Here is a 72,089-nt window from a genome sequence, read left to right on the forward strand (position 1 = left end):
ACTGACTTTCATCTACATAGCAAAACTTATTATTGTCTAATGTGCTTTTCTTGGTCTCCTCCCTGTAACTGACTTTGCCAACACCTTTCTTCCTTTGGTTTAGCTAAAGGTGATATTTAGCCTGAATCTAAGCCACCACTCTGAATTACACATTGCTCTGGGTGTCTCCCATGTATGTATGAAATACAAATATTAATAAACTTGTTTGTTTTGTTCCTGTCAATTTGTCTTTTATTAAAAGGACCCTAGCCAAGAACTTATCATGGTAGAGATAAAATTATTTTTTCCTTACATAATTTATATTTTAATATGTACCACTAGCTGGCTGCAGGATCAATTTCTTCCAGTTTCCACACTAAATTCCCCGTCTGCATGGGGAAAAAAAATTGTTTTAAAGTTCAGTATTAATTTTCTCATTGTGTTGTTGTAGGAGTTATTAAGAAATTATTTTAGGCAGATAGACAGGAAAACGGCGACTTGGAAAGTTTTTATTTCCTTGAAAGCAGCTTCAGAAACATTTCTTGTCTTGCAGGAAAGCCCAGGTCTTAGAGCTGGGCAGGCAACCTTTGATATACAAATACAGGCCATTAGAAATTGGGTTCACCCAAACCTGCAAATTCCTGCCGTCTTCTTCCTTGCCCCCACCTATCCCCACGCGTGTAGAACATCATGGTGCCCTGCATTTGCATATTAAAAGCTAGGGTGGGAGGGCCGTTTTGTTTTTGTTTTTGTTTTTGTTTTTGTTTTTGCGGGCTATGTGAGTGACGTGCCTGGTCAAACCAATCCCCTGAGTCCTATGCAAATCAGACACCACCTCCTCCCCTCTCCTCCTACAAGCAGCCACTTTTCTGCTGCACAAGGGATTTCCTCTCTTGGCTTTGGAGCCCCCCTCCCTGTGTCTCTGTATGAGGGAGCTTCTTCCTTCTTACTTCTTACTTGCCTATTAAACTCTCTGCTCCGTAAAACACTCCACGTGTGTCCGTGTCATTTTATCTAACTCCACTGGAGACAAAGAACCCTGATGATCCTCCACTCATCGGACCCCTATCAGTGTGTACTCTATTTTGAACTCAAATTACAAACACACTGCTTCTTTTTTAAAAGCAAATTACATAAGACATTAGAAGTCAGTTCATGAGTTCACCAGTCTCTCAACCTTTATGAGACTTCCCACCTTTGGAGTATGAACGCCCCTCACCATGTAACTGCCCAATGCGTTCAGCTTGCCCACTGGCCAACTGAGTAATAGAGAAAGAGTAATTCATGCAGAGCCAGCTGTGTGGGAGACTGGGGTTTTATTATTACTCAAATCAGTCTCCTTGAGCATTTGGGAATCAGAGTTTTTAAGGACAACTTGGTGAGTTGGGGGAGCCAGTGAGCCGGGAGTGCTGATTGGTCAGGTAGGAGGTGAAATCATAGGGAACTGAAGCTGTTCTCTTGCACTGAGTCAGTTCCTGGGTGGGGGGCCACAAGATCAGCTGTGCCAGTTTACCCATCTGGGTGGTGCCAGCTGATCCATCAAGTGCAGGAAAATATCTCAAGCACTGACCTTAGGAACAGTTTAGGGAGGGTCAGAATCTTGTATCTTCCAGGTGCATGACTTCTAAACCATAATTTCTAATCTTGTGGCTAATCTGTTAGTCCTACAAAGGCATTCTAGTCCCTGGGCAAGAAGGAGACTTGTTTTAGGAAAGGGTTGTTACTGTCTTTGTTTTAAACTATAAACTAAGTTCCTCCCAAAGTTAGCCAGTCTATGCCCAGGAAATAACAAGGACAGCTTAAAGGTTAGAAGTAAGATGGAGTCAGTTAGTTTAGATCTCTTTCACTGTCTCAGTCCTAATTTTGCAAAGGTGGTTGCACCCAGTTGAAATTAAAGGTCTTCTACTTCAAAGTACTTGAGTCTCTTTTCTGAACTTCTCACTTTGATTGACATTTTGTGCTTGAAAATCCCAAATAACCAGTAGAAGTAAACTATCTATAAACAAATGAAAGACTGATCTTGGATCAAGCAATAGATGAAAGAGATAAGCTGTAAAACTGGAATGGCTTACAAAGAGAAGGCAAGCATTTATGATCAGAGAACGTTGTGACACTATAAGAAGTTAATGAGAACCCCTTAAAAGATGTAAAAATAACTGTCCCTACAAACCAAGGAAGATAAGACGCCTAAGCAGGTGGCAAAGATTCTTTATTCTTACTTAATTCTCCATTTAGGTAATATGCTGAGTGGAGGATTTTGCCACATGTCCATCTGTACAAGGATTATTAAAGGGATATATCAGTTAAAAGAAAAAACAAAGGCTGTACTTGAGCTCTCTAGCTCACACTGTAAAAATTAAAACTTTATAAAATTTAATCTTTTTAAAAAGGGAGCCAGCCTGTGAGAGGAATGAAAGCACAGCCACCTTTTCCTTTTATTTTAGTTCATCTTATTTTTATTTTATTTTTATTTTTTGTAATTTAACAGCAAGATGGGCAGCTGGACTTAATGAGCAATGGAAGCTCATCTCTAGCAACAAAAATTCCCTCTTCCTTCCAGATTAAAATTGAGAGACCTAAAGCTTTTGCTATTTAATCGAATTGTTGGTTTCGTGGAGATAATCAATGTTGTCAATAAGAAGTATCTAACACATGGCCATGACAGAGTAAACAATACATAAGGAGTAAATTACATTTCACTCAAAATGCTCGGATTCTGCTATTGCACTTTTGTTTTTTATCTTGTAAAACTGTTTGTGTATACTGCTGGCAGAGTACAAATCATGATAAATCTTTCTCTATTAAATACACCTAGAGTTCCAGGACTTTGCATTTTCCTATCTGGAAATAGACTCCCTGGTTCTCCCTCCTTTCTCTTACCCCCTCCCCCATCTTGAATGCAATATCTTACCACCCTAGCATTTAACACTTCTGAAAGATGAATTATACCAGTATCTCCTTCAGTCAGCAAAAATATCCAGGCTATGTAACTAGAGAAACACGCAGCTTTTACAAATGCCTGTCATCATATTTAGCACAAAGAGGTAACAATCTTCTTAAATAATACCTTTACATTTCTCTTTCTGTGACCTATGGACTTGAGGTGTAAGTAGTTTGCAGCTGAAGACTGTTAATTATCATCCTTGGCAATCATTTGCATTTATATAGCACCTTTTATAGGAGCAAATCAAATCATTAAAGCTATTATACTAATGAATGCAAGGCGGTAAGTGTCATTACTTCCATGTATGTGGTGATTCAGTGAGGGTCTCAGAGGAGCCAAGAGAGGAGCCAGTTAAGTTCAGGTCACCCAGGTACCTTCCCAGACTCAAATGGTTCCCATGGAGCTCAAGGACCTTGAGAAAAGTTCTCCCAAACTGATGAGGTCATTTCTGAGCCTAATATAATAAGAAAATTATTTTCTAAAATTGTGGAGAGGCTCTGATTTTACATTTGTGACAGATAAACCCCGTGTATCAACCTGCATGTGGAGGAGTCCAGCAGTCTTTTCTTGTAAATATATATCTTCATCAAAAAATCCACAAATTCCATCAGAGGTGTGTTGTTCCTGATACTGAGGGACGAGACATTTTGCTTAATCATGCCCATCAAATTGAGTCTTTGAAAGGTTTTAGAACTGTAGGCTCTCAAGATTAAAACTGACGTTGAGATTATCTGCTTTGATCCCTTCTGAATTTCCTCTATGGCAGTCTACCGAGAGGTCCACTAGCTTATATTTAATTCCAGATATACAGCCAAGCAATCACTAATGAGAGAAATTCTGGGCGATAAGACAGGTGAGAGAAAAACGTCTCTTATTTATTCAGCAGCTTTTAGTCGATATTTATAAAACTTTACATAATACCTTGCCAGTGCCACAACCTGAGGATACAGCAAAAAACAAGAGAAATACAGTTCCTATGCTGAGGAACCTTTGCCAAATCCCTCTTTACCATGCTGTTAGGATTCCAAAAGAGGTTGAGGAAGAATGGCATCTGCCTTCCCTGAGCACTACGCCTGAGAGGCTGTAAAAGTCTGTTGGACTATCTTTTTACTTCGGCTCAGCCTTGTGCTTGCCTATGATAAACTGTTTCTGAATTCAGTAATTATTTTGGGGGCTGTTTATAAATACCGTGTGTAACAGAATTTTCTCCTTTCTTATAGGAAGAATACTGGTTCACCTATTTTTCCCATTGCCTCAAGCATGGTGCCACCAGCAGACAGATTTTCTCAAAGTCAAAAATTGAAGCCTTGAAGTAACTAATAGCAAAGAAACATAACAACATTTACATTCTCAGTCTAGTAAATTTTTTGTTTCTGTTCTTTTCTTTCTTTCTTCTTATTGGGTTGGAGGTTGGTGGGAGTGGGTCAGACTATTGGATCTCCAACTAACTTTGGGAATTGGAATGAGATAATGCACACTCCCACACCAACATTTTTATTACACCCTTCCCCAGGCATTTCTTGGAGGCTCAGTGGCATTTCCCAAGCAATCGAAAACAATTAAATGATCATTGTTCTGGTCCTGTGCTACTTTACTAACTGTCACATTAAGATGACAGATGCTTTCTTATTTATCCCAGGGCAATTTCTTTCTAACAACTCAATAGAATTGTCTGAAAGATGAGATGGCAAGGTCACAAAGACAGGGGGAGAGGCTGGCTATTCAGGTAGGGTCTAATGGAGTCTCCAGGACTCAGGGTTTGGTCTTGCCAGACCTCAGATCACAATACTTCAAATATGGCATCTTGGCATGTTGAGCATCTTAAGCAGAAGGAAATCAAGGAATCCACAGTAGCAGCAAGGTTGTCACTCTGACCTTCTGCCTTTATGTCCTGAAGCAGGTCATAAAAGAAGTCTCTGACTATCTCTGCTGAAAGTAAGTCAGAGACCCTCGTTCCAGAGGGTCTTTACTCTTCATCTAGAAACCAAGAAGAATCTGAAAAAACAGGCCTTGGTAAGTTCCCTCCAGCTTATTATAATTAGATCCTACTCTTTGTCTTACAATCACACTTCTGCACGGCTATCCATAAAAATAGGGTTTTCCATGGATCTTTGGGTCTTTATTTCTGAATGCTTCTATGTTGTATAAAACTACTAAATAAATTTATATATTTTTCTAATTAATCTGCCTTTTGTTATAGAGGTGTCAGCCATGAACCTTGCAATGGGTGAGGAGAAAAATATATTATTTCTTTCTCTCCTACAGTCTTCAACTTTAAATAATTTTATTATTTATTTATTTTTTATTTTTATTTTTTGGCATAGCCAGAGTTCACTGGGGCCTTGGGACTAACCTTGTTAGCCATTTCATAAGACATCAAAATATAAGTCGAATTTCTAAGCAGTAATTTTCAAAGGGAAATACAGCTTTTGCTGGTTAGAATACTTATGTCTAAGATTTTAAGTGACCTATTTGCTAGTGTCAGTGTGAACTGAAAGATAAATATTAGTCAAAGGACTTGACTATAAAAACACATGTAATATACTAAGAATAAAATAGAACAGAGCTAATGGAGTGAACTATAGAGTTAGAAATCAGCAGTTTAAATCTCAGCATCACCAGTTGCTAACTATGAAATTAATTACTTTGCATCTCAATTGGTTTATCAGCAAAATTAGTGTAAGAACAGTTCCTAATTCGCGTGTTGTGAGAAACAAATGAACACAGAACACAGCTCTGAGTAAGCATTCAATATATATTTGATATGTTTCTGAAATCACAGTAAAAAGATTTGCACAATCTAAAACCATATTTCATCCAAAGTCTGATGAACTCTCTGAGATCACAGTGGAATTTACTGCACTGGTGCTTCATAACTGCAGTTTACCACATTCACATTCTTCTCCTTTGGGTAGCTTTATCTAAGTTTTCCCAGAGTCTTACCATTTCTCACCATACCCCAGGCAAACTTTTCATTATTCTAAGACTCAGCATTTTTCTTTTCTTTTTTTTTTTTTTTTTTTTTTTTGAGACAGAGTCTCGCTCTGTCAGCCAGGCTGGAGTGCAGTGGCCGCATCTCTGCTCACTGCAAGCTCCGCCTCCCGGATTTACACCATTCTCCTGCCTCAGCCTCCCAAGAAGCTGGGACTACAGGCGCCCGCCACCTCGCCCGGCTAGTTTGTTTTTTTTGTTTGTTTTGTTTTGTTTTGTTTTGTTTTGTTTTTTAGTAGAGACAGGGTTTTACTGTGTTAGCCAGGACAGTCTCTCTCGATCTCCTGACCTCGTGATCCACCCGTCTCGGCCTCCCAAAGTGCTGGGATTACAGGCCTGAGCCATCGCACCCGGCCAGCATTTTTCTTAAGCCTCCTCCTGGTGATGACTCTTGTCTTCATTATTGGTTTGAGATGTTGTCAAGTTTTCTTCACCATGTATTTCCAAACCACCACTTAGAGTGAGACTTTTCTTAGAGATGGACAGTCTATTGATTAATGAGTGATTTGTACTAGGTTCAGTTTAAAGCTAGATTTAAATTGTTACCCAGAAACTAGTCTCTGAGAGCACTTGGGTATGTAAAACCCCTATGTGTTTATTAGAACTAGAATGTTCTAGAGCTGGGCTCTCCAATAAGATAGTCACTTATTCCACTTGGCTGCTGAACATTAATCCATATTGAGAGTGTTGTAAGTGTAAAATGCACCCCAGGTTTCAGACTTTAGTAAAAGAACAAAATGTAAACAATACCGTAAATAAATGTTAGTATTAATTACATGTTAAAATAGACTATTGTTGATTTTTTGGGTTAAACAAATACATAAATGATCAACTTCACTTGTTCCTTTTTACTTTTTATTTATTCTTATTTGTTTATTTATTTATTTTATGGTGGGGAAAGGAGTCTTGCTCTGTCACTAGGCTGGAGTGCAGTGGCAGGATCTTGGCTCACTGCATCCTCTGACTCCCTGGTTCAAGCGATTCTCCTGCCTCAGCCTTCCGAGTAAGTGGGATTATAGGCATGTGCCACCACGCTCAGCTAATTTTTGTATTTTTATTAGAGACAGGGTTTCACCATGTTGGCCAGGCTGGTCTCAAACTCCTGACCTTGTGATCTGCCTGCTTTGGCCTCCCAAAGTGCTGGAATTACAGGCGTGAGCCACCATGCCTGGCCCCTTTTTACTTTTTAAATGTTGATTATTAGAAAATTTACAACTACATATGTGACTCACGTTATGTTTCTATGGGACAAGACTAGTTTAGCAAGATAAATGAATTTCTACAAGGTGTTTAATATAACTTTCCTTAATTGAACATTTAATATGCACACTAGAACCTAGCATTTTTACTTTTAGGAGTAATTCTGATATAATCAAAACAAATGAACAATGATGTTTATCATAATACTATTTTGCAAACAACCTAAAATATTCATCCACAAGGAAATGATAGGCTACGTTAGTATACATCCACCCTAAGGAATGCCTTGCAGCCCTTTAAACTGAACATATCAATTACTATTTCTTTTAGTTAGCAACCACTGCTTTCACTGCCCAGCTTCCATTCCCCCAAACCCCAATTTCTTCAGAAAAATTACCCTAATTTTCTCTGGAAAATCATTCATTCATATTCTCAGTCTTTACTCTCTGAGCTGGTCCTACCTTTAAGATGAAGAAGGCAGGTAATCCAAGTTTGGCCAATTTGTGTCTTTATCCTCCAGCCTCGGTAATTGGTTCAAGAGTGGGCACTTGCTTGAAGTCAGTTCAGAGCAAATTTGGACTTTTAAAGAACTGGACTTGAAGGTAAGAAGATCATTATAAGCCTGTTGATATTTGTAGCCAGTTGTCCTCTTCTCAGTGACTACCCATATGTGAAGTCAGTCCAATTGTTACAATGTTACCAATGTACCACAATGTAGCAGTCTTTCATTGTGATGTGTCACCTGGAGTTCTTTGTCTCACGACAAAGAGAATTAAGGAATGTAGACACGAAGGGTGAGGTTTGAGCGAAAGTTCACTAAGTGAAAGAAGAAAGCTCTCTGCAACAGAAAAGGGGACCAAACGGGTTGCTGTTTTTATAGTGGAATGCAAAGACTTTTGTAAGAAACTGATGAGGGCTGGATGTCTAATTTGCATAAGGCACAAATTTTTGGTAGCTCAATCCCCATCACCCTAGTGCATATGTGGGCCCTTAGCTTGAGTTACTCCATACTGCTTTGTTCCCCTTACTGCACATGTGTTAGAGGATGGAATTTTTCATTGTAGGCATGCCTGGGCAAGTCACCTGTGTAGCCTTTCTTATCTGTGCTGCAGTAGGCATGTCTTAGGCAAGCCCTGCTGTGTAAGTTCTCTTATCTGTGCTTATAGCTTGATTTTTCAGGCTGTTCTTTTGTTTGAAATAATTCAACCAAGGGCCCACCCAAACTGTCTGCTTGACCATTTTCTTCTGTTCTCCTCTCTCACAATCAAAGCTAATCTTTGGACTTTCAAAGAACTGAATCTGAAGGTGGCAGGATCAAATATTACACTATTGTTATTTGTAGCCAAGTTGTCTCCTTTATAGTGACCAAACAAAGCTCATGCCCTCTTGGAATCAACAGGTTAAGGTAATGTAGAATACTTTAGAGTAAGTAAAATAGACTAATAAAATAGAGGCAGGGTGAGGAGGGGCTTACTTTATCTAAGATTGTCAGAGTAGACATTTCTAAGAAGATGGTATTTGAGCTGAGAACTGAATGAAAAAAAGAAAGAAACAAACAAACAAAAAAACCAAATATGCGAAGACCAGGGAAAATGTGGATGATCACAGGCAAAATTTCTAAGGAAGGAAGAGCCTAGACATGACTGAGTATTGAAAGGAAGTCTACTGGGATAGGGAACCAGGAAAAAACATTAAGAGAATAAATTATAAAGACAGGTTACATCCAGATTATGTAAGGCCTTGCAGATTTTACGTTTGAAATTTATTCTGTTTGCAGTGCAAAGCCATTGGAAAACTTTAAGCAGAAACGTGATGTCCACAAAGCTTAGAGAAAAATATTTTGTTTTTTGCTCTTATAATAGCTTTTCCATAGTGAAGTATCTTAAGCTCAGTATAAGGAAAAAATAAAGGTATGTTTATAAGTATCATTCAGAGTAGTCCTCTTTGTGAGATTTCTAACATGTCATGATTCTTCTTCTTATTATTATTATTATTATCATTATTATTATCATCATTATTGAGACAGAATCTCACTCTGTCACCCAGGCTGGAGGGCAGTGGTGTGATTCAGCTCACTGCAACCTCTGCCTCCTGGGTTCAAGTGATTCTCATGCCTCAGTCTCCCGAGTAGCTGGGATTACAGGCAAGTGCCATCATGCCCTGCTAATTTTTGTATTTTTAGTAAAGATGAGATTTCACCATGTTGCCCAGACTAGTCTTGAACTCCTGACCTCAGGTGATCCGCCTGCCTCAGCCTCCCAGAGTGCTGGGATTATAGGCATGAGCTACTGCACCAGGCCTATTATTAATTTTTAAAACATGATAATTATGCCAATTGCTGCTTAAATGTGATATTGCATAAAGCAGAGCTATAGTATTTCTCCAGCCTAGTTCCCATTAAATCTGAGCAGTGTTCTGGAGGTGAGAACAACAGAAATAAGGGAGTTGGGAATCAAAAGGCTGGTGAGTGTTCTGGAGGAGAGCAACTAAGACAACCACGCAAATGAATAGTCTCAGAGGCTCTGTTGCAGAAATCAAGTGAGGTCTAAAAGAAAAACTGGCAACAAGATAAAGCTTTAAGTGACACTTCACATTTGGTATTGATTTTTTTGCTCCTGGGTATAACTAACGCCCTATTCTTGACCACATCTATAGAAAACTAACAAAACATGTTTTTTGTTCATTAAGCAGATATGTGAATGCCATTCGCTTTTTACTAATGGCTAAAAACACTTAGTTTACCAAACCAATCCACTTAGGCTTAGGTAATGGATATTGAAAACAAACTAAAATTGAAATCCCAGAGAGCTTTCTGAAAAAATGTGAGTTACTTTTCAGCAAGTAACTTAGTCTCAGGTTTCCCATGGTAAGCACATTCTATGATCTTTAGGGTTGGCCAGTTGTTTTTGTTTTTTTGTTTGTTTGTTTTTCTTTCTCTTTCTTTTTTTTTTTTTTTTTTTTTTTTTTTGAGACAAAATCTCGCTCTGTCACCCAGGCTGAGTGCTCGGCTCACTACAACTTCTGCCCCCTGGGTTCAAGTGATTCTTCTGCTTCACCTTCCTTAGTAGCTGGGATTACAGGCGCCCATCATCACTCCTAGCTAATTTTTTGCATTTTTAGTAGAGACGAGGTTTCACTATGTTGGCCAGGCTGTTCTAAAATTCCTGACCTCTTAAGGGAGTGGTCATTTTTTAAACCTTCTTCCATATGCAGTGCCCCATCACTAGTACCTCGAACTGCATCCTGCCCCCTACATCAAGCAAAACTTATGCCTATCTTTTCATCACTATCAGTGAATATGACTAAATAGTGGTGCTAAACATACCTGTGGTTATATATATTTTCTCATGAAACTTAAGCTTTTTTATTGAACAAACATTTATTGAGCACTTATTTATAAAGTGCTACTTAGAAGAAATACTATGAAAAACACAAGCAAGGTCTCTGTTCAAGGAACTCAAACAATCATTAAAGCACAGTGGGATAAGTGATATAATGAACATATCCATAAGATATTACAGAAACATAGAAAAGTTATATGGGGGTACTTCCTGAAGATGATGATGCTTGAACTCATCCTTGAAAGAGACATAAGAAATAACCACAATAAGAAGCAATGAGGGGCACTCCAGGGAGATGCAGGAGAAAACATGAAGTATGAGACAATATATTGTTAATCTGATTGTGTAATTCAAGCATCTAACAATAGGTGGGAACAGGAAAGCACATTTAGGCCTCTTAAGTCCCTAAAATCAGTAAATAAAGTCTACAGGTAATATGCCGATGAAGAAAACATAAAACAAAAATAGAAACCAATAAAATCAAAAGCTTAAGGAATTTAATAGACTATCCAGTTAAATAAAATGACATCCATTCTATTTCTAGTGTGTTCCAATATTTATTTTTAGATATTTACTTTTTGGGTTAATCCACAAGTTTAAAAATATTACAGTCTTCTTTATTTCAATGCTATTTTGAGGCAGTCTTATAAATATACAAATCAATCACTAAATAACAAGGTAAGAAAAAGTAAAGGGGATGGGGGATAAATCATACATCATATTTACACAGTACATTTATGCTATAAAGCCTGTGGTTCCATAGGTCTCTAGCTATCCCTTCAAGGAAACTTCCTATGAGCACAGTAGCTGGAAAAGATCTTCCAGTTACCACATCTTTGGATCCTCTACAGTTTAGTGTTTTCCCCAAGGCCATGCTCACTCTGAGTAGCTCAAAGCTAATGACTGAACTTGGCAGGGGTATTATAGCTGGGCCATTTCTGCTAACAGGAGACTTCTTTGATAGTTAATCTTCACTTTGTAGCTCCCCCTTGTCTGGGTTGAGACTTCTCCAGAAGTACACTGTAGCATAAAACTTGTACTAACCAATCATTCTTCCTTCCCTCTCCTCTTTCCCAGGTTTCAGACCTGCATCATCGTCTCAAGAATCTCTCTGCCTACTCTTTCACTTTCTCACCTTTATGTTTACAGGCATTGCTTCCAATACATCTCTTGCATGGCTAATTCTATTTTGTCCTCTGTTTCTTGGAGAACTGTGATATAAAATTCTTATACTTCCTAGAAAAGTTGGGCAAAGTAGGCTTTAAAATATGTAAAGGCATTGAAAAGTTATCAGACAAAATTTTGAGGGCTAGGATTTGGGGTGTGGGGGGCAAGAGGAAGACCAAAGAGATGAGCTTGGCAATTAGTACTACATTCCCTGTTGAGGAATTTGCTAACTCCGAAAGTCTTTTTGGAAAGTTTGAGAATGTGGGCAGAGAATTTGGCAGACAGAAAGAGCTGAGAGAACCAAAACTGGAGTTCAGGACCCACCAAGCAGGAAGGGTTCTGGCACATGCATAGGTTTCTGTTGGGACTTTAAAGGACTAAGCATAGGAATAAGGGTGAAAGCTAAGAGAAGGATTAAGTTTCAGCTTCAAATTATCTCAGACCTTTATTGTATTAAGATGATCTGGTGTTGCTATTGTCCCCGATAGATACATGCCAGAAACAAAATTAAAATAATTTTTGCACAGTGAAAACATCTAGAGTCTCAAATTATGCTTACTATTTTTACATTTAGTGTCATTCAATAAAAGCCTCAAACATACAAAAAGATTTAATCAAAAAAACAAGAAAAAGAGCAAATAAAATCTCCACCAGAGATATAGATAAGTGAATTTTCAAATCCACTCTAAAATTGTGATTAATATGTTCAAGTAATTAAAATGCAAGGTGGACAATTTAGGCAGAGGACTGGAAACTGTATCAATTAGAAATCCTAGCACTGAAAAATATAATAACAAGGTAATATATATAAAATAAATATATATATCTTCATTATTATATATTTAACAAAATATAATACAATGTAATATAAAATATAAAAATGTAATAAAGTAAAATTCAATCATTGGCGTTAACAAATTAGACACATATAAAGTAAAAATTGGTAAACTGGAAGATGGTTCAAAAAATAAATATAGACTAAATCATTGACAGGCAAGATAACAGAAAATTTAAAAAGGAATAGAGAAATATCTACTATTTTAATAAAGATTATTAAACAAGTAATTGGAGTACTAGGAGCAAAAGGGAAACAGACTGGGCCAGGACAATATTTGAACCTAATCGTCATTCACCAACATATATGGATATTTATCTTAAGTGTAGATAAGTTGGAATGCTCAATCATCTTCATGACATTCTCATTTTTTGGTGATACTCAGACTGTGGCATCCATAGGAGTTGCTGTACAAGGTGACGACACAAGTATATGCTAAGAGGTTCTTCAGCACTTATTTTGATAATATAAGTTTGCCTCTTAAAGTTGCTGTCAGAATCTAACTGTAACTTAAATATGGTTTCAATGTATACTTACAAAAATCTTCAGGTTATTTTTATGCAGCTGTAACAAAATCAGCATTTAAAAATAGGTGGCCTAAAAAATAAGGCCTCAACTCCTTGCCATGATGTTTAAGACCCTACATTAGCAAGTCCTAACTGCTAAGCTTCATCTACTCACATTCTTTCAATAATTTTATGTTTGAATTTACTCAGATTTTTATAAAACTTCAAAACTACATTCTGGTTTTACAAAAGAAAAAAAAAATCCTAGCTTGTTTTCATATTTTTCAAGTTTAAAATGTTATTTAACCAGAAGCACCTGATGTAATTTCTCAGTATATACAATTGTTATGGGACAACTGAAACCAAAATAAAGAATATAGAGTATTTGAAAAATCTGAATGATAATGTTTACTTAATTTTTAGATACACATTATTTTTAGATATACATTGAATAGTGAATACATTCAATGCGTACCTAAAACTTAAATATATATTGCCAGCCCCTCATAGAATGTTTTAAAACATAAGAAAAATAACCTCAATCAATTTTCAGAAGTAAAACTCGTAAGGCGACAGTGCAATAACACTATAAAATTAATAGTATTCACACTCACTGTAACAAAAAAATAAACCATTGTTTTAAAAATTGCCAAAGTATTAGCAAATAATTAGTTTATATTATTAGCTTTCACCATAGACCACAATGAATTTTGATGCCTTAGAGAATAAAATGTAAATTATAGAGTTGTAAAAATAAACATAGCAAATACGATTTGGGTAACCTTAGCTTATGGAATGACTTTCTTATGATAAAGGTAATGAGATAAACTATACTGAAAAGATTTTAGGGGAGAGGCCAACGTGGCTGACTAGAAGCAGCTAGTGTGCATCACTCTCATGGAAAGAAAGAGTAGCAAGTAATTACTATATCTTCAACTGGAACATTCAACTGGAACACATTGGGATTCATCAAGGAAACAACTTGACCTATGGAGAACAGAGAGGAGCGAGACAGGACAACTTCCCACTCGGGTGTGGCATGGAGCCAGGGGAGACTTTTCTACCTTGGGGAAATGATGAGTAATTGAGTCCCCAGGGACAGACACTTCTGTCATGGACCTTTGCAACCCTACGCTCAGGCGATCCTCTTGTAAGCTCACCCCTCTGGAACCTCCAGACTGACACAGAGAGCTATGTGGAGTCTGGACAGAGCCTCTGCTCAGGCACACAGGGAGTCCCAGGAGCCTTGAATCCCCAGGCATCCTAGCATTAGCAGTTGCAGCTCCAGGAGTGGGAAAGTCAGACTCTCTTGCACACCTTCAGGAAAGGGGCCAAATCTGGGGGCTGAGCAGCAGACTGCAGGCCTCACCTCCCCTGCATCTCACAGGATAAGTAAGACCCTCTGGCCTGAGTCTCCAGCCAACTCTGTCTGGGCTCTTGGGCTGGTAGCAGCTCTCTATTTCCTTGGGATGGAGCTCCCAGAAAGAGAGACTGGTTGCCATTTTTGCTATCTCGCGGCCCTTGCCACCATAGCCTTCAGGCTCCAGTGGTGATTAAGGAGTGGCACAGATCTCCAGCACAGCACAACCATCACACAAGAAAGTGGCCAGACTACTTTTTACATGGGTGCCTAATCCCACTTCTCATGGAATGAGACCCCCCTCAATCTGGAACTCCAGTCACCACCCACTGGGCATCTTGGGCTGGTAGCAGCTCTGTACTTGTGTAGGACAGAGCTCCCAGAGGGAGAGACTGACCTCTGCTTTTGCTGTCTTGCAACCTTCACTAGTACAGCCTTCAATCTCTGGAGATCAAGCAGTGATAGGGAGTTACATGGATCTCCAGCACAGCATAGCCATTCCAGGGAAAAGTATCTGGACTGTTCTTCACATGGGTTGCCATCTCTGCTTCTGCCGGCTGGACCTCCCGATCTGGACTCCATCACAGCTACCCTACTCTCACCTGACCACATTAGTCAGAAGCAGCTCTGCAGTTCTCTGAGGAGGAAATCCTGGTGACAATCCACCACCACTCTGCCATTGCAGTTGCAATGGTATCACCCTAACACCCTTGGGCAGGGGAAAGAACAAAGGGTCTAGTTGCTGTGCTGCCACCTGCAGCACACTGCAGCCACTGTAAGATAGGAGTCCAGTCTCTCTTTCTTGTGAGCCCCCACTCTCTACTCTTCACCAGGCAGGGCCCCCAGCTTGGGACTGGAGAATAGCCATCCCACACACCCCTGAGCCTACTGACTATTAGTGGGTCTGTACTTCCTTGGGGAGGGGCTCCCAAATGCAACTGATAGCCCATCTGCCACTGCCACACAGTTTAGCCTCTGCTGCCTTCAGTCTGGGGAAGAAACAAAGAGCCTGAGGGTTTCACTGGAGCTTCCAGCATGCCACTGTCACTATATGGAGAGGAGCCCAGTCTCTCATCTTTGTGGGCCTTCAATCCTCTTGCTCTTTACCAAGTAGAGCCCTCAGCATGGGCTAGCAGAGAATCTGCACCACTCCCTGGACATTCCCAGTAGGAACAGCTCTGCATCTCTCTGAGGTGGAGCTCCCAGAGGCAACCAAAAGCACCACTGCCACTGCCACTGCAGTGCTACTCCCCTTGCTACCCCCAGACTGGGGAAGGAGCAAAGGCCCTGAGTGTTTTAACCTGCAGCTTTAACTCTAGAAAGTTGCAGTTGCTCTAAGGAGAAGGCCAGTTGGCCTTGACCAGGTTCCACCCACCCCCTCAATTCATCACCAGACAGGGACTTCCTGTCTTGGCCCACAACATAGCTGACCCATCCCGGGCTGATGACACTAATTGATAGTGGTTCCACATCTCTTCGGGATGGAATCTCAAGAGACAAGTGAAAGACCCTCTGCCACAACCATGGCTAAGGTCCTTTCCCCTGCTGCCTCCAAGCTGGGAAGGGAACATAAAGCCTGCTTCCAAATGATCTTATGGTAAATAGCGAAATTAAGGCAGAACTCAAGACATTCTTTGAAACTAATGAGAATATATAATATACCAGAATATCTGGGATACAGCTAAGACAGTGTTAAGAGGGAAGTTTATAGCACTAAACACCCACATCAAAAAGTTAGAAAGCTCTAAAATTAATAATCTAACATCACTACTAGAAGAACTAGAAAAGCAAGAACAAACCAACACCAAAGTTAGCAGAAGAAAAGAAATAACCAAAATCAGAGATGAATTGCAGGAGATTGAGATGCAAAAACCCCTATAAAGATCAACAAATTCAGGAGTTTCTTATTTGAAAACATTAATCAAATACATGGACTGCGAGCTAGACTAATTAAAAGAAAAGAGAGAAAAGATCCAAATCAACACAATTAAAAATGACAAAGGGGATATTGCCACTGACCTCACAGAAAATACAAAACAAAACAAAACAAAAAACCCAGAGACCATTATGAATACCTCTCTGCATGTAAACTAGAAAATCTAGAAGAAATGGATAAATTCCACCCATACAGTCTCCCAAGTTTGAACCAGGAAGAAATTGAATTTCTGAACAGACCAATAAAGAGTTCTAAAATTGAATCAATAATAGAAATCTTACCAACCAAAAAGCTCAGGACCGGAAGAATTTACAGCTGAATTCTACCACAAGTATACAGAAGAGCTGGTACCATTTCTACTGAAACTATTCCAAAAAATTGAAAAGGAGGGGCTCCTCTCTAACTCATTATATGAGGCCGGAATCATCCTGACACTAAAACCTGGCAGAGACATGCACACACACAAACATACACACACACATACAAAAATTCAGGCCAATATTCTTGACGAACATAGATGCAAAAAGCCTCAAAAATACTAGCAAACCAAATCCAGCAGCACATCAAAAAGCTAATCCACCACGATCAAGTAGGCTTCATCCCCAGGAGGTTGGCCCAACATATGCAAATAAATAAATGTGATTCATGACATAAACAGAACTAAAAACAAAACCACAAGATTATATCAATAGATGCAGAAAAGGCTTTGGATAAAATTCAACATTCCTTCATGTTAACAGCCCTCAATAAACTAGGCATTGAAAGAACATACTTCAAAATAATAAGAGCCATCTATAACAAAACCACAGCCAACATTATACTGAATGGAAGAAAGCTGCAAGCATTCCTCTCCAAAACTCTAACAAGAGAAAGATGCTCTCCTTCACCACTCCTAGTCAACATAGTACTGGAAGTCCTGACCAGAGCAATCAGGCAAGAGAAACAAATACAAAGCATCTAAACAGAAAGAGAGGAAGTCAAACTATCCCTGTTTGCAGACAGCATGATTCTATATCTAGAAAACCTCATAATCTCTTCCCAAAGGCTCTTTAATCTGATAAACAACTTCAGCAAAATTTCAGGTTACAAAATCAGCTTATAAAAAATCAGTAGCATTTCTATACAACAACAGTCAGGACCCCGCCTTTCTCCTACCTAGCACTTCTCTGCCCCACTCTGATATCACTACCAATGACATTCTTTACAGAACTAGAAAAAAAAATTAAAATTCTTATGGAACCAAAAAAGAGCTTGAAGAGCCAAGGAAATTCTAAGCAAAAAGTACAAAGCTGGAGACATCAGGCTACCTGACGTCAAACTATACTACAGGGCTACAGTAACCAATATAGCATAGTACTGGTACAAAACCAGACACGTAGGCCAATGGAGCAGAATAGGGAACCCAGAAATAAGGCCACACACTGATGACCATCAGATCTTTGACAAAGCAGACAAAAACCAGCAATGGGAAAAGGACTGCCTATTCAATAAATGATGCTAGAATAACTGGCTAGTCATACACAGAAGATAGAAACTAGACCCCTACCTGAAACCACATACAAAAATTAACTCAAGATGAACTAAAGACTTAAATGTAAAATGAAAAGCTATAAAACCCTGAAAGATAACCTAGGAAATACCATTCTGGACACAGGACTTGACAAGGCTTTTATGGCAAAGTTGACAAAACCAATTGCAACAAAACAAAAAATTGACAAACGGGATACAATTAAACTAAAGAGCTTCTGCAGAGCAAAAGAAACTATCAACAGAGTGAACAAACCACAGAATAGGAGAAAATATTTGCACACCATGCATTCAACAAAGATCTAATATCCAGAATCTATAAGGAACTTAAACAAATTTATAAGCAAAATCAAACAACCCTGTTAAAAAGTGGACAAAGGACATGAACAGACACTTTTCAGAAGACGATATACATGCAGTATATACAAGCCTATAAAAATGCTCAATGTTACTAATTATTAGAGAATTGCAAATCAAAACCACAGTGAGATACCATCTCACATTTTTCAGAATGGCTATTAGTAAAGAATAAAAAAATAACAGATGCTGCTGAGGTTACAAAGAAAAGGGAACGCTTGTACCCTGTTGGTGGGACTGTAAATTGGTTCGGCCATTGTGAAAAGTAGTGTGGCAATTCCTCACATAACTTATAACTGAGCTGCCATTTGATCCAGTAATACTTTTATTAGGTATATATCCAAAAGAATATAAATTTTTCTACCATAAGGACACATGAGCACAGATGTTCATTGTGGCACTATTCGCAGTAGCAAAGACATGAAATCAACCTTAGTGTCCATCAGTGGTAGACTGGATAAAATAAAATGTGGTACTGTGGTACATTTACACCATCGAATACTATCCAGTCATAAGAAAGCGTGAGATCATGTCCTTTGCAGGAACATGGATGGAGCGGAGGCCATTATCTAACACAGGAACAGAAAACTAAATACCACAAACTCTCACTTATAAGGCAGTGCTAAATGATGAGATCACATCAACACCACATAGAGGGGAACAACACACACTGGGGCCTGTTCGAGGGTGGAGGGTGGCAGGAAGGGGAGGATCAGAAAAATTACCTGTTGGGTACTATGCTTATTACATGTGCGATGAAATAATCTGTATACCAAACCCCAATGACAAGCAGCTTACCTATATAACAAATCTGCACATATACCTTTGAACCCAAAATAAAAGTTAAAAAAAGTTTTCAAAAAATAGGTAATCTAATATTTTTTAATATCAAAAATATCATAATATTTAAAGGAAAACTGAGAGACATATTCACACCAAATTTTACAGAATAATAGATTAATGTTATTTTATACATATTTCTAGACAATTGTTAAGGGACTCTAATGTTTTTGTTTCTCTAATAGTGCATATCTGTTTCTTTTACCGCTGTGTTTTTATTGCCTTTAATCATACTTAAGCCTGTTTTCTCAACTATCAAAGTTCTGCTTGTTGTAAAGGTAAAATGCACACAATTAAATATGTCTCCTCAGTAAAACAGCTCCATTATGAGATGACTCAGATGGGAAAAGGAACTAGCTTCTGACCTGTACATGCTATTTTTAATCTAGATAGTCTTATTTTATACAGTCTAAATCAATATAAATCATGTAAAAGGTCTCATCTCTTGAATGAGCATCATTTTCTGATCAAAATATATTTTCCGTCTCTATGAGAACTAGCATTTCATCTTGAGAATAAAATTTTGATACAGTCTAGCATAATCATAAAAATAACAGTTATAAATATGAACACACTTAGAAATGAATATCATTAGAAAGTGAATAAAGTATAGTTGTTAAAAGGGGAAAATTCCAGGACTATTCACCTAGGTTTGTATATGTTTAATATAATAAATACATTGGTTAAATTAAATCCATACATCCCCGTATGGATTTAACCCATATATATGGATATTTATTTATTTACGTATTTACATAATAAATATAGGTTGGTGCAAAAATGATTGTGTTTTTTGCCATTACTTTGCATAATTTCCAATTGCAATTACTTTTGCACCGACATGTATGTATACACACACACACACGCACACACATATACATATGTGTGTGTATATATATGTATAAAATTTGGAATTGTACCTACTTAGAGGTATTATTATTATTTGGGTAAAATTAGCTAAGTAGCTTTGCTCAGAGAAATTTAAAAGCATATGTATTTTATTATTTACAGACACCCAATAATTATATAAAGAAATACATGAAATTTATCCATAAAGACATTAAACAAAAATATAATGAATTACCTTAATTTACTCATAAATTATCAAATCTAAAACTAATGCTCACTGTTACAAAGTACGTTAAGATAAACATGCTAATATATTGTTGATGTTAGCACAAAGAGAAAAGTTTTTCAGAGAGTAATTTTCCAAGAAGTCTTAAAAATATCCATACCCTTTGGTCTGTGTATTCTCAGAATGTACAGTACAGAAATGATAAAAAATTCTGACCAAAATGTACACGCATGTCAATCAAACCATAACTTATAATATTAAGAACAGAAATAATCTGACATTTCCAATAGCCCTATAAAATAATAAAATAAATTACAGTCTATCTCTATGTTAGACAACTATATAGCATTAAAAATTGCATTCTCAAAAAGTCTTAATGTCATGGGAAGCTAAAATTATAAAGTTAATTGAAACTAATTATAAACAATAGCGTTAACTCAGCATAATTTTGACTAACACATTTAATATCAAGAATGTTTTTAGACTAAGTTTTATTTGTACTTGAAATTTTTTTCAAAATTTTCATATTTCTCATTTGGAAATTTATTTTTATTTTTATTTACTTTTATTTATTGTCTCTCTTTTCGCTTTCTCTTTAGTCTTTAGGGACAGAGAGTTAAATTAATCTTATTTCTTAGTTCATTGCATATTATTATTGTCAATGAATTTTATTTTATTTTACCTCAACCTCATTTCACATATGTACATGTGTAAAATCTTAGGAACACATGTATTGTTACACTTTTTTTTTTCTTTTTTTTTTGAGATGGAGTCTCACTCTGTCACCCAGGCTGGAGTGCAGTGCCGGGATCTCAACTCACTGCAACCTCTGCCTCCTGGGTTCAAGCGATCCTCCTGCGTCAGCCTCCTGAGTAGCTGGTATTATAGGCGCACGCCACTGAGCCTGGCTAATTTTTGTATTTTTAATAGAGATGATGTTTCACCAAGTTGGTCTCAAACTCCTGACCTCGTGATCCACCCACCTTGGCCTCCCAAAGGGCTGGGATTACAGGCATGAGCCACTGCGCCCAGCCTATTTTGCTTTTGTAATGCAACAAAATACAAATTTGTAAGTAAAAACGTAGTCTATTTTTAATATATTTTATTTACTTTATTCTTTAATTTTTGTGGGTCCAAGCAGGTGTATATATTTATGGGGTACATGAGATATATTGAAACAGGCATGCAATGTGAAATAAGCACACCATGGAGAATGGGGTGTCCATCCCCTCAAGCATATTCCACTCTTCAAGTTATTTTAAAATATACAATTTAGTTATTAGTGACTATAGCCACTGTATTGTGCTATCCAATAGTAGGCCTTATTTATTCTTTCTTTGTTTTTTTTTGTACCTATAACCAACTTCACCTCCCCTACATTCCCCACTAACCTTCCCAGCTCTGGTAACCATCCTTCTACTCTCTGTGTCCATAAATTCAAATGTTTTGGTGTTTAGATCTCACACATAAGTGAGAACATGTGATGTTTGTCTTTCTGCACCTGGCTTATTTCACTTAACATAATCATCTTCAGTTCCATCCATGTTGTTGAAAATGACTAGATCTCACACCTCATTATGGCTGAATAATACTCCTTTTTGTATACATACCACATTTTTCTTATCCATTCATCTGTTGATGGACACTTAGGTTGAACCATCTTTGCATCCCCACGATAAATCCCACTTGGTCATGATAAATGACCTTTCTAATGTATTGTTGAATTAAGTTTGCTAGTATTTTGTTGAGAATTTTTGCATCAATATTCATCAGAGATAGTGGCTTGTAGTTTTCTTTCTTTTTTTTTTAATGTGTCTTTGTCTGGTTTTCATGTCAGGGTAATATTGGCCTGGTAGAATGAGTTTGGAAGTATTTCCTCCTCTATTTTTTGGAATAGTGTCAGAAAGATTGGTATTAGTGCTTTTTTAAATGTTTGGTAGAATTCTATCGTGAAGAAATCAGGTAACAGACTTTTCTTTACTGGAACTCTTTATCATGGCTTTGATCTTGTTACTTGCTATTTGATCTATTCAGGATTTGGACTTAATGGTGCAGTCTTGGTAGATTGTATGTAGCTAGGAATTTGTCCATTTATTCTAGATTTTCCAATTTTTTGGCATATAGTAGCTCATAGTAACCACTAACGAACCTTTGAATTTCTGTGGTATCAGTTTTAATATCTCCCTTTTCATTTCTGATTTTGTTTATTTGGATCGTCTCTCTTTTTTTCTTAGTCTGGCTAATGGCTTCTCAATTTTGTTTAACTTTTCAACAAAGAGCTTTTTGTTTCATTGATCTTTTGCATTGCTTTTTTCATTTCAATTGTATTTATTTCCACTCTGATCTTTATTATTTCTTTTCTGCTACTAATTTTGGATTTGGCTTGCTTTTGCTTTTCTTTTCTTTTTCTTTTTTTTTTGTTTCGCAGAGTCTCGCTGTGTCACCCAGGCTGGAGCGCAGTGGGACCATCTCGACTCACTGCAACTTCTGCCTCCCAGGTTCAAGCGATTCTCCTGCCTCAGCCTCCTGAGTAGCTGGGATTACAGGTGCATGCCACCATGCCCAGCTAATTTTTGTATTTTTAGTAGAAACAGGGTTTCACCATGTTGGTCAGGCTGGTCTTGAACTCTTGACCTCGTGATCCACTCACCGTGACCTCCCAAAGTGCTGGGATTACACATGTGAGCCACCACACCTGGCTGGTTTTCTAGTTCATAAAGATGCATCATTAGACTATTCATTTGAAACATTTTTTTTTCTTGAGGTAGGCAGTTATAGCTATAAATTTTTCTCTTAGTACTGCTTTTTCTGTATCCCTTAGGTTTTGGTGTGTTGTGTTTCCATTACCATATGTTTCACGATTTTTTTTCAATTTCATTCCTAATTTCTTCATTGATCCACTAGTCATTCAGGAGCATATTGGTTAATCTCCATGTATTTGTATAGTTTCCAACATTCCTCCTGTAATTAATTTCTAGTTTTATTCCATTGTGGTCAGAGAAAATGCTTGATATTATTTCAAATTTTTGAAAGTTTTAAGACTTGTTTTCTCATCTAACACATGGTCTATCCTTGAGAGTAATTCATGTGCTGTGGAAAAGAATATGTATTCTGCAGCATGGATGAAATGTTCTGTAAACATCTATTAGATCCACTTGGTCTACACTACAGATTAAGTCTGATGTTTCTTTATTAATTTTCTGTCTGGGAGATTTATCCAATGCTGAAAGTGGGGTATTAAAATCTCCAGCTATTATTGTGTGGGGACCTATTTTTCTCTTTAGCTCTAATAATATTTCTTTTATATATCTGGGTGCTCCTATGTTGACTGTATATATATTTAAAATTGTTATGTCCTCTTGGTGAATTGACCTCTTTATCATTATATAGTGACCTTCTTTGTCTCTTCTCATAGCTTTTGTCTTGAAATCTGTTTTGTCTGATGTAAGTATAGTGACTCCTGCTCTTTTGTTTGGTTTCCACTATCATGGACTATCTTTTTCCATCCCTCTATTTTCAGTCTGTGTATCTTTAAAGGTGAAGTATGTTTCTTACAGGCAACAGATCAATGGGTTTTGTTTTTTCATCCATTCAGCTAGTCTCTGTCTCAACTGGAGAGTTTAGTCCATTTACATTCAATGTTATTATCGATAAGTATGAACTTACTCCTGCCATTTTGTTATTTGTTTTCTGGTCTTCTCTTTCTTTTTTTCTTTCCTTCTTGTCTTCCTCTAGTGAAGATTATTTTATCTGGTGATATGATTTAGTTTCTTATTTTTTATTTTTTGTGTATTCATTGTATGAATTTTCATTTGAGATTATAATAAGGCTTGCAAATACTATCTTATAATCCGTTATTTTAACCAGATAACAACTTAATGCTGTTTGCATAAACAAAGAAAAAGAAAACTAATAAAAAACTCTATGCCTTAACTTTGTCCCCCAATTTTTTAACTTTTCATTGTTTCTACTCATATCTTATTGCAGTGACAATGTTTTAAAAAGTTGTTGTAGTTATTGTTGATTGATTCCTCATTTAGTCTTTCTACTTAGGATAAGAGTAGTTTACACATCACAGTTACAGCGTGTTATAATATTCTGTGTTCCTTTGTACTTACTATTACCAGTGATTTTTGTACCTTCAGGTGATTATTTATGGCTCATAAATGTCCTTTTCTTTATGATTGAAGTACTCCCTTCAGCATTTCTTATAGGGCAGGTCTGGTATTAATGAAACCCATCAACTTTCATTTGTCTGGGAAAGTCTTTATTTCACCCTTCATGTTTGAATGATATTTTCAATGGATATACTATTCTAGGGTAAAAGGTTTTTTTGTTTCCTTTTCCTTCAGTACTTTAAATATATCATGCCACTCTCTCCTGGCCTGTAAGGTTTCCACTGACAAATCTGCTGCCAGATATATTGGAGTTTCATTATATGTTATTTTTTTTTTCTCATGCTGCTTTCAGGATTCTTTCTTTATCCTTGACCTTTGGGAGTTTTATTATAAAATGTCTCCAGATAGTCTTCTTTTGGTTAAATCTGTTTAGTGTTCTATATCCTTCTTGTACTTGGATATTGATATCTTTCTCTAGGTTTGGGAAGTTCTCTACTTTTACCCCTTTGAATAAACTTTGTACCACTATCTCTTTCTCTACCTCCTCTTTAAGGCCAATGACTCTTAGATTTGCCCCTTTGAGACTATCTTCTAGATCTTCTAGGCATCCTGCATTGTTTTTTATTCTTTTTTTCCTTTTGTCTCCTCTGCGCATTTTCAAATAGCTATCTTCAAACTCACTAGTTCTTTATTCTGCTTGATCAATTATGCTATTAAAGGATTTTGATGCATTCTTCAAAATGCCAGTTTCTTTTTTCTCATCCAGGATTTCTGCTTAATTCTTTTAAATTCTTTCAATTTCTTTGTCAAATATATCTCATAAGATTCTGAATTCCTTCTTTATGTTTTCTTTATTTTTTTTGAGTTTCTTCAACACAGCCATTTTGAATTATCTGTCTGAAAGGTCACATATCTGTGTTTCTTCAGGACTAGTCCTTGGTGCCTTATTTAGTTCATTTGATGAAGTCATGTTTTCCTAGATGGTGTGAATGCTAGTAGATGTTATTCAGTGTCTGGACATTGAAGAGTTAGGTATTTATTATAGTCTTCACTGTCTGGGCTTATTTGTAGCCATCTTTCTTGGGAAAGCTTTTCAGATATTTGAAAGGACTTGGGTGTTGTTATGTAAGCAGTGTCTGCTTTAAGGGTCACCCCAAGCCAGTAACCCTGTAGTTCTTGCAGACTTGTAGGGGTACCACCTTGATAGTCTTGGGCAACGTCCAGGAGAATTCTCTGGATTACCATGCAAAGACTCATGTTTTCTTCCCTTACATCCTCCCAAACAGACAGCATCTATCTTTCTGTCCTAAACCTTGGGGTGCAATGACACAAGCACCCCTGTGGCCACCACTACTATGACTGCACTGGGTCAGACCTGAAGCCAGCATGGCACTGGGCCTCACCCAAGGCAGGCTATAACCACTTTCTGGCTACTGCCTATGTTCGTTCAAGGGCCTGGGACTCTATAATCAGCCAGTGGCCAGGACAGCCAGGCCTGTATACTTCCCTTGAGGGTAGCAAAGGCCCCCAGGCTCTGGGTGGATCCAGAAGTTTCATCTGGTAGTCAAGGACATCAAAGGTTTTTGAAGTCTACCTGGTGTTCTATTTTACTGAAGCTAAGCTGGGACTCAAACCACAAGATGCAGTTCTTGCCACTCTTCTTTCCCCTTTTCAGAAGCAGAGGAGCCTTACCCCATAGCCACTGCCACTCTAGGCCACGAGGAGTAGTGCCAGGCTACCACAAATGTTTCCTTAAGGCTCAAGATCTCTTAAGTCATCTTGTGGTGAATGTTTCCTGGCCTAGCACTCACGCTTCAGGGCAGTGGGCTCCCCACTGGTCCAGAAAGGATCCAGAAATGCTACCCAAGAGTCAAATCCTGGAATCAGAGACCTCAAGAGCCCACTTGCTGTTCTCTCCTTCTGTGGCCATATTGGTACTTAAGATGCAAGACAAAGTCCCCTTTACTTTTCCATCCACTTTTCTAAAGCAGGAGGATTTTTGCCCTGTAGCCACCATAGCTGGTAATGTGTCGCGTCTCAACTGAAGCCAGCAGGGCTCACCCAGGACCCCTGATGTAGTACCTGGGTATTATTGCTGGTTTTTCAGGGCCCAGGGGCTCTTTAGTTAGCAGGTAATGGATACTGCCAGGACTGGATCCTTTCATTCGAGGTAGTGGGTTCCCTTCTGGCCCAGAGTGTGTCTAGAAGTGTCATCTGGGAGCCAGGGCCTGAAACACGGGCCTCATGACTCTTACCAGTGCCCTATGCTACTATAAATGAGCTGGTATCCTAGAAGTAAGACAAAGTCCTCCCCACTTTTCCCTCTCCTCTCCTGAAGAGGAAGGAAGAGGTCTTTTTTGGAACTGCATGCAGTGCAGCCTGGGGTTAGGGGAGGGGTGAGGCCAGCACTCTCTTTTCTGCCCCAACTTTTCTCTTAGTATGTTCCATTCCCCACTCCCCTAGTCCACCATCTCTGGGCCTAGTTCAGCACTGAAACTCACCTAAGCATTGCAGTCCTTATGGCCTAGACTGCCTTTCATGTTTACTTGGAAACAAAGAGTACTGTAGCCCTTAGTGGTAAGATTTGTAGGCACTCAAGTTTGTACCACTGGGATTGGCAATTTCCCTTGGCTGGAGCTGGTTTAAATGCTACCTTCATGGGCAGACATCAGCTGAGTTTGGTCCAGTTTTTCTTCCTGCTCTAACAGGATAGCACTGAATTCAGTGCCTTACAATTGCTGTATTCTCCTGGACCCAGAGATGCTCTCCATATCTTGTCACCACAGCTAGGGAGTTGGGGAGAGGTGGTGTTGGTGATTAAGGACTGTTTTTTCTATCTCTTCAGTGCCTCTTTCAATGACATAAAGTTCAAACCAGGCTCTTCAGTGCTCAACTGATTTTTTTGTTCTTATGATGATGTCTTTTTTATGTAGATAATTTTTACTTGATGTCCTTGCAGGGGTATGATTGGTGGAGTTTTCTATTTCACCATCTTGCTTTGCTTCCTCAGTTTATTTTTCTATATCTCAAACTATAGTGGAAAGATTTTAATAAAGTAAATTGAAAAAGTACATTTTTCAGACTCAAGGATCAGGGTTTATGCCATTCTTCTTTCTAGTTGTATACTGTATTAGGGTTCTCGAGATGGACAGAACTAAGATTTTATATATATATATAAGTAGTATTAGCTCACACTATCACATGGTCCCACAGTAGACCATCTGCAAGCTGAGGAGCAAGGAAGCCAGTCCAAGTCCCAAAACTGAAGAACTTGGAGTCCAATATTCAAGGGCAGGAAGCATCCAGCATGGGAGAAAAATGTAGGCTGGGAAGCTAAGCCAATCTAACTTGTTCAAGTTTTTCTGCCTGCTTTATATCCTGGCTGCGCTAGCAGCAGATGGTGCCCACCCAGACTAAGGGTGGGTCTACCTTTTCCAGCCCAGGGACTCAAATGTTAATCTCCTTTGGCAACACCCTCACAGACACACCCAGGATCAATACTTGCATTCTTCAATCCAATTGAGTTGACACTCAGTATTAACCATCATAACTAACTTGGCCAAATCACTCGACTTCTCTGAACCTGGGTTTTCATATTTGTTAATCATGCCTGTAGTCCTGAGACCTGAGATGGAAGATTGCTTGAGGCCAGAAGTTTGAGACTGGCCTGGGAAACATAGTAAGACACCATCTGTAAAAACAAAAATTCAAAAATTAGCTGGGTATGGTGGTGCATACCTGTAGTCCCAGCTACTTGGGAGGCTAAGTTGAGAGGATTACTTCTGCCAAGGAGTTCAAGGCTGAGGTGAGCTGTAATCACACCACAGTACTCCAGCTTGAGTCACAGAGTGAGAGTCTGCCTCTAAAATAGAAACAAAGAAACAAATAAATAAAAGAAATAGGAATCATAACACCTATATCACAGAATACTTGTATTGATCAAATGAAGTGCAGATATTAAGCATCTACTACAATGACTGTCAGTCACATTATGAGTACTCAGTAGGGATTTTTTAAAATGAAATTTAATTCCATATATACAATACAGAACTTGATGAAATAACCTGGGTTTCCTAGGTTACTTTGAAGATGATTGTTCTTTCTTTACATTCCACAATTTTAATAAAATGCTTTATAGAGAATCAAGATTTATTATCAGTCAAGGCAAATAAAAACAGAAGCAGTTTGCTTCAAACAACAACTACATTTTATTTCTTTGAGCTAATGGCATTCATATACACCTGAATGTTTTCTTTATGAGCTGGAATCAAAGAACTACATTCTCCTGAATCAGCTGTCAATTTAGTGCAGAAGATATTAATAAATATTTTCATGATGTCATGCCTATCTTGAAACAAACATATTCCACCCCCATTCTATTCTTCTGCCTTTTTTAAAATTAAAGATAGATCTTCATTCGTGGAGGAGTCAAAAATTTCTCAAGAAATATTATGTATTTAATATTTAATTGCATTATCTTCTGAGTATGCAAAAATTTTCCATGGTATGTAACATTTTTTGAATAAGCATCTTGATTACTAATATCAGTGGGTCGCTTCTGTGTACATGGGAACACTAATTCCTCACTCACATATTGTAAGTGAAAGAGAAGAAAGCCTTCAGCTATTCCAAATTATTATACAGTTGAGTCATGACATTAATAATTTATTTTTATATGACAATTGCTATTCTTTTTTAAAAGGGGATTTTCCTGAAAAGAATATCACATTGAATTCTTAACAATTGTGCTTATACTTTTCAGCTTGTTACCCAAAATTCATAAGCAGCCTGAGATAAATAAGTGTCCTGGATGCCCCATAGTCAGGGAAGCAGACAAGATAAAGGATACCCAACAGGCAGATCATGAGAGAAGGCAGGCATGAGATGTCAAGGAAATATTTGCTTAAGCGTCAGTTTTGTGGGGCTACACAGCATCTTCATCCTTGCCATGACTGAACCTTATGATTTAGAATGTATTACGTTTATCTAGAGTTACTTCCTTTACATAAAAGTCTGGTTTATAAAAAAAAGTATAAGGGAGTCATCAGTTTTTGTCCTGCAGTGTGGTTTCAGGATTCTACAGCCACCAATCATATTTTTTTCCATTTCTCTCAGTGTGTTCCAATCTTTTTTAACAATCAAGAATGAGTTCAGGTCTATGTTGTTTATAAAGCTTTACCTTGTCATGTGACCCATAGGGATTCCATGATGCTTTGAAACTAATTTGACACTGATCTGTGGGACAATATCAAAGATCTAAATTCATGTTACTGGAAGATCAAAATTAGAACAGTGTGTAGTGCAGAAAAAAATTTGAAGCAATAATGGATGAAAACTTCCCAATTTTGGTAAAAAATAAATTTATAAATTAAAGATTATAATAATTTAAATTTGTTATTGACACCTAATATTTTACATATTTATGGAGTACATGCGCTATTTTGTTGCATGCATATAATATGTAATGATTGAGTCAGGGTATTTGGGATATCCATCACCCTGAGTATTTATTATTTCTATGTGTTGTGAACATTTCACGTTCTATCTTGTAGCTACTTTGAAATATACAATACATTGTTGCTAATTATGGTCACTCTACTCAGCTATCAAACAATAGAACTTACACCTTGTATCTAACTGCATGCTTGTGCCCATTAGCCAACCTCTCTTCATTTCTTTCTCCCACCCACACATTCTTCCTAACCTCAGGTATCTATCGTTCTACTCTATAGTTCATGCGATCAAATTTTTTAGCTCTCAATTTGAGTAAGTGTATGTAAAATTTGTCTCTCTGGGTGGGTCTGGCTTATTTCACTTAACATAATCTCTAGTTTCATCCATGTAGCTAAAAATGAGATAATTTAATCTTTTGATGGCCAAATAGTATATGTACCCCATTTATCTATTCATCATTGATGGACACTCAGGTTGATCCTATTTCTGTGCTATTTTGTAGAGTGCCATGTGCTGTAATGAATACGCAACTACAGGTATCCCTTTGCTATACTGATTTCTTTTCCTTTGGATGAATACCCAGCAGTGAGGTTGCAGGATCATATAATAGTTCCATTTTTAATTTATTGAGAAATCTCCATAATGTTTTCCATAGTGGTTGCACTAACGTGCATTCCCACCAACAGTGTATAATTTTTCCTTTCTCTCCATGTCCCTTTTCCTTTTCTCCATGTCCTCACCAGCATGTTATTTTTTGTGTTTTTAATACAGCCATTTTATCTGGGTAAGGTGATATCTCATTGACGTATTGATTTGCATTTTTCTGATTTTAGTCATAGTGAGCATTTTTCTTCATATACCTGTTGGCCATTTGTACATCTTCTTTTGAGAAATGTTTATTCATATCCTCTGGCCACTTTTAATAGAATTATTTGTTTTATTTTGTTCTCTGTTGAGTTGTTTGAGTTCCTTGTCTATTCTGAATATTAACCCCTTGTCAGATGAATAGTTGGCAAATATTTTCTCCCATTCAACAAGGTGTATCTTTACCCTATTGATTGCTTGCTGTGTAGAACCTTTTGAGTTTAATATAGTTACAATTTGTCTATTTTTGTTTTTGTTGCCTGTGCTTTTGAGGTCTTTCCCATAAAATGTTTGCCTAGACAAATGTCCTGAAGTGTTTTTCCCTATGTATTCTTCTGACAGTTTTATAGTTTGGGGTCTTACATTTTAGTTGTTAACCTGTCCTGAATTGATTTTTGTATATGGTGAGAGATAGGCTTTCAAGTTTTATTTTTCTGCATGTGGATATTCATTTTTCACATCATGAATTATTAAAGAGGGTGACCTTTCCCCAGTGTAAGTTCTTGATGCCTTTGTCAAAAATCAGTTGTCTGTAAATACTTATTTCTGGGTTCTCTGTTTTATTTCATTGGTCTATGTGTTCATTTCCATACCAATAGCATGCTGTTTTGGTTACTATATGCAATATATTTTGAGGTCAGGTAATGTTATACCTTTAGCTTGGATGATTTTGCTCAGGATTGCTTTGGCTATTTGAACTCTCTCTTGATTTCATACAAATTTTATGATTGTTTTTCTCTAATTCTGTGAAAAATGACATTATTTTTCCTTTGAGAACTTTGAATATATCATCCCATTTTCTCCTGGTCTGTAAGTCTGGTGAGATATCCACTGTTAAACTGATGGGGGTTCCTTTATAGGTGACTAGACACTTTTTTTTGCTGTTTTCAAAATGTTCTCTTTGTCTTTGACTTTTTATTGGATACAATGTGTTCTAAAACAGATTTTTTTGTATTATATTCATTTGGAGATCTTTTAAGCCTCCTGAATCTGGATATCTAAATCTCTCACTAGACTTGGGCGATTTTCACCTATTATTTAATTACATAGGTCTTCTAACCCTTTCATTATCTCTTTGCCTTTTAGGACACCAAGAATCTGAATATTTTGTCACTTTGTGATGTCCTATGTATCATCAAGACTTTGCTCATTCATTTTTATTCTTTCTTCTTTATGAATGCCTGATTGGATTATTTCAATAGACCTATTTTCAAGTTCTATGGCTCTCTTTTTTTGTTTGATATAGTGTATTGTCAAAGATGCTGAATGTATTTTGTATTTTATTCAATGAATTCTTTAGTTCCAGAATTTCTGGAGTTTTTCCTTTTGTATGATATCTATCTCTTTGATAAATTTCTCCTTCATATTCTGAATTGCTTTTATGATTTATTTGCTTTGTTTTTCAGAATTATCTTTTATCTCGCTGAGCTTCTATATAATGCATATTTTGAATTCTTTTTCTGGGATCTTATGAATTTCTTTTTGATTGGGATCTGTTGCTGGAAAATTATTGTGCTCCTTTGGAGACATCATATTTCCTTGTTTTTTCATGTTTCCTGTGTTTTTACATTGATATATGTGCTTCTGGTGTAATTGTTGCTTCTTTCAGTTTTCAAATTTGCTTTCACTGAGAAGGACATTTTTCTGAAAATGTATCTGTAATGTTGGTTGGATAAAACATTTTGGTTTTGCTTCTGGCTGCATTCAGTACTGTAGTCTTTGTATAATTTCTTTGGCTATAAACAGTGTCAGTGGTGTCTATGATTTCATTGGTGGCTGAGGGTATGGTTATTAGTGGAGGCTGTGGTGAAGTTTTTCTGGACACCTGAATTCCAGGTAGGCCAGGCTTCAGGCCCCAGAGATGGCACTGGTGGGCTTAGCATGCCTGTCCTTGAGTGGTGTATGCTGGCACTGTTGTTAGCAAGTCCAGGCAGGCTGGTTATTGGGCTTCCAAGTAGCTCACTTATGTTCTAGGAATGATAGTGGTGGTTTGGGTAGATGGGTGGGTTCTTGAACTCTTAAGCATTGAGTGTGGCATGGGTGATGACAGTAGCAGTGATGCAACAACACCCATGACCAAAGCAGTTCATGTGGGTATTCATAATGGTTGCAACAGGTTGGACAGGCTGCTGCCCACACCTAAAGGTAGTTTATGCAGGTGGGTGACAGTAGTGGTGGTAGCAGCAGATTCAGAGGTCCTGATTTCAGACCCCAGGAGAATTCAGATGCCACTGGTGGTGGATTGGAGTGGGCTTCATGTCTCTGGACAATATGCATAGGTACTATGGGGGTAGAAGCTTGGTGAACCTGGATCTACCTTCAGGCCCTTTGGTGGTGAATTGTTCATTAAAGTGTTAGTTGTCGTAAGCAGAGACGTGGTTATCCCCAGGCAGCTGATAGAATGCTCAAGGTGTACTCCAGAGGCTATACTGAGACCCTGTTACTGGAAAGGGAAAGCTTGCTTTCCCTGGGAGCAGCTGCAAACAAGCAGCTGTGGGGCATCCATTTCACTTGTGCATCAGCGGTGCAGCAGCCCACAGCCGTGGCAGTTGCTGGCAGTGGAATTTGTCCTTGGGACGCATGAAAATGTGAGGCAGTACCTGTGCTGTGGTGGGGGGAATGTGTGGGATCATTGTTCATGGTTCATGCCTCAGCCCAGGTGGTATTGTAGGATACTGACTGGCAAACACTATGTTCTTATAACAGCACCATGCTACAAGTGGTTAAGACATGGGGGTTTGTGGTACCCCGTATGAGCACTCTTTGTAGAGCAATGCCTTCATATAGTCTCCAGGCAGCTTTTTAATGTTAATCCTGAGGCCTGTGAGGGTTAAGGGGCTCTTCCACTGCTAGAATTGTAGGAGTCTGTGGCAGGAATATGCAATACTGAGGGTCTATCACTTACCTTTTCCCCGTATTAAGGAGCTGCTCCAATTCCCAGCCAATCCCAGGCAAACACGCTGCCTCATTTCTCTTTCTTTGCTTTCTGTCACTTCTCCATTGAATGTCAGAGTTCTCTCTTAGATAACCTATTCCAAATATGAATGTCTACTCGTTATTTTGGGTCCTCTTCGTGGAAGAGGTAAGCACCAGATGTATCTAGTCAGCCATCTTGAAGCCCCTCCATTAAATGGTTTTTGAAAAAGCCCTTAACGTATAAACTCAAGGAATCCTACACTCAGACATAGGACGATCCAACTTGTGGAAATAAAAGGGGGAAAAAATGGAAAGAAACTAAGGAAAAAATGATACATTACCTATAGAGGAACAAGAATTCATATAATAGTGGATTTATATAATAGTGGATTTCTCATCTGAATCCACAGAGGCAGTAAAACATTTGTCAAGTGCTGAAAGAAACTAATTATCAATCCAAAATTCTAGCTAAAAAAAATTTCATTAAGGAGTGAAGGTGAAATAAAAACATTCTCAGATGAAGAAAAACAAACAAAATCTGTCGTCAAGATTTATACTGAAAGAAATGTTAAAGGAAACTTCAGGATGGGACAAACTTAAGAAATGAAGGGAGAACAAAAAAAGATTGTAACAATCTGGTTAAATGTATTAAAATATATTATAATTTTAAATAGGATAGGTATGCCATATTAAAAATTATAACATTATCGGGCGGATTTTGTGAATGTGTATAGATGTAATATATATGACAACAAAAAAGAGAAAGAATAAAGGACTGTGGTGGCGAGATTTACAAATTCAAACTGCAGTGATAAAACATTAGTTTCAAGTGGATTGTGAAGTAAATATGTGTATTATGATCCTTAGAGAAGTCACTGAGTATATTGAACAAAAATATAGTAAAAAACTCATTAAATAAAAATGTAATTAGCAAAAAGGATTTAAAAATTCAACCAAAAAGCAGGAGAAGGAAAAATAAAAACTAAAAGCAAAGAGGATAATTAGAAATCAAGTAATAAAATACTAGCATACATTCAAGCATGTTAATAATTACATCAAATGTAAATGATCGAAGTACACCAAGTGAAAGATTGTCAAATTGGATTTTAAAAAAGCCCAATTATAAGTTGTATATGATAAAGCTACTTTAAATATAATGGTATAGATAGTTTAAAATAAAAACAGTTTTAAAAATCACATGCGAAAACTAATCAAAGGAAAGCTCAAGGAGCCATAGTAATACCAGACAAATTGCATGTCAGCACAAAGAAAAGTATCAGGAATAAGAAGAATACAATAGGATAGAAGGGTTAATTTAAGAAGATATAATAACCCTAAGTGTATGGGCATGTCACAACAGATATTCAAAATACATGAAACAAAACTGATAGAATTTAAAGGATAAATAAGCGATATCACAATTATAGGTGGCAGGTTTAACAATAGGGCAAACATAATGAAATCCGTATGAATAAAGATGATTGGAAAAACACCATCAACCAGTTAGATCTTATTGATATTTAGAGAGTATTAGATATAACCGCAGAATCCACGTTACTTTCAAGTGCACATAGAACATTTATCACAGTAGATTTATCACCATGGGTCATAAAATAAATGTTAATAAATGTAAAGAATTGAAATTACACAAAGTTCGTCTTTTTGGCCACAATGTAATTGAACTAGGGATCCATAGCAGAAACACATGAACAAAATTCTCAAATATTTGGAAATGAAACAAAGATCAAAAGGAATTTTCAGGAAATAAGAATATATTTTTAATTGAAGGGAAATTAGAATAAAATCATCAAAATTTATGGGATGAAATTAAAACAGTTCTTAGAGGGAAATATACAGTTTTAAATATTACTAATATAAAAGAAAGGCTGTGAATAATTATTTTTTATCTAAAGAAATCAGAAAAAAAGTAGTATAAACCCATAGCAAGCAGAAGGAAATATAATAAGAAAAAGATTTTAAAAAAAATCAATGAAGTTGAAATCAGGGAAAAAATAGAGAAATCAATGAAACCCAATTTTGTTGTGATAGTTAATTTTATGTGTCAATTTGGTTGAGCCATGCTGTTCAGATGTTTGGTCAAACATTATTCTGGATATTTCTGTGAAGGTTTTTTTTTAGATGTAATTTACATTTAAATTGGTAAATTTTAAGTAAAACAGATGGCACTTCATAATGTGGGTGGGCCTTATCCAATCAGCTGAAAGTTCTTAAGACCTCATCTGAAACATAAGCTTTTCCTAGTTTTCTAGCAGACTGTCTTCAGATTCCATTTGCAGCATGAGCTTTTCAACAGACTGTCTATGGACCCAAACCACCACTTTTCCTGAGTCTCCAAACTGCCAACATTTCTCATTGGATTTTAAAGCCTTCACAGTCACATGGGCCAATTCATTCATGTAAATAAATAAACAAATATCTTCTGTTTTTTATATTTCTGTGAAGAACATTGACTAACATACTTGTTCTTTGGAAAAAATCAATAAAACCAATAAACAGACAGTAAGATTCGATTTCATAGCGAGAGAGAGGACACAAATAACTAATATCAGGAATGGAAGAAAGCATATCACTGCAGACCATGCAGACATTAAAACAGAAAGAGAATATTATTAAAAACTCCTTGAACATAAACTGAACAACTTAGATGAAATAATACATTTCTCAAAGTCACACATTATCAAAATTATCTGAGAAGAAATAAATAACCTGAATAGTCCAAAGTTTTAAAGAATGAAATAGTAACACAAATTCTATGCAATGTCTTTATAAATTAGAAGTAGAGATAAAACTCATTTTATTTAAACATTACATGAATTCTAAAATCAGTCAAAAAACTCACAAGGAAAGAGAGTTAACAGATACATATTTATTATGAATGTAATCACAAAAATCCTCAATAAATATTATAAATCCAAAGAAGCAATACACGAAAAGACTAATATATCACCACAAAGTGGGATTTATCCTGGGAATAGATGGCTGGTTAAACATTTGAAAATTAATGTAGTCTACCATCTTTACAGACTAAACAAGAAAAATTACAGATTCTTATCAATTGGTGTAGAACATACTGTTGACAAAATTCAATATCAATTCATGATAACGACTGTCAGCAAACTAAAAATAGAAGGAACCATTGTTAACACTGATACAATAAATCTGAAAAACGTCTACAACCAACATCATATTTTATGGTGAAAAACTGAATAATTTCTTCCTCAGATGAGGGACAAGGCAAGCGTGTACATGCTTACCGCCTATTCAACATCATACTAAACATTCTAGAGAGTACAATATTACAAGAAAAATAACTGGAGACATGCAGATTATGAAAAAGAAAGAAAACTGCCCCTATCTGAAATTAGCAAGATTATCTCTGATGAAAACCTTACACAATCCACAAAAAAAGCTCCTAGAACTATTAAGGGAAGTTAACAAGTTCATATCATGCATAAAAAAATCATCCAACAAAAATTAGCCGTATTTCTACAAATCAACATTAGAAAATTGGAAACTGAAATTAAGAAAACAATACCACCTACAATAGCTGTATGAGGAGAAAATATTTAGGTATAAATATTATCAATATGCACAGACTCTCCTGAAAAATATACAACACTAATGAAATGAAATACAAAATCTAAATAAATGAAGAAAAATATGTTTTTTCATGGATTAAAATATTCTATGTAGTTAGGATGTCAATTTTTCCCAAAGAGTTGAATAGATTTAACGCAATGCAAACTAAACTCCCAGAAATGTTTCTGTAAACGTAAATAAGCTGATTTTAGAATTTATATGGCTTTCCATTAATATGGAATTTCAATTTATATGGAAAGCTATATAAATTCTTATTTCAATAATCTTATTTGATTATTCTAGAATAATCAAAACAATGTTTAAAAGGTGAACAAATTTAAAAGAAGCAGTAATCCAATTTTGATCTTCAGTAAACAAGACAATGTGCTATTGGTGAAAGAAAGAACAGACAGATTAATAAAACAGAAGAGAGAGTACAAAAAAACACATATAAATATGGTCTACTAATTTTTGACAGAGATACAAATGCAATCTATTAGGTAGTAGTTTTTGAAAAATAAATGGCGTTGATGGTAGTGATTAATATCAGACACAGTAGACTTAAAGACAAGGAATATCAGAAGAGATTAAGAGAGAGCATTTCAAGATGACAAAAGAGTTGATTGAGCAAGAAAATATAATAATGCTAAATACGCATGCACTTGATTAACGAACTCAGAATATATGGACTAAAAACTGGCAAAGCTGAAAAGAAAAACAAATTCACAACCATGTTTGGAGATTTGAACATCTTTTATTTATAATTGATAGCACGATAGAAATGAAATCGCTAAGGATATAGTTAATTTGAACAACACAATCAATCACTTTGATGTTTTTGACATTTATAGTAAACCACACCCAACAACTGCAGAATACATACTATTTTCAAATGTACATGGAATGCTGGCCAAATTGGAACACATAAAACATGTTTCAATAAATTTGAAAAGGTTGAAATTGTATCAAGTACATGATCTAACCACAGTGAAATTAAATTAGTTACTAATAAGAAAATTATATTTGGAAAGCCTCCAAATATTAGTAACAACACCAATTTAAATGAATCACATATCAAATAACAATCACAAGGGAAATAGAAAAGAATTTGGAACAGAATGGTAATGAAAATACAAATAAAAAATTATGGGATGATGCTAAGTTATTGGCTAGAGAAATTTACATCTTTATTTACATTAAAAAGAAGAAAGGTATGAAAAATAATCTAGCTTCTACTATAAGAATTTAAGAAGAAGAGAGAAAATTAAATCCAAAGTAGATGGAAGAAAGAAAATAATAAAAATAGGAGCAAAAAGAAATGTTGATAGAAAATTTTAGAGAAAGTTGAGTCAATAGTTTATACTAAAATTAATAAAATTTTAAAAACTGCTAGCCACACTAATAAGGAATAAAATACAAAACATAAATTAATAACATCAGAAATAGAAGAATGTTACTACAGATCCTCCACATTTATAAACTAATAAAATGTTACGAACAATTTTATATTCATAAAATTCCAGTAACTTAGATAAAATAGACAAATTGCTATTAATAAGACTCAAATTACCAAAATCTAACACATTGTAAAACAGAACATGTGAATATCCCTATGTCCTATAAAAGAAATACATTTGTAATTAAAAACATTTCCACAAATAAAATTCCACTGTCGAATGTTTAGAAAAGATTTTCGCCTGTACACAAACATTTCAGAAAACTGTGGTAGAAGGCATAACCTTCATAGGAAAACCAAGCCAAGATCTAAGATTTATGTTTCAAATCCATTAGTATTTATACAGGATAATGATGTATTACATAATAACTATGTGGGTGGCATTCCAGGAAAGCAATGCTATTTTAAAATTTAAATAACAATATAATATACCATAGTAACAGAATAAACATGAATATTTGAATCACAATACTGGCAATATCTATGGTATAGGCGATATCAAAATGCTAATTGGTCCAACAACCTCTGATGCAGGAAAATTTTACACGACATTTCTTTTTTGAGTCATCAGACTTCTATTTAAGCATTTTCTTTATGATACCGCTTTTGTAAAATGGAAACAATCTGCATTTTAGAAACAGACAGTCCTGTACTTGATTTATGGCTCTGTCAACAAATAGTAATGCGTTCATGGGCATGTTTCTTTACTTCTTTAGATCTCAACTTCATTCTTCACATGCAGATATTTGACAGAGATTGTAAAAATTAGAAATAATGAATATGAAGCACCTGATATATTGTAGGCATTCAATAAATATTGAATGTTTTGAGTAAAACTTAGAAGGCAGCCAGGCACAGTGACTCATACCTGTAATCCTAGCACTTTGGGAGACCAAAGCAGGAGGCTCACTTGACCCCAGGGGTGTGAGGCCAGCTTGGGAAATATAGTGAGAGCTCATCTCTACAAAAAGTAAAGTAAAATGAGTAGCTGAGGGTGGTGGCGTGTGCCTGTAGTCCCAGTTACTCCAGAGGCTGAGGTGGGAGGATTGCTTGAGCATGGGAAATTGAGGTTGCAGTGAGCCAAGATCGCAACACTGCACTCCAGCCTGGGTGACACAGAGAGACCCTGTCTCAAAACAACACCAACCACAAAAACTTGGAAGGCATCTCATTCTTGTAGTATTAGTGTATAGTTCACATTAATGTTACAGAAATAAGGTCAGGTGCCTTTCAAGTTGTTTTCTTTACTACATTCAACATACGCATCTTAAATGCATGTTGTATTTTTTTTTCTTCTCTGACACTCTGCCACCTAGAATAATTCCTTACATAAGTGTCCACATTGTTTTGATATTATATAAATGAAAAGTAGCTAATGTCAGAAGTTCTCAACTTTTTGGTCCCATTTTCCCTTTATCCTATGAAAAATTGAGAGTCCCATACATTTTCTCTGTCTAGTTATATTACTTACATTAGCAATACAAAACAATATTAATTCATAAAAAGTACTACTTGTTAAAATAAATGTATACTTCCAAAAAATAGTGAGAAAAATGGCATTATTTTATATTTTTGCAAACCTCTTTGAAGTCTGGCTTGCTAGACGGTAACTGGACTCTCATATCTGCTTCATCATCCAATGAGTTACAGTATGTCATTTTAGCTGAAGTAAATGAAGAAAATCAGTTTGACACAGATCTGAATTGGAAGGAGAGGTACGTATTTCAACAGCATTTTCAAATAATTATATATGCTGTTCTTTGATACCACATAAAAATGACATAAGTCGTAGTTTTGTCTAGGTTATTTGCAATGTAGAATCTGAGCCCATGTCAATGAATTGTTACATTAAATTTCATTAGTCTAACTGTAGTCTCAAGGAATGTTTGACTCATGTATGATGTTGTAACATCATGCATGAATCACTTGAAAAATATTAATTGATATTTAATATTTAATGATTTGTGTGGCTCTTCCACATATAGACACATTTTATTAGATAATATCATCAATAAATCACATTTGTTAATATTACAGAGCTCCATAGAAAAGTTTTTAAGTATTGCAAAGTAGTTTAAAAGTTAACACTGATGGACACAGGTTTGCCAAAATCTTAATTTTTGCTAGAAAGTCCTAATTTTATCATTTACTACAATTATTGGCCACCATTTTCTTCAAAATGGCAGGCTGACTTTGTCGATTTTTCAGAAAATGTCTGCCAAATACATCAGTCTGAATACCCATAGTTGCTCTATTTGTGTTCTATGAGAAAAGCAGTTAGATCAAAACAAAATCACACAGTGCTTTTTCTTGATACAACCATTATACTTTGGTGTGCAGAACTACTTTACGTATGTTTCCCATTTTGTCACATAAAATATAAATAAGAAAGTACTCAAGGGTCAATAGCTGATAAAGTTAGACATTGCTACAACTTTATCAATGATGGTTTTATGTAAAACTGGCATTTACAAGTATGATAAAAATAAGTTACTAGTACACCTTGTTGCCACTGTTGTACTAGTAATTTTACTTCCCATATAACCTCGTTATTACCTAATAAAGTTGTTATGTTGAAATTCCAAAATGTGCCTTTTGTCTTTTTCATAAAATTGTAGGGTTTATCTAGGAATTTCAAAATAATGACTTTTTTGATGACAAACTTAGAGAGACTGGGAGGTATAATTGTAGATAGCCAGAGATAGTAAAAGAAAAGCACTGAGAACAAACTGAGTTAATCCCTGAGAAAGTATATATTTATACTACCTTAGAAAATTCCAGAATACATAAATATATGTTCCACTAACTATCAGATTGATAGGATAATGCCATCACACTACAGGTAGCCTCTGGAAAATTCCACGGTACACTCATAAGAAAATAAGAGTGAAAAGGGCAAATAACATTTTAGTGTTATGTAAATAGTTCTAACTGCACAAACTCCTTTAAAGAGTTTCAGGAACAGTTAGAGACTCCTACATCAAACTTTGAAAACTGCTGGCTAATATTCTTTCTAGAAAATTCTATAGGTTAGAAAATGCTACATTATGATGTGCTAAAATAAGCTTCCTGGTCCTAGTTTTTCCCTTTTTTCATGGTTAGAAATCCAGGGCTCTTCAAACCTGCATTGAAACCGAAAGAACCTTTTTAGTCCACCAAAAAGGACTGTGCATTACAACCTTCATTCAATGCAAGAGCCAGCTGAGGTGAAGTCGCCAGAGGCCAAGGACAGAAGCCGGGAGTAAAGCATCACCACATAGCCTTCAATCACCACCGGTTTTGAATTGTTTGATCAGGCCATTTCTTATGGCCTTTTCATCTATCATTTTTATGCCTCTCTGTTTCTTTTTTCAAGATTTGGTTTTTGTGTAATGTTGCTGGGTGTTCTGTCCTTGATTTCCTTGTCACACAAGTGAAGGAAGTGTTCCATCTGATATGAAGCCACATGTCAGCACCTGTTTTCTGGACTGATTAGTTCATCATTTTCATTTCTGTTTGCCAACACTGCAGGGTCTTTTCTGTCAACAGCAACAACACATCTGTGCTCTCTGTGCCTGGTATTCACTTTCATGGATGTCAAAATCCAGGGTCTGATGAGTGCCCTTGAGGTTCAGCCCATCACTTAAGCAGTGCTTCTGTTTCAATGCCCAATTTTTTGGCTAACTGAATTTGTGGTTAAGCCTTGTTGAAATATCAAATTTTACTGACTATTTGGGTGGATAATCTAATGAGAAAATGGAGGTAATTTTTCTCCAACACTGGGAGAAAATTATGCTCTTACCACATTTGCAAAAGGACATCTTGTTTTAGGCTCAAACATCAGTGTAATCCATTTACAATCTCATCTGACACAGCAACTATGTATTAAGACCCCACCAGTCATAGGCATTGTGTCTACATTGGGCTGAGATCTTTGAAACTTAAGCAAAGGATTAAATTTGGAGACAGAGGTAACACATGAAAGATTGGAACTCCTCACTTGGCTAGTGCCGGTGACGTTAGGTTTTTGTGGCACTTTAGTAAGCATAGTCCATAGGTATTTTCTTTAACTATGGTGGTTTACTCAATTTATGTTGAGCTAGGCAGAATATCTTTTATAATCATGCAGATGTGTTTTAACTGATATGGCCTAAGTAGCTTTAAGCCTCAGGTTCCAGTATGCATGTAAGACTTTAACCTCGGTAGATCACTGTAAGGTTTGGTACATTATTTGAGTAAGTGTTGTTTTTATACAGGGAAGGGTGCGGGTGCAGATTGTAACAAATGTCAGCTGTAAGGGCTTAGGGTACTGGCCAAATGGAACTGACCTTGAACTACATAGTGCTCCTTAGTTTGTTATTGTAGGCAAGGTTAGAATAGAAATAAAATCACACACATACAAAATATCTTAAATCATAAAAATATCAGACAAACCAAAATTGAGGGACATTCTAAAAAATATTGGGCCTTTTTCTTCAAAAATGTTAATGTTAATGTTATAAAAGAGAAAATGAGTCTAAGTATCTTTGCCAGAGTAAAGGAGAATAAAGAGAAACAAAAACTAACACGGTGTTTAATCTTGGATCGGATCTTGTATTGAGAAAAAAAAAAATTCTATAAAGGAAAATGTTCCTTTAATTTAGAGAAAGTTGAGTATGGATTGTATATTAGATAATAGTATTGAATTCTAAATTTCCTGAAATTGATAAGGTAACTGTAGTTATGTAAGAGAATTCCCTTGTTAGGAGATACATTATCTATTCTACAGTTTTTAGAAATAAAACATCTCAATTTTTATACTTTATTCTCAAATGTTTTCTCAAAATTAATGAATATATTATATATTTACATATAGATGTGTGTGTGTGTGTGTGTGTGTGTGAAGAAATAGGAAGAGAAAGAATAGAGTAAATGTGGCTAAATATTAACAATACGCAAACCTAGATGAAGAATGTCAGTGTGTGTGTGTGTGTGTATGTGTGTGTGTGTGTGTGTGTGTGTGTTCCTTGTAATATTCTTATAATTTTCTTTCTAGGACTGAGTTTTTTAAAAAATAAATTGAACAATTGAAAAACAGTCTCTTTCTCTTCCCCCAGAAAGGCTTATTTGCCAGCCAGCATTGTAAAAAATTAATTGCTGTTTTTACCCTGTTTTTAAATCAAATATTTGGCAGGGATATGGGCCTAAAACTGGATTAGCAGTTGAGATGCCTCTGCTTCAGAGCCCTTTTGAGGTTCTAGTTTTAAATCTTTAGTGCCAAGCCTTGTTTGGTACAGTTACAACATCTTTGCCAAATTCAAGACTCACCCTTCATCGCATGATTATAACTTGTAATGGATTTTTCCTGTTATACAAGTTCTGAACTTGATTTCAGTCAACCGAAGTGGTGCATCCCTAATAATGTGAAATATTTTGTTCATAAACAAATAAAAAATGAATGAGCTCCCTAATTTTAAATATAATATATTTTACTTGGTAAATGTGTAGCACAAAATCAAAGAAATTGTGGCAAATCCAAAGATACCCAAGGTATTTAAATATATTGTGTTTCTAACAATCACATTTGCCTAAAAAATAAGGGAAGAACTGGCATATTTAAAATACTCTTCAGTATTCTCATTAGAACAGATGCACAGAGAAGTATCTGAGTAAATGAAGGGGAGTAAATGAATGTAAGCTAACTAGCTTGAAGAAGAAATAAATTTCTGTAGGGTTTGGAAATGATAAACATCTTAGAGGACACATTATTCATAGATGGAAAGGAAAATGAGATTTTAACGACTAAGGGAGATACAGGAAAAAGGATAATCATAGCTATATCTAGTTATTCTTATAAAGGGCGTTAGAAGAGAGGGAGATGCTGTTATAAGCAGAAAAGTGAATTGAAATCCAAAGTAAACAGCAAAAGAAAACATGCAAATTCTCAGTCTATCAGCTCCCCAGAAGGAATCAGGTTCTGGGGAACTACTAAGAAATATATTCTTAAAGCTGCAATTCGAGAATTCAGAGTAAGAAGAGTTACATATACTACCTATACTCCCAAGCGCTAAACTAGAAAGTTACAAAATGCACAGGATTGGGATGGAGCTATCAGGAAGTTCTATTAGAATACAGACTTTAAGAACTTTTGGGTGATCTTCAAATTGTCAAACAATATTGTGGTTAGGTTGCAGTTGCTGAGTGTGCCCTGAGAAAATTATGCCCCCAAATTCTGAAAATATAACTCTGGGGTAGACATAGCCAAGATAAGGCAGATTAAGAGGACATAAGAAAGTCAAAAATAAATTGACATAAGACCTAGGCAAAATACATGTCCAATGGGGTAATAATCTCTGGGCGATATTATCCAGCTCAGAGAAGTAAAACTGACAAGATATATTTCTTCACTGGTTGCTTTGGTATGCTCAGAATTCATTGACTTCATATATCTCACTATAGGACAATAAAAAAGATAAATAAGAGGAATATGTAGAAAATTAAAGTTTTCTCTCTTTGGGAATAAGGAGAAAAGAAGGTAAAATGAAAGAAAGTTTTTGGTTCCATCTCACATTACACGTATTAGGGAAACTATAAGACCAGTCCACAAAGCAGGTAAAGCTATTATGAACACAATTGAGCCCTTCCTAAAAGGTGTGTATAAAAGGCACACAGGGAAACAATAGAGAAAAAATAAAACACTGGAAGCAAATCTTTTTTTTTTTTTTTTTTTTGAGACGGAGTCTCGCTATGTTGCCCGGGCTGGAGTACAATGGCCGGATCTCAGCTCACTGCAAGCTCAGCCTCCCGGGTTTACGCCATTCTCCTGCCTCAGCCTCCCGAGTAGCTGGGACTACAGGCGCCTGCCACCTCGCCAGGCTAGTTTTTTGTAGTTTTTTTTTTTTAGTAGAGACGGGGTTTCACCGTGTTAGCCAGGATGGTCTCGATCTCCTGACCTCGTAATCCGCCTGTCTCGGCCTCCCAAAGTGCTGGGATTACAGATTTAGTGAAAGAAAGTTTCAAAACGTTAAAAAATAAGAAAACAAATGATTTGATGATTGCAAAAGAGAGGTCTTTGGTCATCACTGGGTCCTTAGAGTAACAAGATTTCTTCTGGAATCCACCAAGCATGATTATCTGTATGGAACAAATGTGATCAATAGGAATGTCTTTCCAAGAAAGCGGGTTTCTGAGGTAACATTGACTGCTGAATTCAAGCCAGAATCAATTTAAGGAAGAGAAAAATGGAATGACACCTTTAAATTGCTAAGAGAGGAAAAAAATAACTGCCAACCAAGAATAAAATACCCTCCGCATGTGTTTTTAAATAATGAAGGCCAGTAAGTAAATTCTCAGAGAAAAGGAAGCTGATGAATTTGTTGTTGTTGTTGTTGCAGCAGACCTGTACTACAAGACATGTTAAAAGTTCTTTAGTCAGAGGAAAAATGACATTAGAAGAAAACTTGGATATATGCAAATTATTTTTAAAAATTTTAAATAGTAAATATATGGTTGAATATGAAACATTTTTTACTTTACATTTTGATTTACTTAAATGATAATTATCTGTATAAAGAAAAATAACACTAATTTAGTGTGGGGATTGTAACAAATGTCGAATAAACTATATGACAACAATAACAAAGATGGGAGGAATGCAAACAAAAGTATACTGTTGTGGTCGAGTGCAGTGGCTCACACCTGTAATCCCAGCACTTTGGGAGGCCCAGGTGGATGGATCACCTGTGGTCAGGAGTTCGTGACCAGCCTGGCTAACATGGTGAAACCCCATCTCTACTGAATATACAAAAATTAGCTGGGCGTGGCAACTCACACCTATAGTTCCAGCTACTCGGGAGGCTGAGGTATGAGCATAGCTTGAACCTGGGAGACGGAGGTTGCAGTGAGCCGAGAACATGCCACTGTACTCCAGCCTGGGCAACAGAGTGAGATTCAATCTCAAAAAAAAAAAAAAGTATATTGTTGCAATGTCTTGCATAATATATGAGGAAATACAGTATTAATTTATGGTGGACTGTGATAAATTGAGGATTCATATAAAATCACTAAAACAACCAATAAAATATAATAAATAAAAATATAGAGATATTTGATAAGCCAGTAGATGAAATAAAATTGAAAACTGAAAAAATTCAATTAAGCAATAAAGGTATAAAAAAAAGAAAAAAGAAACAAAAACCATATCAGATCATAAGAAAACAAAGAGAAAATGGTACTTCTAAATGTAATCAGATAAATAATTATAATAGGCCAGGTGCGGTGGCTCACGCCTGTAATCCCAGCACTTTGGGAGGCCGAGGCGGGCGGATCACAAGGTAAGGAGGTTGAGACCATCCTGGCTAACATGGTGAAACCCTGTCTCTACTAAAAATACAGAAAATTAGCCGGGCTTGGTGGCGGGCACCTGTAGTCCCAGTTATTTGGGAGGCTGAGGCAGGAGAATGGTGTGAACCCGGCAGGCGGAGCTTGCAGTGAGCCGAGATAGCGCCACTGCACTCCAGCCTGGGCGACAGAGCAAGACTTGGTCTAAAAAAAAAATTATACTAAATGTAAATAAATTAAACACTCCAATTAAAATGCAGAGATTGTCAGGCTGTATTTTGAAAAGCAATACTTAACTAGATACTATTTTAAAGAGACACACTACACAGTTTAAATTTAAGCTCATGTTTTAGGTCAAAGTTCTCCAGAGAACCAGAACCGATAGGCTAGATAGATATATAGATATAAATATAGACATAGAAAAGAGATTTGTTATGAGGAATTCACTTACCCAGTTATGGGGGCTGAGAAGTTCAACGATCTGCCATCTGCAAATTAGAGACTCGGGAAAGTCAACAGTGTAATTCCGGTTCAAGTCTGAAGGCCTGGGAATCAGGGGAGCTGATGGTGTCAATCCTAGTCCAAGTGCAGAAGACCAGTATCTCAGTTAAAGCAAGCAGACAGGAAGCAAAAAGGGGCACATGCATCCTTCTTTCTTCCTTCCTTTGGCCTTTTTGTTATATTGAGGCCTTTAATAATGGATTGGATGATGCCCATTCACATTATAGAAGGCAATCTACTTTACTGAATCCCTGATTTAAATTACTCTCATCTAGAAACATCCTCACAGACACACCCAGAAATAATGTATAGTCTGAGCATCTCATGGTGCAGTAAAGTTGATACAAAATGTAATCTTCACAGCACACTTAAAGTATGAGTTATATTTAAAGATACAGTTTAATCATAAGTACTTTAAATGTAAGTATGAAAGTAAAAGAATAATAAAAGTATATACATGCTAAAAGTCAGAATAAAAAAGGTAAAGTGGCTCTATTATTATCAGCAAAAAATAGACATCATGATATCATCAGAATTTAAGAGAGATATTTAATAATGATAACAGGGTTAATTCATTAAGAAGACAAAAATCCAGCCTGAGCAACCTAGCAAGACTCTGTCTCTAAAAAAGTATTAAAAAAATTCTGGGTGTGGTGGTACATTTCTGTAGTTCCAGCTACTCAGGAGGCTGAGGTAGGAGTATTTCTTGAATCCATGAGTTCAAGGCTGCAATGACCTTTGATAATGTCATTGCACTCCATTTGGGGTGACAGAGTGAGACTGTTTCTGAAAAAAAAAATCTAAATGTGTACACATCTGATAATAGAACAAAATATAGGCAGCAAATACTGACAGAACTAAAGAAATAAAATGTCAAATTCAAAATTATAGTTGGAACTTTTTTGCTGTTTTCTCAATTGTTAGAGAAAAGTTGTCATAATTCAGTAAAAATATAGAAAAGTTGAGAAACCACCACTGATCAACTCACGATAACTGACATTTACAGAGCACTTCACAACTGTAGACCACACATTTATTCAATTACGCAAGACACATCCATCAAGGATATTGTCTAATATAATGCATCATAAAATAAGTTTCAATAATTTTTTAATATTAAATGATACAAAGTATTTTCTCTAGCCACAAAAAATTAAATTAGAAATCAATGACAAAATGACATGTGAAAATTTCTCGTGGGTCAAAGGATAAATCTGAAAGGAAATTAGAAAACATTTTGGATTAAATAAAAATAAAAACAAATTCTATCAAGATTTCTGGGAATAAGCTAAAGCTGAATATTTAGAGAGAAATTTACACCATCAAATGATTACAATAGAAAATAATAAAGGTGTCAAATCAGTAATTTAATTTTCACCTTTAAAAATTTTTGTAAAAAGATGAGAAAACTAAATCCAAAGTAAGTAGAAGGAAGAACATAATAAAGACAAAAGTGAAAATCAATAAAATTAAAAAAAAAAAACAGCATGAGGAAAATGTTTGGTTTATTGGTTCCTTGAAAAAAAAAACAATAAAATTAATTTAAAAACTTACTACACTGACTTTTTAAAAAATCACAAATTACCAATATCAGGATTGAAAAACAGAAACTATCTCTAGTGCCTAGGGTTGTTATTAAATATATAATAAGAAAATATTAAATACACATACTTGCATCCAGAGTATGTAAAGAATCCCTACAAGTCACTAAAAAATAAAGTAACCCAACTTTTTAAAAAATGGTTTAAATCTGTAAACTTCTATCTCAAAAATGATATGTGAACAGCCAATAAGTATATGAAAAGGAATTCATCATTTTTCACACATTAGAGTAATTAAAATATAGAAGACTGAAAACATTGTGAGAATCTGGAGCATCCAAGTGTCTCATACATTTCCATTGTAAATAGAAAATAATATAATCATTTTGGGAAAATTACATACAACTACCCTATATCCCAGTAGTTCTATTCCTAAGTATTTATTTGAGAGAAATGAATATACCTGTCAACAAAAACACTTGTGTAAGAATGCTCATAGCAGTTTTATTCATGACAGCCAAACCTGGAACCAGCCCAAATGCCTATCTACTTAAGAATGAACGCATAAAACGATAATATATTTATAACCTACTAGTCACCAACTTAAAAAATATGAACTACTTAAAATATGCACCACATGTTGTCCTGAGAGATGTTGTGCTAAAAGAAAACAGTCATACACAAAAGCCTGCACATTATTTCTTTGATACCTTTTATGTGAAGTTCTAGAACAGAAAAAACTAACTTATGGTGAAATAAATCAGAATATTGCTTGCTTTTGGAGACAGGAAAGTGTGAGTGGACTTGGATGATACACAAGGGAACTTCTTGGGGTGAGGATAATATCTGCATATTTTTAGGGGATGTAGATTACCTGGATGATAGCATTTGTCAAAACTCACAAAATTGTAATGCAAGATCTGTGTGTTTCACTTTATGTCAATTGTATTTCAGTAAAATATTTTTAAAGACTGAACTTCAGAAAGATATTTGATAATGATGTGTCTTATGACCAAAATTGAGATGGGTACACTATATTGCTATTGTCAGGTAGATTTGTAGCTAATTAAACCTCAACCATTGAATGATACACTGGGGTCTAACTGAAGTGAGGATAGGAATGATTTGCCCCGTAGTCCTGTTATAATTATTTTTTTCTCTCCTTATTTTAAGAGTGTTTTGAGTTAATATATGGAATGCTACTGCTTATTTGAGATACCTACAGCTGAGAAATTTGACTGGTGTATTGGATGATGCAATTGAAACAGAAAATGTTATGCAACTGCGACAGACACCATGAAATTTTAGAGACATATAGCCTTACATTTACAAGGGGAAATATTTACCCGAGTAAAAGTTAGTAGGATCATGTCTTCATGCTATTTATTCGATAAAAAATGTGTAATTGTCTATGCATTACTGGAAAACAAATCCTCCATAAGAAATGAGTAAATATCTGATCTGTGACAAAAAAGAAAAATAGAAAGGACTCCTCACCATAAAGTGAGAACTTGGTAGTTGGAAGAGTTTTTGAAGTGTTATGATTTTTGTACATTGAATGAGAGGTTGGACCAGGTGATGAGTGGGTTTCTTCAAATAATATTTTTATTCTTCTGCGGTCCTAACATCTGTCTCAACTTTTTTTGTTTTTTTTTGAGACAGAGTTTTTCTGTTGTTGCCCAGGCTGGAGTGCAATAGCACAATCACTGCTCACTGCAACCTCTGCCTCCAGGTTCAAGTGTTTCTCCTGCCTTGGCTTCCCAATAGCTGGGACTACAAGCGTCCACCACCATGCCCTGCTAATTTTTATAGTTCTAGTGGAGATGGAGTTTTGCCATGTTGGCCAGGCTGGTCTCGAACTCCTGACCTTGTGATCCGCCCACCTCGGCCCCCCAAAAGTGCTGGGATTACAGGGAGTGCTGCCTTTCCCCATCCACCATGTGAGGACACAGGCGTGCTCAGCCCTGGCTCAATTTTTGATGAGTATACTCTGTGAATAACTTAATCAAAGCCAAGAAACTAATCATACCTTTTCTCTTTATGAGCATAATCTGTGGGTGGGCATGGTGGCTCACACCTGTAATCCCAGCACTTTGGGAGGCCAAGGCGGGCGGATCATGAGGTGAAGAGATCGAGACCATCCTGGCCAACATGGTGAAACCCCGTCTCTACTAAAAATACAAAAATTAGCTGGGCTAATTTTTTAGTAATTTAAATTACATGCCTGTAATCCCAGCTACTCAGGAGGCTGAGGCAGGAGAATCACTTGAACCAGGGAGTCGGAGGTTGCAGTGAGCTGAGATCGTACCACTGTACGCCAGCCTGGGTGACACAGCGAGACTCCATCTCAAAAAAAAAAAAAAAAAAAGAGTAAAATCTGCGACAATAATAACAATACTAATATTGAATTACACTAGATGTTGCTATACACAGTTGAATTAAATGGAAAGAATCAACCTATCAATAGATGATATCAAATATTTATATTGAACAAAAGTACAAGAAAATGTGCATTTGTGAGGCAAGAGAGGATAATAGAAAAGTGGTCCCTAAATTCTGCATGTTGGAGGGAAGAGAAGACAAAAACAGTTGTGAAAGGGTTGCCTTCTACCTTTGAAAGAGGCTAAGAATAAAATGCACATTATATCTGCCAGATATCATTTGATGTTGATGCTACACCCACCTTTCAAAGTTCTCCCTTTTACTACAGTGGCTAAAAAAATGACACTTAAAATGACATTTAAAAAATAATGTTGGGGAATGTATTTAATATTTGGGAGGTGGAGGAAAAAGAGAAAAGTCATAATTTTCCTGTAGTAGCAATGGGAAGACATGGAATAGAGAAATGGCAGATGTGAGATTTTGCTAGCAGGTTCCAGATGTCCTCCTGAGAATGCCGCACCTAGACTTTTCAGGAAATTGAGATTATTGACAACACCCTTTCTGCAATCCATTCTCGTATGGACCTCCTGAAAAGATAGCAGTGGTTCTCATACCTTCACTCCTCCAGAGTTTTGAAAGGTTATGTAAGCCTCTAATTCTCTGTATTAAAAGGGATTTCATACCTTTCTTCATGCCTTTCTTTCAGTGGTGGCAGACCTCCTATATACCTGTACCAATAAAGGAAGCTTTCTCCGGACTCTAATTCCTTGCATTAGACCCCTTATCACTTGACATATTGAGTGCAGTTTCCTTACCAAACCCAGACTACTTCAACCTAAGAGAATTAATATAAGTTTTAGAGTTTTTGATAATTCAGGAATTTTATTTATTTTAAAAGCACCTATTATGCCAAACACTACGCTCTTGGGTATAACTGTGCACTCAGAGATGATGTGACTCATGTTCTCATTATATTTTCATTTAGTGGGAAAATCAGGCAGTTAAAACTGGCTCTAAGAGCATCTCAGGTGGTTCTAATGCACAGTGTTGAGAGCCACAACTGAATTTTATGTTTCTTTTAAAACTGCTTTGCATCTGAATTACTTATTTCTTTTGATGGCATATAATGTGGTCTGAATGATTGTGTTTCCCCCAAATTCCTATGTTGAAAACCTGATCACCAAAGTGATGATATTAAGAGGTGAAGCCTTGGGGAGATGACGAGGTCATGAGTGCAGAGCCTCCAGAGTAGGATTAGTGTCCTTATCAAAGAGACCCCAGAGAGCTGCCTTTCCCCTTCCACCATATGAGGACACAGTGAGAAGGCAAATTTGTTGGTTGGCTGAACACTGTGTGTTTTGGTCCTAAGTAAAATCTATTACTTATTTGTTCAATGGCTGGACAATTTGAAGAGTAGGAAAGATATAGAGAGGATGTTTGGATGTTAGTAAATATGATGAGTTCAGAAGAATGCCAGCCACGTTAAGTAGAACAGTAGAGATGGAGGCAAATACTATTTATGCTTGAAAGTGCATATACGTCTTCTTCAACCAGGCCATTATTATTGGAAAATTGAGTTGATCTATTCAAGAGTTAAGCTGGATTTGGATTTTGTTTTTGCTATGGCTACCCTCACGGTACTATAAAATTCAAATTCCTCTGAGGCTCTGTCTTAATGTGTGTGCTCCACCCTGAACTTTCTGCCATCCTGATTTGCCTACATTATAGAGGGGTCTCTTGTCACACTTTTGTCCTTTCTCAGTATCAGACTGTTATTCCTTGGTACTTGGTGCTTACTGGGCTGATGAGAAGGAGGTTCTTTGCTATCTAGTTCAGATAAATGGAGGTAGGCTTTGTGTGCCTGGGCTTTGTGGTGGGATTTCCACAGTTTTCTTGCCCCTCTTCCACATGGCAGCCAAACTCTGCCTATTTTCTGTATGGGTCATGGGCAGGTGGAAGTTTTTTGCTCCTCCTCCAGTGGTAGGAAATCTTTAATAGTTTTATAGAATTTTAGATAGAAGACTCTTGCCTACTGCTTCTCCATGGGTAGAGGGTGCTTTCCACGCTTCCTCCAGGAGCAATGACTTTTCACTCCTGTTGACAGGGTTTGTTGCCCTTTCTTTATTTAAGGCTTTTTCCCATTGAGAGAAGGATCTAAGCAGGGGCTGGGGCTTCATGCCTTTCCTGCTGTGGCAGCAGATCTCCTTCTAAACACCTGCACCCTGAATGTAGCTCTCTCTGGACTACCTACCTGCTCTAAATCTACGGTGAATAAAAATTTCATTTGCCTCTAGGCTTCCTAGTCATCTATACAATAGTGCTAGCCACATTTAACTTATCCATCCATTTCAAATTTTAGCTGATTCAAGCCAAAAGAACAAAGATGAGGCATTCCATTACTCAACTTGAAACCATACTACAGAGCTACAATAACCAAAACAGCATGGTACTGGTACAAAAACAGACACATAGAAGAATGGAACAGAATGAAGAAGAGCCAGGTATAAAACCACATCTACAACCATCTGATCTTCAACAAAACTAACAAAAATGAGTAATGGAGAAAGGACTCACTATTGAATAAATCATGCTGACAACTGACTAGCTATATGGGGAAGATTGAAACTGAACCCCTTTCTTACACCATATACAAAAATCAACTCAACATGGAGTAAAGAGTTAAATGTAAAAACCAAAACTATAACACTACCTAGGTAATACCATTGCCTGGAAGACAACCTAGGCAATACCATTTTGGACATAAGAATGAGCAGAGATTTCATGACAAAAATGCCAAAAACAATCTCAACAAAAACAAAAATGGACAAATGGGATCTAATTAAGCTTAAGAGCTTCTGCACTGCAAAAGAAACTATCAACAGAGTAAATAGACAGCCTAAAGAATGGGAGAAGATTTTTGAAAACTCTGCATTTGACAAAGACTTAATATCCAGCATCTATAAGGAACTTAAATTTACCAGAAAAAAAAAAAAAAACAAAAAAACAGCCCTATTTAAAAGAGGGCAAAGTACATGACAGACACTTTTCAAAAGAAAACGTACAGATGGCCAAACAAGCATATGAAAACATCACTGATCATTAGAGAAATGCAAATCAAAACAATGAAATACCATTTCATACCAGTCAGAATGGCTATTATTAAAAAGTTAAAAAATAACAGATGCTGGAGAAGTTATGTAGAAAAGGGAGCATTTATACACTGTTGGTGGGAGTGTAAATAAGTTCACTCATTGTGGAAAACAGTGTGGCGATTCCTCAAAGAGCTAAAAACAGAACTTCCATTTGACCCAACAATCTCATTACTAGGTATGTACCCAGAGGAATATATATCACTGTACCATATAGACACATGCATGCATATGTTCATTCACAATAGCAAAGACATGGAATCAACATGAACACACATCATTGACAGATTAGATTAAGAAAATATGGTATATGCACACCATGGAATACTATGCAGGCATAAAAAAGAATGAGAAAATGTCATTTGCGGGAAGATTGAGGCCATTATCCTTAGCAAACTAACATAGGAACAGAAAACCAAATACTACGTGTTCTCACTTATAAGTGGTAGCTAAATGATGAGAACTCATGGACACAAAGAAGGGAACAATAGGCCCTGGGGTCTACTTGAGGGTGGAGAGTGGGATGAGGGAGAGGAGCAGAAAAAAAATGACTATTGGGTAGTACCTGGATGATGACATAATCTGTACAACAACCTCCAGTGACATGAGTTTACCTGTATAGCAAACCTGCATATATACCCCTGAACCTAAAATAAAGGCTTATCAAATAAGTTTCTTTTTTTTTTTTTTTTTTTTTTTTTTGAGACAGTCTCACTCTGTCACCCAGCCTGGAGTGCAGTGGCACCACCTTGGCTCACTGCAAGCTTGGCCTCCCGGGTTTACGCCATTCTCCTGCCTCAGCCTCCCGAGTAGCTGGGACTGCAGGCACCCGCCACCTCGCCCAGCTAGTTTTTTGTATTTTTTAGTAGAGACGGGGTTTCACCATGTTAGCCAGGATGATTTCGATCTCCTGACCTCGTGATCCGCCCGTCTCGGCCTCCCAAAGTCCTGGGATTACAGGCTTGAGCCACCGCGCCCGGCCAGGCTTAAATAAGTTTCTATGGGTTAACTATTTTAAATCTTTCACTCTAAGTAAAATAATTTAAGTCAACTCTAAATAAAATTATGGAGATTGCTAAAAAAATTTCTGGCTGATTTCTTCCTACCTACCTGTATAGCTGCTACATAAGTCTTCTATTGTCTTCCACTGATGATCTAGGCCCAGTGTCCCATCTGTCCTTGGATTTCAGGCTGCTTGGTTTTCTTAAAATTCAGCTACCTTATGGGTTCAAGAAAAGGTGTGACTTAATTTTTTCTCTTGCTTTTTCTTGCTTTTAGCATAGAAGCAATGCTTTTTCCAACTTTCTCCATTCTAGAGTAAAACCTATTCTGGCTTTAAAAAAATAACTTATCCAGGGTTAGAAATAATTTGTAATGATAAAAGAAAAAAAAATAATAATCTGTATGGTGGAAACCAGAGGCCCTAAGACTTATATAGAGGAAACTGACAAAGGTCTTCCAGAATAATCACAATTAGTGAGCAAACAATGAAGAAAGGATTTGAGTTCATGTGGGAAAGAATATGTTAGTGGCAACCCAATGATACCCATGAAATATTTTCTTTCTCTATCAGGGACATCTAGGAAAGAACAAGATGTTCTGGTCAAAGTCCTTTTTAAACTACTAGCAGAAAGATACTACAGAAGGTCCTTAAATATGAAAAACTTTTAGCAGAGTACGTCTGGTCTGTCTAGGTTGCAATTGTACATACCCCAAGAATTCATAGATACATGGGTCATAGCCCACTGGAAGATATCACATAAACTAGATAATAAGTGAAGTATTATTGAAAATATAGGCTAGTAGTGAACATGTAGTATTTGGTTTTCAATAACACTTTCAATAACCAAAATGGCTCCTTCTATAACAAGCAATATTATCGATCTATTGCCTAGAACATAATATGTTTAATAAAAAAACTGAACAGTTTCTAATGGAACTGTACTGATTGTTTCAAATCTTTCCAAAGGCAATGAAACACATTGCCAATGTATTGCTATCACCTGTATCTTTTTAATTACTAGCAAAGTTCAATACTGAATAAAATATCTGATTCTTGGAAGTCAGATTTTACAGGCCAAACCATTTCTTTTTAATCTCAATACGTATTTCTGATTTCAAAGTGCATACATGTTCTACTGTCCAGTAATGCCTGGCATGTAATCATTGAGTCAAAATTCAGAATTTATGTCATTTTACCACACAAATTCTTTAGTCATATTTAGGCAGTTTTCATTTGCTCTTCATTTTGAAATAGTACCACACACTTGATGGTATGATCTGTGGCTAAAATTCCTGCAATTAAAGCTATTAATTTTTTGAAGCAGAAGGAGGGGCTACTCAGAGCAAGTTCTGATGACAAAACTAAAGCTGAATAAAAACTTGATTAATTAAGGTACAACTAAAATTAAGATCTCTGTATATATTTTACATTACTTATGCTTTTAAATAGGACTATTTGTTTCACACATCCGTTGGTCTTGATTTCTTCAGTTGCTCACTGTATTTAATATAATGACTTTGTCTTTAATAAGTATTTGGTTTTAATATTGGATACATATAGTTCTCTATTGTTAAAGAAATATTATTTTTGTTATTCTTTTTTGAGGGAAGATAGTCTTGCTCTTTTGCCCAGTCTGGAGTGCAGTGGTGAGATCTTGTTTCACTGCAACCTTCACCTCCCAGGTTCAAGCAATTCTCTTGCCTCAGCCTCCTGTGTCACTGGAATTACAGGTGTGCACCACTACGCCTGGCTAATTTTTGTATTTTTAGTAGAGATGGGGTTTCCCCATGTTGGCCAGGCTGGTCTCGAGCTCCTAGCCTCAAATAATCTGCCTGCCTTGGCCTCCCAAAGTGCGGGGATTACAGACGTGAGTCACAGCGTCCAGCCTGTTATTCTTGAAGGATTTTATTGTTATGTTTTTCAAACCAACTACTTGAATTGATTACATATTAATTTGGAAAGCTCTCTAAATTAAGCAAACTTCATGGCTTGTTTTAAGGTCCTTTATTTCCACACAATCCCACACAGACACAGATACAGACATATGCATTTATTTTAGAAACCCTCATAACTTGACCCTTTGCAGCCCCTGGCCTCACATACAATTATTTTTTTATACTGATAAAATAAATCAGGCCATCCAAATAGCCTCAAAAACAAATTAAACTGACAGATCCATTTGTATTGAACCTGTCTAGAAGAGCTTGAGAGTGCTGAGAGGAAAGAGATTTGGGAAAACAGAAGTGCAGCCAGGATTGTGACTTTCAGTATTGTCTTCCTTCCCGGAGTGACTGTGCCTATGCTAAACAAGCATAGTAATGTTTTCTGCTTTCTTGCTCAGTGATAGGGCTTACCACGAGCATCCCAGGATGGCTTTTGAGCCGTTTGTTTACCCGAAAGATAATAATCAGCCAGTATTTTGACAATAGCTCTGGAAAACAACCAGTTTTTCTCTGAGTCAGAAGACCTTTTCAGTTGTCTTGAATAAAGTTCATATGAGAATCGTATTTTATCCCTGATGCCTTTAATTGGTTTCTTATCAGATAATAGAAAGCTTGACACATTATATTTTTTGACTTCAGAAAGTTTTGCTCAGAGTCTTTAGATAAAAACTAATTAGGTCATTAGAAAGAAATTACTAAAACCCACTGTCTTTCTATAGAAAATATAAATAATTTGGAATCAGAAGACCAATTGTTTTCTATTTGTTATCTTTATGATCCCAAGTAAGTCTGCAAACCCTTTAACTTCTCTGTCTTGCTTTTTTTAATCTGTAAAATGGGAAGAAAATGCCTGATTTGCCTATTCCATAGGGATGTTGTGAATATCAAATTAAAGAACGTGCACTGATACGGTTTGGCTGTGTCACACCCAAATCTCATCTTGAACTGTAGCTCCCATAATCCTCACATGTCTTGGGAGGAACCTGGTGAGAGGTAATTGAATCATGGGGGTGGTTACCTCCATGCTGTTCTCGTGATAGTGAGTGAGTTCTCACAAGATCTCATGATGCACAAGGGGGTTTTCACCCTCTACCCTCTGCACTTCTCCTTCCTGCCACCATGTGAAGAAGGATGTGTTTGCTTCCCCTTCCACCATGATTGTAAGTTTCCTCAGGCCTCCCCAGCATGCTGAACTGCGAGTCAATTAAACCTCTTTCCTTTAGCAATTACTCAGTCTTGGATATGTCGTTATTAGCATGTGAGAACAGACTAATACATGCACAGAATTCGTGATAATGGGAACATGTATAAACATGTTTGATTCATCCACTTGAGTATTTACACTATCCCTTGATCCATCACTCATTTTTTGATGTGTTCCTAAATTAGAGTTTTACCCAATTAAATCATGTCTTCTCTTACAGTAAGAATGGAAAAGAGATTTCCTCTCATATATCAACATGGTGATAGTGGCTGCCTAACATACTACATTGAGTAGGATTCTGAAGAAGTTTTAGGTCTAATAGGAATAAGTATTATTTATAACTAGTGTCATCTCCCATGGGGATCAGTATAGAAATACAAGTAGCCACAGCACACATTTGCAATAGCTTCTTTAAAGGTTGAGGCAGTTATTCCAATAAATCTAGATACCATTTGCCAACGAAGGACCAACATTAACACAGAAGCATAAAAGATTTACATGACTTAGTATCAATGTCTACCACCTGGCCAAGACAAACCTGACAGTCTTTTTGAGGATAATTAATAATACAACCTCAATACAACCTCTTTGTATGAACTTAATAAGCCAATTTTTAAATTTTGAAATAGAAAAGGGAAGTTGAATACTAGAGTGATCTAGCTGTGATGCTTTAAAACGCAAGGTGAACTTGGGTCCTCTGACCAGCAAGGTAAGCATCCTCCATTTTGCTTCACTCAAAGAGAGAAACTTTCCATGATAAGAGACTGTCCTTTAGTAAAGAGATATGAATAGATAATGTGCATCTTCCTGTGAGAACCCCCTAATGTGTTGTCAGGGACCATAAAGAACAAATTCATATCATTGCTTTTTTTTTTTTTTACAAGTTCAAATTATTGTTATTGTATGGCAAGAAAATCAATCCCAAGATGTTGTCTGCCAATGTAATCTGAGGAAAAAGTATGTACAGTTTTGATAATTCGCTCTTAAAATGAGCTATTAAAAAGTGGTACATGTTAATATATAGACACATACTCTGTGGACTCTACCTCATAGATACAGACTGACTCCAAAAGATATGATGGATACATTTTCCTTGCAAACATTGATTCATTCATCCATTTATTTATTCAACAGATAATATTTGAGCATTGACTGTATGCCAAGCATTGTGCTGGATAATGGTAGTACAAGGGTGAATAGGACAAGCATGTTTCCTTATCTTTATGGTACTTACCTCCTAACAGAGAAACAATCAGTCAGGTAATTACATATGTGGGACCTGCTACCAAGAACACAGTACTGTATTCTAAGAAGATCATAATAGAAAACCTTAATTCTGTGAGAATGAGAGAAGTTAAAGCTTAAAAGGTTCTAGTGACTAACAGGGTGGAGATATAGAAATATTCTCTAGATGAGAGATCAGAAAGTGAAATGGTTAACATAGCTAACTGAGCCAGCCAGCCTTGATTTAAAAAACACTGACAGGTGAATATGTTACTTAGAAATTGAATCACTTAAAGTGATAACTATATATTTTTTATACTGGCATTTTCCTAATTTTCACCCACAACTAGGAAATTTTGAGTGTCTGCTGTCTAGATTGACTTCAGAATCATAATCCTTTTGTCTGGATTCTCCCTTCCCATTGTGCCCCCACCCCTTTTGAACATGAGTCATCAAAACCTCATCTATAACGAGAATCTGAAACAGGCTTTTCACACTCCTATAGAATAATGTCAGCTGCCCAGAAATCTATCCACATATCCTTAAAATGCATACACATCATCAAAGAGAATTTAAAAACTTTTACTAGGGCAGCCTACATCCAAGGACTGGTTGACATGGTAATAAAAAGACTTCAAGTTGACACAACTCTAAATGGGTTTTAGAGTTCCTTATAGGGTTAACTGAGATCTTCAGTGAGTTTGCCTCACAGTCCAACTTCTCCTTCTGTTCAATCCTGTTTCCTTCTCTTCCCTTCCTGAAGTGGTGAATCTAAGCACTGCTAAATCAAGCTCTTGCAAGGTAATCTCTGTGCTATATACTGAAATATGTCTTCCCCAGATTCATACGTTGAAGGCCTTACCCTGAACATGAATATATTTGGAGATAGATTAAAGTTAAATGAGATTATAAAGGTGATATCATAATCTGATAGGACTAATGACCTTATAGAAAGAGTAAGATAAAGATTCTCTCTCTCTCTCTCTCTTTCTGCATGTGGAAAGACAGACGAAAAGCAACAAGAGAAAGCCAGAAAAAGAATTATCAGAACTTGGCCATGCCAGCATTCTGATCTGAGACTTCGAGACTCCAGAATTGTAAGAAAATAAATTTTTGTTGTTTAAGCCACCCAGTCAATGGTATTTAACTATGGCAGCCCAAGCTAACACATTTCACCTCAGCATCTACTCCCCAGGAAACCCAACATGTAGCAGTCACTCTGTCACCACTGACTATAAGACTAGGATACAGTCACACATAGTCACCATTGCCTATACATCTAGGGTTATTTCTTGGACTCCAATGAAAATGATAGAACCCATTGAAGCACATGGATTATATACATAGAGATTCCAATATGTTCAAGTACTTTCTGAGTTAAAACTTGAGCTTTCTATTGAGAAAGCATCTTCTCAACCTGAATTACTCCAACAAGATAACTGCCTGGTGAGCACAAGGCTATTCATCATATTCATGACATGGAGAGATGGTGCTGCTGGTCCCTGAGTTTCTGGCAGGTGGAAATGGGGAGATTGTAATTTCCAGTATGTCTTGTCCCCAATGGTGCTGAATCACTTGAAATTCCAAACAGCTGCATTGTCTCCTCTAAGGTTTCTTACCATCAGAATGCAAGAAACTGCAGAGCTCTGATACAGGCAATAAGGAGAACCCACTGAGCCAAGAAAACAGCAAATAGCTTTGTAGAATCCTCTGGAAATTTAGCATTTCCAGTGAAAGCCTTGTCTGCTCTGAGGACTGTCCTTCACTCCAAAATATTAGGGATGGGTAAGGTGTCTATGGGAAAACAATAAAACCTGAACCTTGCCTTGTAATCACTGCTTCCTCACTGAGATTTCCGAAGCAGATTTACACAAGGACCAATATCGCAAAGAGAAATAAAATACTACTTCATCATTAAAGCTGGGCTAGCACCTCACACCATAATAAGGACTCTCTGGTGTTGATAGATTAAATTGACCCAGTTGACACTGGAAGCTGAAGCAGTATCTCTTTCTCCATTCCAAACCCAAACACAGATTTTTACATTGTATTTCCTTTAGTTAGAAGCAAGAGGAAAAAAAAATAAGAGAGATCTGATGGAGCCTGAGCACACTTCCGATCATATTGCTCTCTCTATATGGAAAGGCTTCCTTAAACAATGCTCCACCCTACAGCCTCCAGAAACCTCCACTTGCCATTTAAGACTCTCCTGAGTGAAGAGTTCCTGATTTCCACAGACAGAATAAGTTACTTCTTACTTTGTGCCTTCCACCCTACATATGTCCTTACTGCATGTTTCAGCCTCTTTACAATTACTTATTGGATTATTTTAATCACTGAAGAGTGAGTTTCTTAGAGGCAGGGACCACATCTTACTATGTCAGATTTATCTAACATAGGACCTGACAAAGTACTGTATATCCAGGTACCTGAAATCACATGTCATCTAGCCCAAACCTTTCTTTCCAGCCTCAAATCCAGCTAAGCCCATCAGTCCTTCACTTACCCACATTGCCCTGCTTTATCCACAACACAAGACTCTGACCTGCAAACATGATGTATGTAGCCATACCCTCAAGCTTTCACTTACATAGTTCCCTATGCCCAAAATGTTCTCCAATCATGTCAAACTGTAAAATATCATCATCTGCCTCCAAAATCTTTATTAAATACCTTTTTTTGTTTGTTTGTTTGTTTGTTTGTTTGTTTGTTTGTTTTTTAGACAGAGTCTCACCCTCTCACTCATGCTAGAGTGCAATGGCACAATCTTGGCTCACTGCAACCTCCACCTCCCCAGTTCAAGAAATTCTCCTGCCTCAGCCTCCTGAGTAGCTGGGATTACAAGTGCACACCACCACACCTGGCTAATTTTTTTGTATCTTTAGTAGAGATGGGGTTTCACCATGTTGGCCAGGCCGGTCTCGAACTCTTGACCTCATGATCCACCCACCTCAGTCTCCCAAAGTGCTGGGATTAGAGGCATGAGCCACCACTTCTGGCCTTAAATACCAGTTTCTTCACATAGTCTCCTCATTGCTTTCACATTATCACAATTATTTCACATTGACCCTTTTTGTCCACAGGCATCATATTTGTCTGTTATGTTCATACAATACAATGAAGTGGTTCTCGGGAATAAAAAAAAATGACTTGTCAATAATTGCACCAACATAGATTAACCTCAAAATTATACTGAATGTAAGAAGCCAAGCACAAATGAGTGCCTCCCGTATAAATCCATTTATATAAAATTCTAAATACTGGAAACTAACATATAGTGACAGAAGACAAGTCAGTGTTTAACTGTGGCTGTGGGTTACAAAAGGGCATAAGAAAACTTTCGGAGTGATAGAAAATACTTGTTTTCTTGATCGCGGTGAAAGTTTCATGGGTCTATGAATATGTAAAATTGCATCAACCTGTACCTTTTACATATGTACAATTGATTGTACTTTAAATATGCTTCAGTAAAGTAGGAGGAGAAACCCTCAGTGTTTCCCTATCACCAAAGAGTAAGATAAAATCTGAGTCACAGGATATCTGATATCACTTTGGCTTCCTTGCCAGCCACTTTCCACATATATTTTGCTAGTAGGACTGAACTGCAGCTAATCCCTTAAACATTTCTCTTCTTTGTCACATGTTGGTCACATGCTTTGTGGTATAGAATGACTCCTCTCCAGAAAGCTCATCCTTTCTCCTGTCCACCCAGAAAAAAACTATTTATCTCTCAAAATTCATCTCAGTGACTGGTATATGCAGTAGTTACTTAGTAAGTAATGGCCCAGTGCATGATTGCACTAAGGTATCAACTCCTCTAGGAAGCCTACTTTGACCCTTTACACATATCTCCTGGAGTTAGTCTTTCAGCAATTCATTAGTACCACGTCTTTTTTTAATGTCTTTATTTTATTTTATTTTACTTTAAATTCTGGGATACATGTGCAGAATGTGCAGGTTTGTTACATAGGTATACATGTGCCATGGTGGTTTACTGCACCTATCAATCCATCTTCTAGGTTTTAAGCCCCACATGCATTAGGTATTTGTCCTAATGCTCTCCCTCCCCTTGCCCCCCACCCCCTGACAGGCCCCAGTGTGTGATGCTCCCCTCCCCGTGTCCATGTGTTCTCATTGTTCAGTGTCCACTTATGAATGAGAATATGCAGTGTTTGGTTCTCTGTTCCTGTGTTAGTTTGCTGAGAATGATGGTTTCCAGCTTCATCCATGTCCCTGCAAAGGACATGAACTTATTCATTTTTATGGCTACATAGTATTACATGGTATATGTGTGCCACATTTTCTTTATCCAGTCTATCATTGATGGGCATTTGGGTTGGTTGCAAGTCTGCTATTGTAAATAGTGCTGCAGTAAACATATTTGTGCGTGAATCTTTACAGTGGAATGATTTCTAATCCTTTGAGTATATCCAGTAATGGGATTGCTGGGTCAAATGGTATTTCTGTTCTAGATCCTTAGAGAATCACCCACTGTCTTCCACAATGGTTGAACTAATTTACAATCCCACCAACAGTGTAAAAGCATTCCTATTTCTCCACAGCCTCACCAGCATCTGTTGTTTCCTGACTTTTTAATAATCACCATTTTAACTAGCATGAGATGATATCTCATTGTGATTTTGATTGCATTTCTCTAATGACCAGTTGATGAGATTTTTTTCCTGTTTATTGGCTGCATAAATGTCTTCTTTTGAGAAGTGGCTGTTCATATCCTTCACCCACTTTTTGATGGGCTTGTATGTTTTTGTCTTGTAAATTTGTTTAAGTTCCTTGTAGATTCTGGGTATTAGACCTTTGTCAGATATATAGATTGCAAAAATCTTCTCCCATTCCATAGGTTGCCTGTTTACTCTAATGATAGTTTATTTTTCTGTAAAGAAGCTCTTTAATTTAATTAGATCCCATTTGTCAATTTTGGCTTTTGTTGCAATTTCTTTTGGTGTTTTCGTCATGCCTATGTCCTGAATGCTATTGCCTAGGTTTTCTTCTGGTGTTTTTATGGTTTTAGGTTTTACATTTAAGTCTTCAATCCATTTTGAGTTAATTTTTGTGTAAGGTGTAAGGAAGGGGTCCAGTTTCAGTTTTCGGCATATGGGTAGCCAGTTTTCCCAGCACCATTTATTAAATAGGAATTCCTTCCCCATTGCTTGTTTTTGTCATGTTTGTCAAAGATCAGATGGTTGTAGGTGTCTGGTGTTATTTCTAAGGTCTCTGTTCTGTTCCATTGGTCTATATATCTGTTTTGGTACCAGCACCATGCTGTTTTGGTTACTGTGGTTTGTAGTATAGTTCGAAATCAGGTAGCATGATGCCTCCAGCTTTGTTCTTTTTTTCTTAGGATTGTCTTGGCTATATGGGCTCTTTTTTGGTTCCAAATGAAATTTAATGTAGTTTTGTCTAATTCTGCCAAGAAAGTCAATGGTAACTTGATGGGGATAGCATTGAATCTATAAATTACTTTGGGCAGTATGACCATTTTCACGATATTGATTCTTCCTAGCCATAAGCATGCAAGTTTTTTTTTTTTCTCATTTGTTTGTGTCCTGTCATATTTATTGAGCAGTTGTTTGTAGTTCCTGAAGAGGTCCTTCAAGTCCCTTGTAAGTTGTATTCCTAAGTATTTTATTCTCTTTGTAGCAATTGTAAATGGGAGTTCACTCATGATTTGGCTCACTGCTTGTCTATTATTGCTATATAGGAATACTTGCGATTTTTACACATTGATTCTGTATCCTGATACTCTGCTGAAGTTGTTTATCAGCTTAAGGAGTTTTTGGGCTGAGATGATGGGGTTTTCTAAATATACAATCATGTCATTTGCAAACAGAGCAATGTGGCTTCCTGTCTTCCTATTTTAATACCTTTATTTCTTTCTCTTGCCTAATTGCCCTGGCCAGAACTTCCAATACTGTGTTGATTGGGAGTGGTGAGAGAGGTCATCCTTGTTTTGTGCCAGTTTTCAAAGGGAATGTTTCCAGCTTTTTCTCATTCAGTATGATGTTTTCTATGGGTTTTTCATAAGTAGCTCTTATTATTTTGAGATATGTTCCATCAATACCTAGTTTATTGAGTTTTTAGCATGAAGGTATATTTAATTTTATCAAAGGCCTTTTCTGTATCTATTGAGATAAGCATGTGATTTTTTGTTATTGGTTCTGTTTATGTGATGGATTACGTTTATTGATTTGTGTATGTTGAACCAGCCTTGCATCCCAGGGATGAAGCTGACTTGATCGTGGTGGATAAGTTTTTTGATGTGCTGCTGGATTCAGTTTGCCAGTATTTTATTCAAGATTTTCACATCAATGTTCATCAGGGATATTGGCCTGAAATTTTTCTTTGTTGTTGTGTCTCTGCTAGGTTTTGGTATCAGAATGATGCTGGCTTCATAAAATGAGTTAGGGAGGAGTCCCTCTTTTTCTATTGTTTGGAATAGTTTCAGAAGGAATGGTACCAGCTCCTCTTTGTACCTCTGGTAGAATTTGTCTGTGAATCTGTCAGATCCTGGGCTTTTTTCAGTTGGTAGGCTATTAATTACTGTCTCAATTTCAGAACTTGTTATTGGTCTATTTAGGGATTCGACTTCCTCATGGTTTAGTCTTGGGAGGGTATATGTGTCCAGGAGTTTATCCATTTCTTCTAAATTTTCTAGTTTATTTGTGTAGAGGTGTCTATAGAATTATCTGATAGTAGTTTGTATTTCTATGGGATCAGTGGTAATATCCCCTTTATCATTTTTTATTGTATCGATTTGATCCTTCTCTCTTTTCTTCTTTATTAGTCTAGTTAGCAGTCTATTTTGTTAATCTTTTCAAAAAACCAGCTCCTGGATTCATTGATATTTTGAAGGGTTTTTCATGTCTCTATCTCTTCAGTTCTGCTCTGATCTTAGTTATTTCTTGTATTCTAGCTTTTGAATTTGTTTGCTCTTGCTTCTCTAGTTCTTTTAATTGTTATGTTAGGGTGTCAATTTCAGATCTTTCCAGCTTTCTGTTGTGGGCATTTACTGCTATATAATTGTCTCTTAACACTGCTTTAGCTGTGTCACAGAGATTCTGGTACGTTGTCTCTTCTTGTTGGTTTCAAAGAACTTCTTGATTTCTGCCCTAATTTCATTATTTACCTAGTAGTCATTTTGGAGTAGATTGTTCAATTTCCATGTAGTTGTGCAGTTTTGAGTGAGTTTCTTAATCCTGAGTTCTAGTTTGATTGCACTGTGGTCTGAGAGACTGCTATGATTTCTGTTCTTTTGCATTTTCCAAGGAGTGTTTTACTTCCAACTATGTGGTTGATTTTAGAATTAGCGCTATGTGGTGCTGAGAAGAATGTATATTCCATTGATTTGGGTTGGAGAGTTCTGTAGATGTCTATTACATCTGGTTGGTCCAGAGCTGAGTCCAAGTTTTGAATATCCTTGTTAATTTTCTGTTTCGTTGATCTGTCTAATATTGATAGTGGGATGTTAAAATCTCCCACTATTATTGTGTGGGAGTCTAAGTCTCTTTGCAGGTCTCTAAGAACTTGTTTTATGAATCTGGGTGCTCCTGTATTGGGTGCATATATATTCAGGATAATTAGCTCTTCTTGTTGAATTGTTCTTTTTTATCATTATGTGATGCCCTTCTTTGTCTTTTCTCATCTTTGTTGGTTTAAAGTCTGTTTTGTCAGAGGGTAGGATTGCAACCCCTGCTTTTTTTCTTTTTTCTTTTTTTCTTTACATTTGCTTGGTAAATTTTCCTCCAGTCCTTTATTTAAGCCTATGTGTGTCTTTGCAAAGAGATGGGTCTCCTGAATACAGCATTCTGATGGGTCTTGACTCTTTATCCAATTTGCCAGACTGTGTCTTTTAATTGGGGCATTTAGCCTATTTACATTTATGGCTAATATTGTTATGTGTGAATTTGATCCTGTCATCATGATCCTAGCTGGTTATTTTGCACATTAGTTGATGCAGTTTCTTCATAGTGTCATTAATCTTTATATTTGGTGTGTTTTTGCAGTGACTGGTACCAGTTTTTCCTTCATATATTTAGTGCTTCCTTCAGGAGTTCTTATAAGGCAGGCCTAGTGGTGACAAAATCCCTCAGCATTTGCTTGTCTGGAAAGAGTTTTATTTCTCCTTCACTTATGCAGCTTAGTTTGACTTGATATAAAATTCGGTTGAAAATTCTTCTCTATAAGAATATTGAGCAGGGTGCAGTGGCTCACACCTATAATCCCAGCACTTTGGGAGGCTGAGGCGGGCGGATTATATGGTCAGGAGATTGAGACCGTCCTGGCTAAAGCAGTGAAACCCCGTCTCTACTAAAAATACAAAAAAATTAGCTGGGTGTGTTGGCAAGTGCCTGTAGTCCCAGCTACTCAGGAGGCTGAGGCAGGAGAATGGCATGAACCTGGGAGGCAGGGGTTGCAGTGAGCTGAGATGGCGTCACTGCCCTCCAACCTGGGCAATAGAGTGAGACTCCATCTCAAAAAAAAAAAAAAAGAATGTTGAATATTAGCCTCCACTCTCTTCTGGTTTGTAGGGTTTCTGCAGAGAGATCTGCTGCTAGTCTTATGGGCTTCTCTTTGTAGGTAACCTGACCTTTCTCTCTGACTGCCCTTAACATTTTTTCCTTTGTTTTAACCTTGGAGAATCTGACAATTATGTGTCCTGGGGTTGCTCTTCTTGAGGAGTATCTTAGTGATGTTCTTTGTATTTCCTGAATTTGAATGTTGGCCCATCTTGCTAGGTTGGGGAAGTTCTCCTAGATAATATCCCGAAGTATGTTTTCCAACTTGGCTTCATTCTCCCCATCACTTTCAGGTACACAATCATTTGTAAGTTTGGTCTTTTAACATGGTCCCATATTTCTTGGCAGCTTTGTTCATTCCTTCTCATTATTTTTCCTCAAATCTTATCTTCATGCTTTATTTCAGTAAGTTGATCTTCAATCTTGATATCCTTTCTTCTGCTTGATGGATTCAGCTATTGATACTTGTGTATACTTCATGAAGTTCTTGTTCCATGCTTTTCAGCTCCTTCAAGTCATTTGTGTTTCTCTCTAAACTGAATATTCTAGTTAGCAGTTCCCATAACCTTTATCAAGGTTCTTAGTTTCCCTGCATTGAGTTAGAACATACTCTCCTGCCTCAGAGGAGTTTGTTATTACCCACCTTCTGAAGTCTACTTCTGTCAATTCGTCAATCTTATTCTCCGTTCAGTTTTGTGCCCTTGCTGGAGAGGAGTTGCGATCATTTGGAGGAGAAGAGGCATTCTGGTTTATGTAATTTTCAGCGTTTTTGCACTGTTTTTTCCCTCATCTTCAAGGATTTATCTACATTTGATCTTTGAGGCTGATGACCTATGGATGGGGTTTTTGTGTGGGTTTTTTTTGGTTGTTGTTGTTGTTGATGTTGATGCTATTGCTTCCTGTTTGTTAGTTTTTCTTCTAACAGTCAGGCCTCTCTTTGGCAGGTCTGCTGCAGTTTGCTGGAGGTCCACTCCAGATCCTGTTCACCTAGGTATCACCAGCAGAGGCTGCAGAACAGCAAAGATTGCTGCCTTCTCCTTCCTCTGGAAGCTTCGTCCCAAAGAGGTGCCTGCCAGATGCCAGCTGGAGCTCTCCTGAATAAGACGTCTGTTGACCCCTGTTGGGAGGTCTCTCCCAGTCAGGAGGCATGGGCATTAGGGACCCGCTTTAGGAGGCAGTCTGTCCCTTAGCAGAGCTGGTGCACTGTGTTGGGAGAATTCCTCTTGTCAGAATAAGCTGCTCTCTTCAGAGCCAGCAGGCAGGAGAGATTAAATCTGCTGAAGCTGTGCCTATAGACACCCCTTCCCCCAGGTGCTCTATCCTAGGGAAATGGCAGTTTTTTCTGTAAGCCCCTAACTGGGGCTGTTACTTTTCCTTCAGAGATGCCCTACCCAATGAGGAGGAACCTAGAGAAGTAGTCTGGTCACAACCACTTTGCCATGCTGTGGTGAATTCCATCCAGTCCACACTTCCCAGCCTCCTTAGCAGTGTCAGGGGAAAACCACCTGCTAAAGCCTCAGTAATGGCGGACCCCCCACCCCCATCCAAGCTTGATTATCCCAGGTCAACTTCAGACTGCTGTGCTGGCAGTGAGAATTTCAAGTCAGTGGTTCTTAGCTTGCTGGGCTCCACAGGAGTGGAATGTACTGAGAAAGACCACTTGGCTCCCTGGCTTCAGCCCTCTTTCCAAGGGAGTGAATGGTTCTGTCTTACTGGTGTTCCAGGTGCCACTGGGGTATGAAAAGAACTCCTGCAGCTAGCTCAGTGTCTGCCCAAACAGCTGCCTAGTTTTGTGCTTGAAACCGAGGGCCCTGGTGGTTTAGGCACATGAGGGAATCTCCTGATCTGCAGACTGCAAAAAAATGTGGAAAAACTTAGTATCTGGGCCAGGTAGCACAGTCCCTCATGGCTTCTCTTGGCTGTGGCAAGGAGGTCCCCCCAGTTTCTTGCACTTCCCACCCTGATTCTGCTTGTCCACCATAGGCTGCACCCACTGCCTAACCAGTCCCAACGAGATGAATTGGGTACCTCAGTTGGAAATGCAAAAATCACTCACCTTCTGAGTTGGCCTCACTGGGAGCTGCAGACCAGAGCTATTCCTATTCGGCCACCTTAGCCCCTTCTCCAAGAACAAGATTATCACATGGTACAACTTCTATTTCTTGTAGCTGTGACTGTCCTTTATTGCTTTATACTAAGTCCCAAGCCTGTTTCCCTACTGGTGAACTCATTGGAGGCTGTGGTAGCAGAATTTTAAGATGGCCCCCAGATTCTTGTCCTGTATGTTCACAAATCTTCTCCCAGTTATTTAAATCCTCATCTAGGTGTTGCTGTGAAGGCAATTTTGAAGATGTAATAAAGTTTCAAATCAACTGACCTTTAGATAGGGAGATTATCTAAATGGATTTGACCTAATCATTTCAACTCTTTAAAAGCAAAGACTTTCGTCCAGCTGGTTATAGAAGGTGAAGTCATAGATTTGAAGTGTGAAGGATTCATTGCACCATTGCTGCTAGGAGATGGAGGATATCAAATAGCAAGAAAGGTGGGTGGCATTTAGGTGCTGAGGGAAGCCTCTTCCTGACAGCAAAAAAACTGAGATAAAAAAGATCAATATTTCAACCTGAGGAACTGAAATCAGCCAACAGCCTGAAAGAGCCTGGAAGTGGATTTTTTTCCCAGCACCTCAAGATGAGAACTGAGCCTGATGACACTTCCACTTCCGCCTTCCGATACCCTGATCAGGGAGCCCATTCATGCTGTGACAGACTTCTGAACTACAGAACTATTAGTTAATATATAGGTGCAATTTAAATCTCCAAATTTGCATAGATTTGCTACAAAGCTACATAAAAATGAGAGAGGGATAGAAATCACATCTTATATATCTTTATAGTCATGGCTTCTGTGTAATAAATTCTCAAACCTGTTTTTAAGAAAGAATGGAAAGAATGATGGGAAGGAAGGAGAAAGAGAGGAAGAAAGCAAGGCAAAAAAATACAAAGGAACAAAAGAAAAAAAAAGAGAAAAACATTTTAGCTTCTAGAAGAGTGGCTCTCTACTTGAGCTACACACTATCATCTCCTAAGGAGCTTTAAAAATATATTAATGACTGGGTCCCACCTTTTAGTAATCCTGATTTAATTAGTCTAGGGGTGGTCTGGGCATCAGAATTTTAAAAATCTCTGCAGACAATCCTAACATGCAGCCAAGGTTGAGAACTACTGCTCTGGTCACTCTTATGTGAGGTAATGCCTAGGAAACTGCAGCTCAGCCAGAACTTCTGTAGTCAAGACCCCTGTGGAGTCTGGTTGGGTTTTCAAGGTCAACCTCTAGAAAGCTCTTAGTTCCTAACTGTGTCCTATTCCACAGTTAGCTCTTCATAGGATGTTAATGGGCCTCACTCCAGGAGATATTCATTCCTCTGTCACAGGCTCCTTAGGTTAGGTTTAAATCATAATCCCTTGGTATTTTAATAACTTTCCAGCTTCTTCCACATTACGGGATTTTTGGGCCCTGCTGATCACAAATTTCTCTCCGCAAAGTTCTCAACATCTGTCCAAAGAGAAATCTTCAGTAATGCTCTGATTAGAAAAGGTGAATGTCATTATCTGGGTACTGTCCTTATCTATCATCAACACCTAGATATCTTTCTCAGTTTAAAAAAATTAATTTAAGAGCTAATCAGAATTCTTTGAGGTAGGAATGTACAATGGAAAGAAAACTATTCTGGTATTCTGAGCTCCAATTCTGGCTCTGCCCTTTGTTAACTGCATAATATTGGGAAGATAGTTAACCACTATCAATGGTGGTTTGTCATCACTAAAATGGAAGAGTCTATATT

Source organism: Macaca nemestrina, chromosome 1, assembly GCF_043159975.1.
Source record: "Macaca nemestrina isolate mMacNem1 chromosome 1, mMacNem.hap1, whole genome shotgun sequence".
NCBI lineage: Eukaryota > Metazoa > Chordata > Mammalia > Primates > Cercopithecidae > Macaca > Macaca nemestrina.